The sequence below is a fragment of the Adiantum capillus-veneris genome, chromosome 4 (genome assembly GCF_014529385.1).
Source record: "Adiantum capillus-veneris isolate H3 chromosome 4, ASM1452938v2, whole genome shotgun sequence".
NCBI classification, from domain to species: Eukaryota; Viridiplantae; Streptophyta; class Polypodiopsida; order Polypodiales; family Pteridaceae; genus Adiantum; species Adiantum capillus-veneris.
In genome coordinates, this window is record NC_140934.1 from 92,738,126 (window position 1) to 92,810,214 (window position 72,089).

At 42.0% G+C, this 72,089-nt stretch overlaps 1 protein-coding gene across 1 annotated transcript; it reads left to right on the top strand.

The window, feature by feature from the left end:
• The first annotated feature begins 44,352 nt into the window (after nt 1-44,352).
• Nucleotides 44,353-44,931, top strand: LOC147459602 (uncharacterized). Its single transcript, XM_086509864.1, has one exon. It carries the CDS (start codon nt 44,353-44,355, stop codon nt 44,929-44,931), a length of 579 nt encoding a protein of 192 aa, XP_086365990.1.
• Nucleotides 44,932-72,089: the final 27,158 nt, after the last annotated feature.

Sequence of the window (72,089 nt, forward strand, 5' to 3'; positions counted from 1 at the left end):
GGAAACCCTAATTCACACCCTCACAACCCTAGAAACAAGTAGCAGGAGAGGTGGGATTGCACTACACACACACACAGACAGTGAAAGCAAGAAGTGAATATATGAGAGGGGGAGACTTTTCTGGTCTTTTTGTAGGTTTCTACACAAATCCCACGGCATTCTTGCTGATGTGTCAAATTTTGGCCATTTCACACCATTTATGACCAGTTTTGGGCATTTTGGACCTATTTTCAACCCAAAAAATCTCATTTTTTGTGCTCAAAATGCCAAATGAAGCCAGATAAATCCCAAATTTTGTGGGATCACTTCTTTCATGTTCAAAAGCTTGTGTATATATAATATTTCCATTTTGGGTCAGTTTCCAAAGTATTTGTGATGGCTGTGCATGTGAACTGCCAAAAATGGCCCTGTTGAGTTTAAAAAAGCCAAACGACTTGGCAAAAATCCCTAAATTTGTCGAACGATCCCTTTTGGCTCAATTTTCATTCAAAACCTCATTTTTTCACTTGTCATGGCCTCTCTACACATTTACGATGGTGCACATGCTGATGGCCGGTTTTTAAAACCGTGACCGCGAGAACCACACCCTAAGGAAGGGAGGCCATATTACCAAAGAAGAAAAAAAAAAAAAAAAAAAAAGCTCTTTACCATTTACCAATGTTAAGTATGGAGCTTGATTTACCCTTGTAATTTTCTGTGGTAAAAGCGCACATTTGTAAGGCCCCCATTATGAGGAGAAGCCATCGTGCGTGAAGGAAAATCACTCACCGGAAACCAAAATTTTCACGGACAAGAATCAAGGGCAACTTTAAAGGCCTCGGGGGCGGAAGCCCCCGAGACTTTTTTTCCGTCGGAATATTCTTTTTCGCCGGAATATTATGGCCAGACGGCGGCCGGAAAGTGGTCGAAAAACAACCGGTCGGTTGGCCGGTGGCCGATAGTCAATGGCCGATGGCCGGTGGTCAGAAGTCAATGGCCGGTGGCCGGTGGCCGAATTCAAAATCGGACTTGTCTTCTCAAGGGCGGCCACACATGGGCGGATTGGAGGGTCTGATTTCGACTTATTCACACAAGGGCGGCTACACATGGCTGTCTCTCATAAGAGAGGGCAGCCCTTTTGGCCTATAAAAGGAGGCCATTTCTACACACATTTCATAGTGTGAAGTTGATGCAACAAGGTGAGTGTGAGGTGGTGAGAGTGAAGCAAGGCGGGAGCTCTATCAAGGGTTTAATCCCTTTGTAAACTACTTCTTCTTTTGAAGTGCTAAAGCCATTGAGTGGCTGCTTTCCCGTGGACGTAGCCCACATTGGGTGAACCACGTATATCGTGTGTACTCTCTCTCTCTCTCTACTCTATAATCTCTTGTGTGTGAAATCTATCTCTCTCCATTAAGTAATCTAAAAAAAAAATCTATTTAGCTACGTCTTATTTCCTAACAACCACCACCCCCCTCTAGGCTTAACCACTAGCGGGGCGCCGCCAGTTTGGCCACACACCCTCCATTATTTCCAGAAGACGGACTCACTCTCTCTCCTACTGCTCGGCTCCACCAATATTCTCTCTCTCTCCTACTCTGCCGCTGCATTACCTGGCCCGGTGGGCGCATGAGACACCTATGCCTCTATCACACCCTCCGGCGGGCCGCCACAACTACTATATATTCTCTTTCTCTCTCTTCTAAATATTCTTTCTCTCTCTACCTTTGCTCGTCCACACCCTCCAGCGGGCTGCCTATCCCCAATTTTTCCCCTCGTCCACATTCTACTGTCCCAATTTTTCCCCTCGTCCATATTCCACTGGCCTTACTACCCCCCCCCCCCCCCCCCTCTTGTTTTCTTCCATGCGGACCACGGGTCTAACACCCCCTCTCCCCTATCATCACTAAACTCTCTCTCTCTCTCTCTCTCTCTCTCTCTCTCTCTCTCTCTCTCTCTCTCTCTCTCTCTCTCTCTCTCTCTCTCTCTCTCTCGGAGGCAGTCCCGCGGGCCTTAGATGATTCTCTCTTCCTCTCTCTCCCTATCTTGTCTCTCCCACCCCTATCCTCTCACCATCACTCACAACCTCTCTCTCCCTATCTCACTTTCTCTTCCCATGGCGGGAACCCGCCTTAGGGGGGAGATTTCTTTTATATAATCTCTCACCCCCCCTCCCGTTGACTACGTTCAAACCCCCCCCCCCCCCCCCCCCCCGTTCTCGTCTACTGATGGCTCGCTGCTCACCCCCGGCCTCGTGCAGTTTGGACCCAGCCTCGCCGGGCGCGGATTGAAGCCACACAACAACCCCCCCTTATCCTCTCACCCCTCCCCCCCTCTCAACACCCTCTCCTTCCCTCCCTCGCGCTCTGCGTTCACTTGCAGGTGGCCCCCCCGATTCATGCGCACTGTCGCCCTTGTTCCCAGTGCTCGCGCAAACACACACACACACACACACACACACACTTGCCCTCTCTCACCCCATTCTCCCCCCCGCCTCTGCCGTAGCAGGTCCGAATTTACAAAAAAAAAACAACAAAGTATATATATTGTTATATATATATAATACCCCACCCCCCTGTTCCCACGCACGCTCGCGCACACACACCTATACATATACACATTCACACACGCACCCATACATACACACCCACGCATAAACGCACACGCATGAAAAATACAAAAAAAAACGGAGGACCTTATGACAACGACGCCATCAACAAAGGAGGACGACCAGAATCACGCAACACCGACAACAAAAAGAAGAAAGGCGTCGAAGACATGCCCCGGCCGACCCCGAAAAGACATACGCACTACACCGACGCATCGGCAAGCGGCCAATCATCGGCATCATGCAACCGCGACACCATTTTCAGTAAACCGTAGGTCATTATCATCATCATTTTTCAAGTTTTCACCCAAGCCTTGTAAATTCCCAATTTGTAATTTCCCTCTCTCTAGGTGATGGTCACAAAGGCCCACCTAGAGGTTTTCATTTTTAATAACTCCCAAGACAAAGCAAGGGTCAACCACACCGGGCCCACCGCCTTGCTTTGTCTCCCCGATTAGCTTATCCTAATCATACCGGGATCACCCTAATCCAAGCAGCCAACACCTATAAAAGGGTACTGAGAGGTCACTATCGGGGGGGGGGGGAGTTCATGAGAGGTCAGCACTTGGTAGAGTTTTAGTGGGAGGAATTGACACTATTGGCATCACGGGGAGGGGACTTGTGTGATGGTTTGTTTTGGGAATTGCACCATGTGAAGGGAGCTACGTCCACCTCTCGACTCCAATGGTTGATGCACACACACATACACATTCTTGGTAGCAAGTTTCATATCATCGAGTCGTCTTTAGAGAACGCACCAAGTAGATTCACCATCTCTTCTCCCTATCTCCCTATCACCACGGTGTGTCACCTCGTCGGAAGGAAGTTCATTGTAAATACGGCAAGAAATAATTCTCCCTCACATCCCTGAGGGTTTTCATCATTTGTCAATGCTCTGTGTGTGTGTGTGTGTGTGTGTGTGTGTGTGTGTGTGTGTGTGTAAGTTTGCGGTGTTCACATCACCGTGGTCTGCGTCCTAGCCGCTCAAAGATAGGTGGTGCCCCCTGTTCGCTTTACCGTGACCGGCTCAAGGCGCGCCATCGGCTCCCGACATTTTAGAGGCCGTCGAGGTTCGGGTATCGCTTTGCTGCCGTCATTTGGTCCCCCACGGAGGAGGGCTTCTAAGAAACCTTCAATTTATAATGCTGAAAGCAACGCATCTCATCAATCATGGAGGAATGGCTGAAGGAATTTTCTAACTGGAGGACGGAAGAGGAGGAGACTAAGGAGGCACTAGCTACCTTCATTGAAGTAGTACTACCAGGCTGTAGTGTCATCAGTATTCAAGAGGTAAGCTCCCCATCTCGTGTTGCTCGTTCTAACCACAAATTGAGAGCGTCAGGTGGGAGGTCTATGAAGTGCTATTACTGTTGTCAACCAAAACACACTGTCAATGAGTGCCAGCAATGAAGGCAACGAAGGGGCTGAAATCGTTTATATCGACATCCACCGCGAAGAAGTCATCAACATCAAAGGAGGAAAGAAAACGGTAAGGCCTCTCTTCCCTAAGGAAACTGCAATCAAAGTTACAACCTTTACTCCAAAATGGCGTAAAGGGGCTGCTCGAGCCAAAGGTAAGGAAAGGTTAAGCGAGTCTGGAAACACATGACCCCAAAGGGAGAAGCATCTGGCCAAGCAAGTGCTTCAAGCTCAGAGATCCGGGTCGTACCCAACTTGCCAAAGAGGAAGTCATCCGAAGCTAAGCGATAGAAGGTCGCCTACCGATTCGCACGACGTATGCAAGTACTACCAGTCCACTTCGACAATCCTGAAGAAGAAGTGGTAAGAAGGTTCCCATGTCCTAAGGAAGAGTGGTTCGGCTATTGCTCTTGCTGTTTTGAAAGACGGGTAGAGAGTCTTGCTCCTCTCCCTGTACAACTTATCCTGAAGAAGCTCTCCACCACGGGTGAAACCCAGTGGGCTGGAGACGAGTTGCAGCTGAATGGAGTGGAATTCATGCAGCACGCTGACTACGGTAATTATCTGCAGTTGCTGCTAGCCAAAAGGCTGGGAGTGGTCAAACGTGTCGCCATCACCCCGTACGTGCTGAGCGACGAAGGAAAGGTAGAGCCCATGAAAGGCGACGACCTCCTATGGATGTGCCGATTCATCAACACTGGCACGGTAAGAGTATAAGTAAGTACTCCACTCTCTGTGCGTGATGGAAAATGGACCGACAGAATTCCCGTTTAGATTCCTACAGCATATGTATGTGAATATCTATGTAGATAGGAAAATCTTCTACCAACAGAAGATCGTGTACCTATTCGGTGCGGCGGTGCTAGGAGAAATCCTTAATTCCCCAAACCCTATCATTCTCCCCATATTGGATTACCACCATTCCTTCAATGTTTCTATCTTTATCTTGTTTTAATCTATCCACCCAACTCTGTAAAAAGCCTCTATGAGCTGCTACTGTTGTTAGTATAATATAAAAGAAAAAAAAAGTTTGTAATTTTTTGACTCACTACCATGGCAAGTGTTTCTTTCCCGACGTTCAGTGGAAACAAGGGAGAAGATCTCACCATCGACTTTCTGGATGATTTCGACATCACTTGTGTGGTTTCCAACAAGGATGATGATGCTTCACGACTTCAAATTTTTCCTCTACTGATGAAAGTAGAGGCCAAGTCCTGGTACAATGCATTGCCCCAGGCTACCAAAAAATGCATGGGATGTGTTACGTGTTGCCTCTGTAAAGAGGTTTGGTGGAGGCACAACCTCGAAGAAGCTATGGCAGCTACTGACGAAATTGAAGCAGGAAGTCTGCTAGAGTATGCCACCTACGAGTCCAAGTTTGTGGACTTATGGGAGAGATGGGTTGCCTCAATGGAGGAAGGCGAAGGAGCGCCTAATTTTCTGAAGAAGGACCGTTTCATTGCTGGCATGTGGTCACCGCTTAGAGAGAAGGTGAAGGGAAGGTTTCCTGCAACATATGAGTTGGCAGTAGAAGTAGCCCGCCTTAAAGACAAGAAGCTGCGCATGCAAGCAAGAGTAAACGAGTCAGAGAAAACAAGCTCGGTCCGACCAACCCCAGTGACTGCAACAGCCATTCATAGAGCCCAACCATGAGAGGCATCAGAAGAGCAGCAAGACCTGCTGAGTCGCATCACTAGCCAACTAGAGAGTTTATTTGTGCATCTGGTGCAGCAAGGACATGCACCTGTCAGAAATCCAGAACAAGGAAGAGGACAACGAAGGCAAAACCAAGAGTACCACTGCTACAATTGCGGGGAAGACGGCCATGGTATGTACTACTACCCACATCCAAGGAGGCAGAATTTCAATAGAGGGGGGAGACAGAATCAGGTCTCTCTGCCAAGGGCAAGACAACCACCACCCAGGCAACCAGGGCCGATCCCACCGGTCCAGATCCTTCGACCACCTGTAAAACAACCACCACCACCACAACCTCTCATTCCACCACTACCCCCACCACCTGCTATAAACCAAGCGGTGAGTGTTATTAGCTTGGAGGATAAAGGGAAGGCAAAGGTAGAAGAATCAGTTTGAGAGAAGCACAAAGGGAAAGCAAAAGTAGAAGAAGTGGATGCTATGGGAGTGAAGCGTGCCAGGCACGAGGAAGCCTCTCAAAGAGAAGAGAAAATGAAAGGGAAGGCTGAGTCTAGCAAGCAAGCAGCTAAACCGCAACGGAAGATAGACATCGTGGATTTCTCACTAGGTGAGTCTACTAAGCCCTATGATTTGGTTCAGGATGTGTTGATGCATGGCCTCGAAGATAACTTGGCCCCAAGTAATCCACCTTGCACCAAGAATGAGGAGGCAATGGACAAAAATGGTGAGTACCAGGAAATCAAGACCAAGGATAGTTGGGGCTATCTCTGGAAGGGATCTTGACGACATCCTACCAACTATGGATGCCCACATCAAGGGGCAATGAATCTCAAATGTCTACATAGATGGTGGCGTGCAAATATGCGTCATGAGTGAAAAAATGATGCACCATCTAGGTCTAGAGGTGAGTAGGCCGGCATCCTGCCGAGCCAAAATGGCAAATAATGTAAGAGTGAAATGCGTAGGCATTGTGAATGCGGTCAAAGTAAAAGCATTCAATACAGAAGTGGAGGTAGACATCTTTGTCATGCCACACAAAGGGGAGGGCTACCCTATCATTCTTGGGAGACCCTGGCTCATGGCTATGGAAGCTAAGCAAGACTGGAGCACCGGAATGATTCAAATGAAGGACACTAAAGGGAAGTCCATATTCTACGACATGAGGACCGGGAAGCAACGCAACATGATCTTGGAGGCTTCAGAAGATGAGTCCACCAGCGACTATTCATTTATCTTAGGAGAAGAGACAAACACCACTGACGGGAGTGGCAATAGCATTGAAGTGATGGGGGTCATTCTTAAAGACCCAAAAAGATTGACACAATCTGAAACACCCCCGACAAACCAAGAGGAACCATCAGGTATGCAATCCTTAGAGGATGCAGGTAAATTACAAAGGATGCTCTCAAATGAGTCAATCGATGAAGAAAGGAAGGAATATGTCTCCATGCTGGGTAATTTCACTACACTATTCATTGATGGCTATGATAAGATCATAGGAATCACAATAGTACAACACCACATAAAACTCAAGGAAGGCAGTAAACCCGCGATGCAAAAGCTCAGAAGACTTGGAGTAATCCAACAAGAGGCACTACTTAAAGAAGTGAGAAGTTTGCTACAGGTAGGTTTCATCTACCCGGTCGAAGACTCAGAATGGGTCTCCCCAGTAGTAGTCACACCAAAGAAGAATGGCAAGTGAAGAGTCTCTGTGGACTATAAACCTCTGAATGCAACCACGAAGAGGGATCACTTTCCCCTCCCGTTCTAGGATGAAATTCTCAATGAAGTGGCGGGTCACAAGCGATACACAGCTTCCAGATTAGCATTGTAGAAGAAGACCAGAAGAAGACAATCTTCATCACACCTTGGGGATGCTTTGCTTACAGAGTGATGCCTTTTGGCCTCACTAACGCTCTAGCCACATTTTAGCGCTATGTGACCTTTGTTTTCCAACCCTACTTTGGAACGTCAATACGGGTTTTCATAGATGATTTTTGCATTTATAGTTCACGAGCCCTCCATTTAAGAAAAGTCTATGATGGCTTAACCAGGTTGCAAACCTTGGGTGGCCAGCTCAACATGGATAAGTGTCACATTGGTGAAAGCAAGGTCACTCTCCTTGGCCATGTAATTTCAACAAAAGGGATTGAGGCTGACCCTAGCAAGATTCAAGCTTCGGTATCTTTGTCATCACCCACCACCGCTAAGCAGTTGGTTTCTTTCCTTCAGAAGGTAAGATACTTAAGCAGGTTCATTCACTTGCTATCTCAAGTGGTCCTCCTTCTAAAGCAAATCACCTAGAGGAATGTCTTCTCATGGAGTGAAAAAAATGAGCAGCAATTTCCCAAGGTGAAGCAAATCCTAGCTAAGCTTCCCACCATTTCACCCCCTAAGTGGGACAAGCCATTTTATGTGAACCCCCAATGTAGGAAGTTATACACTCGGAGTCGTACTAATGCAAAAGGACCCCCAAACTTCTTTCATGCGTCCTATTTACTTCTCCAGTCGTGTCATGACCCCATCAGAAAAGGGATTTAACGAAGTAGAACACATGGTTCTTGCACTAATGTTTGCTACCACAAAGTTCCGCTCCTATCTTCTGCCTAGACCTTTATAATTCTGCCAATGGAGGAGGTCTTTCCATATGTAATGCGACACATGGATGTCTCATCTAGGATCTCTAAATGGCTGGTTAGATTACAAGAGTTCGACTACACCATGCAAGTGGAAAACTCCACCAGGGCTAGTTTAGCGGGAATACTCACTCATCGCCACTATGAGAAGAAGCTGAATGTCAATCCGGAAGCAAAAGAAGAAACAACAATGGTAGAAAGTCCTAAGCTAGAAAGAGCTCACTCTCTATTCTTTGATGGAGCATACAAAAGAACGGTGGACTAGTCTGCAGCTGGCATAGTCATTTTCAATGAGCAACAAGAAAGGGTATTCTCCATGGAGCAGTTATTACACTCCCACTCCAACAACAAAGCAGAGTATGCAGCTCTAATTCTTGGGGTGGAACAGTGTATTTCACAAGGAATTCAACGCCTAAATGTGTTTGGCGATGCTTTGCTTTTGATAACGCAGATAAACGGTACTTGGGTTTGTAAAAATCAGGTTTTAGTTGGTCAATTATGCCAAGTTAAGGATCTTCTAAGGAAGTTTGAAGCAGTGAAACTATTTCATGTCCCCAGAGCAGAAAATCAGGAGGCAGATGCTCTAGCCAAAGAAAGAATACAAGACGTTCCCGTAGGAGCAATCAAACTGAAACTACCCCTCTTTCAAGGTAGTGATGCTATGCCTGATATCATTAACTTTCTAGATACAGGAGAATGTCCGAAAGGGTGCACCAAAGGCCAGAAACAGTGGCTGGTAAGGAAGGCTACCAGATACCGCCTTGTAAACAACCACTTGTATTATAAGGGCAAGGATCAGATTCTCAGGCGAGTGCCAACCTCTAGTGAGATCACAGAGGTAATTTCAAGTTGCCATGATGGCGTCTGCGGCGGTCATTTTGCTCTGGATATCACCAGTAGGAAGATTCTACAAGCAGGATACTCTTGGCCTAGCTTGAACAGGAATGTACACCATTGGTGTAAAACATACAAGGCTTGCCAAGTGGCCAGTGATCGTACATTAACCTATGAGCCACAAACTCTTATCATCTCGTATGGTCCATTTGAGAAATGCGGAATAGATGCAATCGGTCCTTTACCAAGGGCCCACTCATGTAAACTGTACATCATAGTGGGTGTAGACTACATGACCCGATGGGCGGAAGCAACAGCCACCAGCCGCATTACAGCCCGAGGGTAGCAAGGTTCTTATTTGAGCACATATGTTTCCGTTTTGGCACTCCTCTTCAGATAATATCAGATAGGGGACCAGGTTTCAGAGGCAATCTGGTAGGAGAACTGATGAAAAAGTTAGGCATCACACGCCGACATTCCACACCATACTATCCACAGTATAATGGCCTAGTAGAAAAGGTAAACGGAATGATTTGCAAAATCATCACAAAACAGGTGAACAATCACACAGGAGACTAGGATAAACATCTCATGGCAGCTCTATGGGCCTATCGAACAACGTTCCGAACATCATTAGGTTTCACCCCTTTCCATCTAGTTTACGGAAAGGAGACAATTCTACCCATTGAGGTACAGATAGCTAGCTTATGAGTCTTGGATAGCCAGATACATCCCCCAATTGTAAATCTCCGAAACCACATCCTGGATCTGGAGAGACTTAAAGAAAAGGGTATGGAAAAGGGTATGTTAGTGCTGAGATATAACAACAGATTCGACACCAAGAAAGACAAGAAATTTCAACCCTGATGGGAAGGACCATTCATTGTCAAAACGCGCTATGACAACGACAGCTATAAGCTGATGAAAGCAGATGGGAGAATTCACAAGACTAGAGTCAATGGATGGAGGCTGAAAAGGTATTTTCTTAGGTTTGATCCAGAGTCCATGCTAGACATTCCAGAAGAGGGAGAACCCTCTAATTCCACAACTAAAGATGTAGAGGAACGGTTAGAAGCACGAATGCCTCTAGCCAGATGGGAGGGCTAATGACGGCTGGTTTTCGAAACCGCGACCGCGAGAACCACACCCTAAGGAAGGGAGGCCATACTACCAAAGAAGAAAAAAACAAAAACAAAAAAAAGCTCTTTACCATTCACCACCCCCCCTCTAGGCTTAACCACTAGCGGGGCGCCGCCTACACCGACGCACCGGCAAGCAGCCAATCATCGGCATCACGCAACCACGACACCATTTTTAGTAACCCATAGGTCATTATCATCATCATTTTTCAAGTTTTCACCCAAGCCTTGTAATTTCCCTCTCTCTAGGTGATGGTCACAAAGGCCCACCTAGAGGTTTTCATTTTTAATAACTCCCAAGACAAAGCAAGGGTCAACCACACCAGGCCCACCGCCTTGCTTTGTCTCCCCGATTAGCTTACCCTAATTAAACCGGGATCACCCTAATCCAAGGAGCCAACACCTATAAAAGGGCACTGAGAGTTCACTATCGGGGGGGGAGGTTCATGAGAGATCAACACTTGGTAGAGTTTTAGTGGGAGGAATTGACACTATTGGCATCACGGGGAGGGGACTTGTGTGATGGTTTGTTTTGGGAATTACACCATGTGAAGGGAGCTACGTCCACCTCTGGACTCCAATGGTCGATGCACACACACATACACATTCTTGATAGCAAGTTTCATATCATCAAGTTGTCTTTAGAGAACGCACCAAGTAGATTCACCATCTCTTCTCCCTATCTCTCTATCACCAAGGTGTGTCACCTCGTCGGAAGGAAGGTCATTGTAAATACGGCAATCAATAATTCTCCCTCACATCCCCGAGGGTTTTCATCATTTGTCAATGCTCTCTGTGTGTGTGTGTGTGTGTGTGTGTGTGTGTGTGTGTGTGTGTGTGTGTGTGTGTGTGTGTGTGTATAAGTTTGCCTTGTTCACATCACCATGGTTTGCGTCCTAGCCGCTCAAAGCTAGGTGGTGCCCCTTGTTCGCTTTATCGTGATCGGCTCGAGCGTGCCATCGGCTCCCGGCGTTTTAGAGGCCGTCGGGGTTCGGGTATCGCTTTGCTCCCGTCAATGCTAGTTACTATTTTTGATAGTTTTTGCCCGCTTTGAACTTTCTAGGCGAGGTATGTACACTACCATGTGTCAAACCACATAAGCATATTCTAATGTTTTTTTAATGCATGTTCTAGAATCATCCAACACTAACGGCGCCGCATCCAAGGCTCCAAATCCTCATTAAGTTATGTTCACACAAGCCAACCGTTAACAAGCATATGTACAATGTGTACAATGTGGCATTCGGTGCCATGCATCCAAAACCATTCATAATGGTTCATACACATTGTTTTTAACCTATATATGTGCCACAACATGACATTTACCTCCTCTAAATGTGCACATCCTTGGATATGTGCCCCAACAAGTTCAATCTTCATTAAGGTCATCATGGATGTCGTCTTCATAATCATCCTCATCTACAATTTCATAATCCTCTTGTTGATTTTCTTGAAAATAAAACGGTGCATGATCACCTCTTCTTTATTCTTTTCCCTGCAATTGGTATCTCTATTTCTATACCATCAAGCTCACTCAATGTATATGTAGCATTCCCATGCACATGTTTGATTATATGTGGGCCAAACCATCTTTTTGCAAACTTTCTCACTGCAGTATGCTGGTTATCAAGACTACTGTCATACATCAATACCCAGTCACCTTCTTCAATAGGCTTTGGTCTAAGCCTATTCCTCTTATCAAACAAGTATTTATTTTTCAATCTTGCATCTTTCAAATGAGCTTTTGCAATCCCAACATATCCAGATCTTCTTTTCAATTGCCTTATACACAATGCAAGAAGTTCCTTTCTACTTATTTCATCTTCCCAAGGCAATACATTCCATGTAGTAATAACATCCTCAATAGGCATTATTGACTTTTGACCATTCCGCAGGCAGATATCCAGTTTTTGAGCTATGTGTAGTCAAACCCATAAAGCATAAGATAGTAACCTTGGCCATTCATGAATTTTTCCTTTGCAAGCCTTAGCCAAAGCTTTTATGATGGGAGGATGTCCTCTCTTGCTCTTTCCATTACCTTCAGGATTGTATGCAATAGTAAGACCAAGTTTAAAACCCAATCAAGAGAAAATTTCTCTCGCCTCTCTAGCATCGAATTCACCCCTGTCTGCAATAATTTTCCCAACACATCCATAGTGAAAAATAACGTCTTCCAAGAGAAACTTGCATACCACTTCAGTGTTCTTTGTCCGTAATGCACGACCTTCCACTTGATTAGCCAGGTCTTCTTGTGCAAGCACTGCATAACGCATTTGCCACAGTCCCAAAGGCATAGTGACTAGATCTACTACCCATTTGTAATGCATAGACAATGGGTGAGTAGGATGCAATCCATCACGGTGTTTTACATTTGACATATTAGACACGATTCCACAAACTGAGATACATCCTTGTATATACCTTTCCACCGGTATGTTTCTTTCAATTTGGAAAATGTTGCCTATATACCGTGATGCCTGGCCCATATTTGAATTGCATCCACCTTTGCTGGACAAGGTCTTCGGCCATGAGGCCCACACATATGTCCCATAATTAGCACTTTGTTGATCCCAAACATAGATTTTTGTCCTGACAAGGTAAGATTCACCTCTTCCAATCTGGATAAGATCTTGTCACAGTCTTCCATGTTGTTTGCCACAAATTTACGACACCTCCTCGAATCTAAAGCTTCATTTTTTCTTTTTGCGCACATCCTTTTATAGGCACATCATCAAGGAAAGGCATGGTAATTTGAGGAATAAAGTCACGCAAGACCTTATTCGTTCCATTCATCATATGTGCAACTGAGTTGGTTGCTCCCTGAGGTAAGGTACACATCCTTACCAAACCCAACGGTGTTCATGGTAGTCAAGTCCCTACTTTTTATATCTAGCAGCAAGAGTTGGTCTCTCTCTCCCTTCTGCATCTCCATCTTCATCTCCACACACACACACACACACACACACACACTAATTAGTTTCATAATTAAGTAGTAATTAGAGAGAAATTAAGTACTTAAGAATCTCCTTTTCTTCCATCTCTACCTTCGTGGCAAGAAAGCAGCAATTGAAGCTTTCCATTAGAGCTTGCAGAAGATGGCTACTACGTGGTGATAGCTCATCATCTCCCTCACAAATTAGAGAGTCAATTACAAGTTAATCAACAAGGTAAGCTCTCTTTTATGGATATTTTTTTGAAGCTTTCCATTAAAGCTTGCAAGAGGAATTCTTCCTAAATTTCAAAAAATCCTATTAAGACCATATTAGGTATTATGCTAGAAATCCCGCATTATGGGAATCTCCAAATTGACCAAATTCATGTAATTTGGGAATTTCCAACTTAAAGTGGGAAAAAAGGAGACAAACTTGTAGATAAGATAGAGTGAAGATCTTATTGGATTGTGGTGTTGATAAACACCAAAAGTCAAGAGGATGAACAAAGCATGAATTTGAAGAAACTCTCTTAATTAAATAAAAGAAAGAAAGGTCGATACAGCTAGAGATCTTGTTTACAAAATTGACTCTTATAGTCACAATAGAAGCTCCGCATAATCTACTCCAAATTTGATGCCATATCCAAATTTTATCCAAGAGTGGTTGATGTGCATGAGCAAGACTTGCTTTAGCTTTTAGAGCATGTCTTTCTGGAATCTTAATTTTAAAAAATGGTCCTTCTTTGCTGAGTCTCCATGACCAAACAATTGCATCTACCGTTTCCCACACTTGTGGGTCCTTGCAATTGATAGCCCAAAAACCCTTCCAGCAATTAGTGTAAGCTTGAGTATCCGTCATCCCACTCTTTTTTGCGAATCAAATTTTTTTTGTAGTTTGGTGATGTAGGCTCATTATCAATGTATGATAAAGCCATTGTGAGCCACTCTGGATAGATCTCCATGTCACTTGGAGCTAGCATAAAAAAGTCACCTTGGTGCACATCAGACGTAGGGTCAAACTCTTCCCTTGGTCTATCTCGCCAAGGACCACAAAAATGATCATTTAACTCTTCAAGGCCTAGGAATCTTTCTACTCCTTGTTGTAAGCTCGTTGTAGTGGATTGTAGGTGACAAGAGTCCTGAATTGTTGGCCAAAAATTTTCATACAAGCCTCTCTCTGATATAGTTGCTTTTCCCAGCTCGTAAATCACCTTACTCCAGTAATCTATCACAGGTCTATAATACCGTGGCACATTTGAACCATTTCCTAGATTTTGCCAAATCTTAATATAATTCTTCAACCCTAATATCACTTCTTCGTGAGCCTTGACATATTCTGCCATTGGCACCAAAGGTGGATCTCCATGTGGCAACATTGGATTGCCTTCTATGTCAGTTTTCCAAAGGTGAATGCTTTCATTCCAACTTGATACACCTACATGTGCCTTATACTACATCATTGGTGTCTCATCTTGCATAAAAAACCTAAATTGAAGTGGTTTGGAATGTCCAACAAGTATGTCTTGTCCATCACAAAGATAACCATCACAATATTGCTTGAAATCGGAGACCTTTTCAAGCAAAAATGGGGCCGGAGATGAAGATGAACTATTTCGTAATGTATCCATCAAGTGTGGCAAAGTATATGTTTGTGTAACTCTCAATTTTTTTGAAAACTTACTGAACATGGCATCTATGTCCTCATGTGTATGCCCAACCATAAAAAATCCTAGTTGGATGGTTTTGAAAACACCCCTTGCAACAAGCATTGACAAATAGGCAAATAAGTATCGATTTTTGTTTTCCCCTGCACAATTATCCAATTGTAGTAACAATTCCTCTGGCAACTTGCAAAATGTTGTCCACGATTTCTCTTCTATAGCTTTCGATGGTTGCACGATGGGCTCTTTTCCATCACTCAAGTTGTGGTGATCTACAGCATCCCTTGAGTTCAAAACATGTAGTAGAGAGATACTACTCCTTGGTAGTCCATTTGTTGCTAGATCACCAAGAGGATGCTTATCTATCCTCTCTAAGTTATGTAAACAATTAGCAATTGAGCCAATTGTAAGATTTGGATCAGCTGGCCACAAACCATTCAAGAAAAAGTGACCATAATTACCTTCTTCGTGGCCATGAGTGATCATACCTATCAAAGCCACCTGCAAATTGTATCCTGAATCCACACCCTTAGCAACAATGCGTAATCTAGGATTGGTAGTCTTCTTTTGATCCATCTTATTATGGATTATACAACATCTTATACTTTTGTGGTTGAGTTTCTGAATATGTGCGCCATGCATAATATAAGTGCCTACAACTCTTCTGTTGTGCCATGTGAACTTCTCTTTCTCTCAAGAGAAGAGCTCTCTCTTCAAGAGAAGGTTTAGCTTCTAGCCTTGCCTTGATTGAACTACAAATATTGCACTTAGAGAACTCACTTGTCTTTGTTAAAGTGACTTGTGGATACTCTTTGTTCCAAATTCTACCGAAAGAAGATTGAGATAACTTCTTCTCATAGCCCATTTGGTCCAGTGTTGTGTTGATTTCGCTTAAAATGTGAACTTGTTTGTACATTGATGGAATCACTAATTGAGCCTCTCTTGAGCCATCTAGTAGTGTTCTGCTTCTATGTGGCATCTTCTCAGAGTTGTTATCCACAAATTCATTTAATAGTACTCTCGCTACACTAGTATGTTGAAGTCCTCTTCTCAATGTACATGTGTTACCATTCACATATTGGCGCGCACCGTTTTCAAAATTTTCCTTGTAGCGGTAAAATGATGTCTTTGGTATTTCATGTAGCTCATACCATGCTCTGCAGCAAACAATAGAGCCATTTATCTTGAATTGGTATCGCATCTTCTCATCTTTCTGATAGCATATAGATAGAACATCATATACATAATTTGTGCGTGCTTTTTGAGACTCTCCCCAAAATTCTTGCCATAATCTTGTAACCAAACCACAATCTGCAAACTAACAGCATTTTTTTCCACAACAATCAATGCATGAAACCCTTTGAATTGACTGGCTGAAATATAAAAAGTAAAAGCTGGTGTTGCTTGCACTTTTTGAGTCCTATTGATGAAACTCTATCGTCTCTTCCTTAGCAAAGGGGCATCAACACTACCATCAAGTTTTTTCCTAGCATTGTCATCGTTGGATACATTCTCACATCTAGTATGCATCCCATCAACAGGAACAAAGCGTTGTAGTGGGCTCCCATCCAACATGGTTGTCTGTTGGATGGGCCACTTTAGCAAAGTAATGCTTCCCACTTCAGGCATATTCTCACTGATTGCATTCTCCCTTTCAATACCTACGCCCACAAAGTCATCACCAAGTACCTGAAAATCAACATAATCATGTGGAAATACATACAAGATGGTCCCTTCATTCACAGTGTGCATCATTGTGTCGTCCTTTAAAAGGACCCTTTGATTTCTGCAAGATTCGCGTATTGACATTTCAAACTCTGGGCTTGTAATAGGTATTGCATCTATGCCTAGAGGATCAATATGATCCCCTTGTTCATCAACACTATAGCTTTCATTTGTGTCAATTACGTTGTCATTCATTATGGATTTTTGCAAAAGAAGCTTAGGCCATCGAACAACACTCCATAATGAGCTTTGGAGAGATGTAGTATGCATTGTAGAAAAAGGGAGGACCACATCCTTCAAACATTCCTCCACTAGTATAGATACATTTCCTTGCCCTATCTTTGTACCACCACAAGTGGAATCAGGATTTGTTCTACACACACAACCAATACCAACAATTTCATTATCAAGTACCATATACACTTTCTCCCTAGATTCAAAGTCCATCCTGTAAGTTGAAAAGAAACACCTTGTTAATTTCATATTTATAGATAAATTCTCTTTGAAAAAAGATGTATAAGTTACATTACACATTACACAAGGGTTGTGAATACTATAACTCTATAGACATTGCTATATTAGATCGTAGTTTGGACAAATGGTGGACCTAGTTGTAATGGCCAGTGTGCAAGGTGCTATTTTAGGAACTTGCTTGTCAATGTCCAAGTATCTCTTGCTTCTTCAAATGGAAGTAAGGTTGGACAAGGGGGGATCCTGAAACCAAAAGCCCCTTTCTATATGAGGTAAAGCTTGGAGACATGGTGGACCTAGTTTTAATGGCTATTGTTCAAGGTGAACTATTGTAGGAACTTGCTTCCCAATGTCCAAATATCCCTTGCTTCTTTCAATGGAAGTAAGGTTGGACAAGTGGTGGATCTTGAAACCGACAATCCCTTTTTCTATATGAGAGTAAAGCTTAGACAAGTGATGGACCTAGATTTAATGTCCACTTTCCAAGGTGGTATTGTAGGAACTTGATTCCCAATGTGTGAGTATCTTTTTCTTCTTGTAGGAACTTGCTTCCCAATGTCCAAGTAGCCCTTGCTTCTTTCAATGGAAGTACGGTTGGACAAGTGGTGGAGCTTGAAACCGACAGTCTCCAAGGTGGTATTGTAGGAACTTGATTCCCAATGTGTGAGTATCTTTTTCTTCTTGTAGGAACTTGCTTCCCAATGTCCAAGTAGCCCTTGCTTCTTTCAATGGAAGTACGGTTGGACAAGTGGTGGAGCTTGAAACCGACAGTCCCTTTTTCTATATGAGAGTAAAGCTTGGACAAGTGATGGACCTAGATTTAATGTCCACTTTCCAAGGTGGTATTGTAGGAACTTGATTCCCAATGTGCAAGTACCTCTTGCTTCTTTCAATGGGAGTATGGTTGGACAAGTGGTGAACCTAGTTAATGTACAAGGTGAACTATTGTAGGGCCTTGGTTCTCAATGTCCAGGTAACCCTTGCTTCTTTTACTGGAAGTAAGGTGGGAGCTTGAAACCGACAATCCCTTTTTCTATATGAGAGTGAATCTTGGACAAATGATGGACCTAGTTTTAATGTCTAGATTCCAAGGTGGTATTGTAGGAACTTGATTCCCAATGTGCAAGTATCTCTTTCTTTTATCAATGGAAGTATGGTTGGATAAGTGGTGGACCTAGTTAATGTACAAGGTGAACTATTGTAGGAACTTGCTTCCCAATGTCCAAGTAGCCCTTGCTTCTTTCAATGGAAATAAGGTTGGACAAGTGGTAGAGCTTGAAACCGACAATCCCTTTTTCTATATGAGAGTAAATCTTGGACAAGTGATGGACCTAGTTTTGATGTTTAGTTTCCAAGGTGGTATTGTAGGTACTTGATTCCCAATGTGCCACTGCCTCTTGCTTCTTTCAATGGGAGTATGGTTGGACAAGTGGTGGACCTACTTAATCTACACGGTGAACTATTGTAGGGACTTGGTTCTCAATGTCCAAGTAGCCCTCGCTTCTTTTAATGGAAGTAAGGTTGAACAAGTGGTGGAGCTTGAAACCAACAGTCCCTTTTATATATGAGAGTAAAGGTTGGACAAGTGGTGGACCTAGTTTTGATGGCCAGTGTCCAAGGTGGTGTAGGATCTTGGTTCCCAATGTCCAAGTATCTCTTGCTTCTTTCAATGCAAGTAAGGCTGGACAAGTGATGGATCTTGAAACCAAAAGTCCCTTTCTAAATGAGAGTAAAGATTGGACAAGTGGTGGACCTAATTTTAATGACCAATGTCCAAGGTGAACTATTGTAGGGCCTTGCTTCTCGATGTCCAAGTAGCCCCTTGCTTATTTTAATGGAAAAAAAATGGAGTAGTGGTGGATCTTGAAACAAAAACCCCCGTGCTTTATTTGAGGGTAGCTTGGACAAGTGGTGGACCTAGTTTTAATGGCCAAGGTTCAAGGTGAACTCCAAGCAGTTGGTCCAACTATAATAGAGTATAGCTTGGACAAGTGGTGCACCTCCAAGTTTTAATGAAAAACATAGGTCAATTTCTAGGCTTTACTTCCTAATGTCCACGTAGCCCTTGCTTTTTTCAATGGAACAAGGTTGATAGTAGGGCCTTTCTTCGCAATTTCCGAGTATCCCTTGCTTTCTGCAATGGAAGCTTGGAGAAGTGATGGACGTAGTTTTAATGGCCAATGCTGAAGGTGAATTACTAGATGATCCTAAAGTAAAAAAAGTACTTGCTTCAACAAGGACAAGTAGCAAAGATTTGACAGCTGGTGAAATTTGGAAAAAAAACCCAAGCTTCCTATGACGAGAATAGCTTTGAGCATGGTTTAGGCATGTTGTGGATATGGTTAATGTTCTAGGAAAATTTGAGTTCTGAGCTCCAAAATAAGTCATTCTCCACCACTTATTTATGTTGATTGTCCTTGGTGAGTTGTGAAGCAAGGAAAGAGACTAGGTTTTAGATACAAATATTATCTAAGCTAGAGCACATTTGAAAAATGGAATAAGGTGGTTCAACAAGAGTTTAGATTGGGGTTTGGTGTAGCACCCCAAGCGGGTCCCGTGGGGTTTGGGACAGCATTCCAAGCAGAGGCAAGGGGCAGCAGCCCCTATGGGCTTAGGGGCAACGCCCCAAGCCGGGTTGAGGGGCGGCAACCCTGTGGGGTTTGGGGAAGTACCCAAAGCGAGGTCAAGGGACGGCAGCCCCTGTGGGGTTCGGGGCAAGGCCCCGAGCAGGGTCGAGCGGCGGCAGCCCCCGCAGGGTTCGAGTTAGCACCCCAAGCAGGGTCAAGGGGCAGCAGCCCCTGTGGGGTTCGGGCCAATGCCCCAAGCAGGGTTGAGGGGCGGCAGCTCTCAAGGATTTGGGGCAGCACCCCAAGCGGGGTCAAGGGGCGGCGACCCCTGTGGGGTTCGGGGCAACGCCCTGAGCAAGTTCGAGGGGCGGCAACCCCCGCGAGGTTTGGGGCAGCGCCCAAAGCGGGGTCAAGGGGCAGCATCCCCTTGTCGCCTCTTGATATTTTTTAAAACAAGAAGTTTTTAATGTAAAAAATCAATGAGGTTTTACCTCTTTTTAACATGAACTTTTAATTGTACGGTATGCCAAATTTGCTCAAAACGAAAGCAAAATGCTCAAAAGGCCTAGTGAGTTTTAAGTTTTAAAGTACACGTGGCATTTTAGATAACCCTACCACAAAAACACATAGCGAACCAACGAAACACAGATGAAACAGGGGAGATTCATTCTTGCACGCAGAGAGGAATTTCTTGCTCACGCACACAAGGAAACCATAGCGCATGCAAAACAGGTTGTGCGCAACACGATAGGGGCGACATCGCATTCAAAAGAGGGACAACAAAGGCAATCACAATCAAGGCTTCGACATCACAAAAAGAAAAAAACGGGGACTTTGTAAATGGAAAGCGTTTGACAAGGTGCATTTCATCTCCCTCTCTCTCTCTCTCTCTCTCTCTCTCTCTCTCTCTCTCTCTCTCTCTCTTTCACTCTCCATCTACATTAGGTTTTTGTCTTTATGTTTTGCTCTCCAAGAAACCAAAATGGTTCTCTTTCTCTGTGTTGTTGTCTTACACACACATACACATGGGTGTTTTGCACACACACACAACCCACACATAAACATGATGAAAACTCCTTTCCTTCACGCTGTTCACCTTCCTTGCTCCCATCATAAAGACCCACATACACACCAAATCACACATATTTACATAGATACGCTATCTCTCTCTATCTCTCTCACACATACATATACACAAAATACAAATTTCTAATTCTTGCTCTATTTGGCCTACTTCTGTATGTGCATCCATCGATAATAATGTAGTGTATTCATGTTGTGAATATCACTGGTAGTGTGTTTTCTTTGCCTATGTATGTAGGTACATATGTTTATGTATATGAGTGGTAGAAATGTATACTATCTCATGGTGATATACATACAGAATGTACAAATACATATGCTTGTACATGACATAGTATGGATACATGACATACATATATATACACAGAATTTCTTTTTGTACATAAGCATGTAAATTTCAGTAGTTGACTTACTTGTGTCTTCGAGTGAAGTAGCTTTCTTTGATATTTTGCTGCTTTCTGTCTAACGCCTCTGTAAATGTGATTCCTTCTTTAATTTCTCAACAAAGGTAATGTAGCGTACTGAGGTTTCTAGTGAACATGATAGTTGAAACTAGGAGAGACTCATAGATAATACATGAAATGAAAAGTTACCTACTATTAGGATGAAATAAGATAGTTCTCAGTATAAAGAAGGTTATAGATTGAGGTTGGACAAGTGGTGGACCTTGCTGTAATGCTGTAACATCTCCCTCAAGTAGAAAATTTTTACTTGAAACGGGAAATTTTCAATTTACACGGATAAATTTTGAATTTTGAATAAAAGCAAGAAAACTTAAATCTAGGCGGGAAACTTTTAATTTAGGTCGGACAAGTGGTGGATCTAGAAACCAAGCAAGCCATGATGTTAGATATAATAGCCAATGATAGGTGTTACATGTGGTGGACCTTTCATTGATTCTCCATGCTTACCTTAGACTATGATCCTTGTGGCTCTCTATGCTCCAATGGAGCTTAGATTGGACAAGTGGTGGACCTTGCATCAATTCCCCATGCTTAGCTTAGATTGTAGACCTTGTGGTTGTCTATACTTTAATGAATCTTAGTGTGGACAAGTGGTGGACCTTGTGGCTATCTGTGTGTCAATAATAGAGTTTAGCTTGCAGAAGTTTCTAAGATTGTCACTCTTTTTGCTTCAATGATAGATTTTGCCTTCAATGATAGACCTTGCATCATTTCAACTTAGACTAAGGATCTTGTGGCTCTGTATTGTTCAAATGCGCTTAGCTTGAATAAGTGGTGGACCTTGTGGCTCTCTATGCTTTGATGGGTCTTGGACCCATGCATTTTTCTTCCATGCTAACTTAGACTATGGACCTTGCATCTCTCTATTCTTGACTGGACCTTAGCTTGGATAAGTCATAGACCTTGTTGCTTTTCACGCTTTAATGGGACTTTTCTTAGACAAGTGGTGGAACCTTGCATCCATTCTTTATGCTTAAATTAGATCGTGGACCTTGTGGCTCTCTATGCTTCAATGGATCCTAGCTTGGACAAGCGGTTGACCTTCCGGCTCTTGATTCTACAATAGAGTGGGTCTCTATGCTAGAATAAATCTTAGCTTAAACAAGTGGTGAACCTTGTGAATCTCTATGCTTCAATAGAGCTTAGGCTTCGATAAATGGTGGACCTTGCATTAGTTCTCCATACATATATTAAATTATGGACCTTGTAAGTATTTATGATACAATGGAGATTAGGTTGGACACGTGGTGGACCTTGTGGCTCTCTATGCTTGAATCCCAAATTTTAGTCTAAATGGCCAAGTGGTGGATCTAGGATCAAGATGTCCCACATACATTGTGTAAAATTACTAGTGTTATGATGGCCAAGTGCTGAATGCACCTAAATTCAAGACATGGTTAGAATGGCCAAGTGGTGGATCTAAGTGACGCCAAAAATTGTATCTACAATTCAAGCCTTTGTTATAATGGCCAAGCGGTGGATTTTTGATGCACCTACTTACCGATTCTTACTCTAAATGGACAAGTGGTGGATCTAGGATCTACTCATCGCACAAACATTGTGTAAAATTACAAGTGTTATGATGGCCAAGTGTTGAATCCATCTAACTGGCCAAATGGTGGATCTAGGAGACACCAACAATTGGATCCACATTTCAAGCCTTTGTTATAGTGGCCAAGTGGTAGATCTTTGATGCATCTACTTCCCAATTCTTAGTCTAAATGGCCAAGTGTTGGATCTAGAATCTACTCATCCCACAAACATTGTGTAAAATTATAAGTGTTATGATGGCCAAGTGTTGAATGCACCTACCTCTAAGACATGGCTAGAATGTCCAAGTGGTGGATCTAGGAGATACCAACAATTAGATCCACACTTCAAGTCTTGATTCTAATGGCCAACTGGTGGATCTTTATCTAATTCCCAAATTTTAGTCTAAATGGCCAAGTGGTGGATCTAAGATCTACTCATTCCACAGACATTGTATAAAATTACCAGTGTTATGATGGCCAAGTGCTTAATGCACCTAACTTTAGAACATGGTTAGAATGGCCAAGTGGTGGATCTAGGTGACACCAACAATTGTATCTACAATTCAAGCCTTTATTATAATGGCCAAGTGGTAGATCTTTGATGCCCCTACTTACCAATTCTTACTCTAAATGGTCAAGTGGTGGATCTAGGATCTACTCATCCCACTAACATTGTGTAAAATTACAAGTGTTATCATGGCTACGTGTTGAATCCACCTAACTTTAAGACATGGTTAGAATGGCCAAGTGGTGGATCTAGGAGACACCAACAATTGGATCCACATTTCAAGCCTTTGTTATAATTGCCAAGTGGTGGATCTTTGATGCACCTACTTCCCAATTCTTAGTCTAAATAACCAAGTGGTGGATCTAAATTCTACTCATTCCACAAACATTTTGTTAAATTACAAGTGTTATGATGGCCAAGTGTTGAATGCACCTAAGTTTAAGACATGGTTAGAATGGCCAAGTGGTGGATCTAGGAGACAACAACAATTGGATCCACATTTCAAGCTATTGTTATAATGGCCAAGTGGTGGATCTTTGATGTATCTAATTCCCAAATTTTAGTCTAAATGGCCAAGTGCTGGATCTACAATCTACTCATCCCACAAACATTGTGTAAAATTACAAGTGTTATGATGGCCAAGTGTTGAATGCACCTACCTTTAAGACATGGCTAGAATGGCCAAGTGGTGGATCTAGGAGATACCAACAATTAGATCCACATTTCAAGCCTTGATTCTAATGGCCAAGTGGTGGATCTTTGATGTATCTGATTCCCAACTTTTAGTCTAAATGGCCAAATGTAGTGGATCTAGGATCTACTCATTCCACACACACTATGTAAAATTACCAGTGTTATGATGGCCAAGTGCTGAGTGCACCTAACTTTAGGACATGGTTAGAATGGCCAAGTGGTGGATCTAGCTGACACCAACAATTGTATCTACAATTCAAGACTTTGTTATAATGGCCAAGTGGTGGATCTTTGATGCCCCTACTTACCAATTCTTACTCTAAATGGACAAGTGGTGGATCTAGGATCTACTCATCCCACTAACATTGTGTAAAATTACAAGTATTATCATGGCTACGTGTTGAATCCACCTAACTTTAAGACATGGTTAGAATGGCCAAGTGGTGGATCTAGGAGACACCAACAATTGGATCCACATTTCAAGCCTTTGTTATAATGGCCAAGTGGTGGATCTTTGATGCACCTACTTCCCAATTCTTAGTCTAAATGGCCAAGTGGTGGATCTAGAATCTACTCATTCCACAAACATTCTGTAAAATTACAAGTGTTATGCTGGCCGAGTGTTGAATGCACCTAAGTTTAAGACATGGTTAGAATGGCCAAGTGGTGTATCTAGGAAACAACAACAATTGGATCCACATTTAAAGCCTTTGTTATAATGGCCAAGTGGTGGATCTTTGATGTATCTAATTGCCAAATTTTAGTTTAAATGGCTAAGTGTTGGATCTAGGATCTACTCATTCCACAGACATTGTGTAAAATTACCAATGTTATGATGGCCAAGTGCTGAATGCACCTAACTTTAGGACATGGTTAGAATGGCCAAGTGGTGGATCTAGGTGACACCAACAATTGTATCTACAATTCAAGCCTTTGTTATAATGGCCAAGCGGTGGATCTAGATGACACCAACAATTGTATCTACATTTCAAGCCTTTGTTATAATGGCCAAGCGGTGAATCTTTGATGCCCCTACTTACCAATTCTTACTCTAAATGGACAAGTGGTGGATCTAGCATCTACTCATCCCACAAACATTGTATAAAATTACAAGTGTTATGATGGCCAACTCTTGAATCCACGTAACTTTAAGACATGTTTAGAATGGCAAAGTGGTGGATCTAGGAGACACTAACAATTGGATCCACATATCAAGCCTTTGTTATAATGGCCAAGTGGTAGATCTTTGATGCACCTACTTCCCAATTCTTAGTCTAAATGGCCAAGTGGTGGATCTATGTTCTACTCATCCCACAGACATTGTGTAATTTACTATGCTATGATGGCCAAGTGCTGAATGCACCTAACTTTAGGACATGGTTAGAATGGCCAAGTCGTGGATCTAAGTGACACCAACAATTGTATCTACAATTGAAGCCTTTGTTATAATGGCCAAGTGGTGGACCTTTGATGTCCCTACTTACCAATACTTACTCTAAATGGCCAAGTGGTGGATCTAGGTTCTACTCATCCCACAGACATTGTGTAAATTTACCAGTGTTATGATGGCCAAGTGCTGAATGCACCTAACTTTAGGACATGGTTAGAATGGCCAAGTGGTGGATCTAGGAGACACCAACAAGTGTATCTACAATTCAAGTCTTTGTTATAATGGCCAAGTGGTGGATCTTTGATGCCCCTACTTACCAATTCTTACTCTGAATGGCCAAGTGGTGGATCTAAGATCTACTAATCCCAGAAACATTGTGTAAAATTACAAGTGTTATGATGGCCAAGTGCTGAATGCACCTACCTTTAAGACATGGCTAGAATGGCCAAGTGGTGGTGATGGGGGCTTTTCACAAGCCAAGCTCCCATACCCCTCTTCTCTCATCCCCACCCCATGAAAACCCCCTCTTAGGGAGGGAGTGATAAAAGACATTGGAAAAAGTAAGAAAAAATAAAGTATGATTATGTAAATATATGAAAAAGGTAAAATAGGCCACTCATGCCTGCGGGGCAGCCCATCCCCACCTTGCCTCCTTTTTCTTCATTGTTGCTCCGCAGGGTGTCCCTTTTCCTCTCCTCCACTCAAAAGGTCAACCCCCTCTCTCTTCCCCTTGTCCTTTCTCCTTTCTCTCTCCCCTCAAGCTACCCCACCTCTCACCAATAATGCATTATAACTCACCAATAATGCACCCTAACTCACATGCAACTTACCCTATCTTCCAAAATAGTATACCCCACCCCCCCTTTCTCTCTCCTATCATATCCCATGACCCAAATACCCCCCCTCTCTCTAAAGGGCGCCATGTCTCTTGTCTTGTAGCTAAATAACCTCCCCCATACTCACACACACTCAGTTTCACTGAAAAAGGTGCCCACAGACCCATCCCCACCCGGTGGTTACCTGATTTTTCTGGTGTTCACACACATCTGCACACAGATTCACCTTTGAACACACTCCTCTCTCTCCCCTCTTGTAATTACTTTATTCTCCATGTCACCTCTCACTTTTTTTCATCAACCCATCTCTCTCTCTTAGTCTCTCTCTCATGAGACTGTTGTTCTGGCACATATACACACAGCCAGACAAGTGGGGCCCACAGTCACATGGCCTATGTAGATAATGATTTCTTCATTTCTAAATTCTAGAATTTCTCCCCCCCCTCCTCCCCTATATAAGAGGGGTCACCATCACACAAAAACACACAACATCACCAAAGAACACACTATGCACTGTGTGTGCCTAGTGCGCGCACACACACACACACACACACACACACCCACACCATCACCATCATCGCAATCACCATGCTTGTCTTGAGCATGACCTCTACACCCTTGGCTATGGAAGATGAAGGGCAACTAAATGAAGGATGATGGCCATAATCCTCGTGCGAGTCTTCGCCATCAACTCCCACCTATCCGCCATGTGCTCTACCACTCTCTCCCTTCTCATTCCCCTACCCTATGCTCCCCATTTCATCGCATAATTCTCTAAATAAAGCTTGAGGTTTTGTGAGTATGTTTTCTTGCAATGTTTTGCCCATGTGAGGTGTGCGGAATCGCCACCTAGTCTTGTGTTTTGGAGTGAGCTTGTGTATGTGTGAAGGGTGTGCGGATTCGCCATCCTTTTGTGATGCTTAAGTACTAAGCCGCTATACCCCTCCCTCACTCTCTCTCTCTCACTCACTCACTTGATCTCATTCCCTTTCCTTTTCATCATTACTCCCAAGCATCCATCTCTCTTGGATGAAAACTTTGTTATGGTGGTGTGTTGTTTGCGTCCTAGCCGTTGAAGCTAGGTGGTGCCCCCTGTTTGCTTTACCATGACAGGCTCGAGGCGTGCCATTCGGTCCCCGGTGTTTTAGAGGCCGTCGGGGTTCGGGGTTCGCTTTGCTCCCGTCATTTGGTTCCCCCACTGAGGATCTTTTCATGAAACCCTTCAGTTTACAAGACTGAAACCCCTAAACTATTGTGAATGGATGAATGGCTAGCAGGATTTGCTAATTGGACGACAGAAGAAGAAGAGCTCCAAGCACAACTAGACGAACTCCGCATCTCCATCGAAGCTCGAGTGCCAGGCGTAACGGTAATCGATTTGCAGTGGGAGAGTCAACCAACACGCCAAACCCAATGGATATACATAGGCCAAGTGCCAAGAAGAAGAAGGAGAAGGTCGAAACCATGTCCGCAACCTACAACCAACCCACAACAACAAAATGGAAGGAGCTCTACACAATAGAGAATCAACACTATTCTACTTTGAGAATCGGGTAACTCAAGTCACCGAGGTAATTATCACAGTCAGTTTTCAAGTCGCACCTGATGCTGCAGCACAGATAACGGAAGCATTGGCTCACACTCTCACTAGCGAAACTAGGGATCTACTGAGTTTGTTTCAGGAAAGAACACCACCCTCTCCCACAAGCTTGGACAGTGACTAAGCACCTCTAAGCTTCACATGAATCAGTACAACCTACCTCAAGACAGATCACACATACCAACGCTCAATCAAGGTAATACTGGATTTGAAGGCTCACTACCAGCACGTCATTGACACCATGCCGGGTGGGGAGCAGTTTTTGAAGGTTCTGGCATCAGATCAACCATTTGTCTTACCTTTGGTACAAGGCAATGTACCATTTGAAGTTTTAATCTATGTCCTAGTATAAGAGGGTATACACGCCTCCTTGTAAAGAAGAAAAAAACTTTTGCAAGTTAAGCAGCGTGTCTTTCTAGCTCTCTCTCAGTAATCATGGCAAGTGTAGCATTTCCAACATTTAAAGGAAAGAAGGGGGAGGATTTGGTAACAGACTTCCTAGATGACTTTGAAGTAGCATGTGTAGTGAGTGAGCAACAAAGATACGGATGAATCCCGGGTTAGAATCTTTAAGCATCTCATGAAGCTAGAAGCTAGATCATGGTACAATGCACTTCCACAAGCAACCAAGGATGACTAGTAACCCTTAAAAACCGCTTTTAAGAGGGGCTTTGGGGGAGGTACCACTTCAGAAAAGTTGTGGGACAAGTTGAGAGACTTGAAGCAGGAGGGTCTTTTAGAATATGCCACCTATGAGTCCAAATTTGTGGATTTGTGGGAACGGTGGGTTGAGTCACTGGCAAGGGGGGAAGCCGCACCCGATTTCCTAAAAAAAGATCGGTTCACGCATGGCTTATGGCCGCTTCTCAAGGAGAAGGTGAAAGGTAGATTCCCGGCTACGTACGAGTTAGCCGTTGAGATTGCTCGCCTTAAAGACAAGAAGCTGCGAATGAAAGCCAAAGAAACCGAGTCAACAGAATCAGGAACATCGCGTCGACCAGCAACTACGACAACCACCATTCCACCACCACCACCGGCTCTTGGGGTAAGAGATGACCAACAAGATATGTTCGCCCATATTACTGACCAACTGTAGAATTTGTCTGTCCACTTAATACAACAAGGGAGGAGTCAAGAAAGAGATCAAGACCCTGGAAGAGCACGACGACAAAACAGGGAGTATCATTGCTACAATTGCGGAGAAGACTATCACGGTATGTACTACTGTCCCAAACCACGACAAAACTATAATAGAGGAGGTAGGAGGAACCAATTGTCACCCCCTAGAGAAAGAACGCCCCCACCCCGAGCACCACCCCCACCAACACAAATTCTACGTCCACCCCAGACACCACTACAAGCATCCATCCCACCTCTTCCACCAGCCCCACCACCTGATCGCCCTGTAAACATCATAAGGCTAGAAGAGAAAGGAAAAGGCATAGTAGTGGATCCACCCAGAGCAAAGGAGAGGGACAAGGGTAAGGAGAAGGTAACCTTTTTAGAACCACTTGAAGCCATGACGGTGAAAAGAGCTAGGAGGGAGAAAGCTACACAATCAGATGATGAGAGAAGCATGAGAGGAGAAACTAGCAAGAGGCCATCCAGGCCACGGCGGAAATTGGGCATCACCGACTTCCAACTAGGGGAAAGCTCTAAGCCCTATGATCTAACATTGGATGTGGCAGAGCAAGGACCGAAGATTACATGGCCACAGCTGCTACATCTTGCACCAAAAGTAAGGTGACAATGGTCTAAAATGGTAAGTACAAGACGCTCCAAAACAAAGGTAGCCGGAGCAATTTCGGGATGCAACATGGATGACATCCTTCCAATTGTCGACGTAAACATAAAAGGAAAGAGGGTTGGAAACACCTACATTGATGGAGGTGCACAAATCTGTGTAATGAGCGAAGCTATGATGCTTCAATTAGGGCTCGAGGTTGACAGGCCTTCTCCATGCAAGGCAAAGATGGCAAACAACGCAAAAGTAAAGTGTGTGGGTGTGGTAAGTGCCGTGAAAATCAAAGCTTTCAACACTGAGGTAGAGGTAGATGTTTTTGTAATGCCTACTAAGGGGGAGGGCTATCCACTAATTTTGGGAAGGCCATGGTTGATGGCCATGAAGGCAAAACAGGACTGGGGTACTGGCCTTCTACGCATGACCGGTAAGAAAGGGGAGACAATCTACTACGACATGAGGATTGGCAAGCAGAAGCAAATGAATCTGGAAACATCGACAGATGAAACCACTAGCGAATCTTCCAGTTCTGAGGAGGAGACCACATCCACCGACGAAAGTGACAGTTCCATTGATGTGATGGGTATCATTATGAAGGATCCACAAAGGGTAAGCACAACTGGTGATCCATCACCAAAAGGGCAACCCAATGAAGAGGAGAGCAAATCACCTAGCCTAGGAGGAAGTAGGTTGAAGGGTATGTTGTCTACGGAATTAACACTTGAGGAGAAAGATAGTTTTTTGCAAATGTTGATGGGATTTCCTAACCTGTTCATTGACAACTATGAAAGAATCACAGGCATTACAGTGGTGGAACATCATATTAAGCTGAAGGAAGGGGTAAAACCAGTTGTGCAAAAGCTACGACGATTGGGGGTCATACAAGAAAAGGCACTCTTGGCCGAGGTAAGGAAACTGCTGGAGGCGGGATTCATCTATCCTGTAGAAAACTCAGAATGGGTGTCACCCGTAGTGGTGACGCCTAAAAAGAATGGTAAGTGGAGGGTCTGTGTTGACTACAAACCACTAAATGCAGCTACAAAGAGAGACCAATTTCCTCTCCCTTTCTTGGATGAAATTCTGAATGAAGTAGCGGGTTTTGAATGCTATACCGTCTGTGATGGTTATTCTGGATACTTTCAAATACGCATAGCCTTGGAAGATCAGCTAAAAACCACTTTTATCACGCCATGGGGTTGTTTTGCATACAGGGTTATGCCATTTGGTCTCACAAATGCACCTGCCACATTCCAAAGATATGTCACATATGTTTTTCAACCGTTCTTTGGAACATCCATAAGAGTGTTCATTGATGATTTTTGTATATATAGCTCCCGTATTTCACATTTAGAAAAGGTAACTGAAGGTTTGGCCAGGTTGCAGAGCCTAGGTGGACAATTAAATGTGGATAAATGTCACATTGGGGAGAGTAAAGTCATTCTACTAGGCCATGAAATTTCAGCAAGAGGTATCAACGCCGACCCAAGTAAGGTGTCCGCACTCATAGCCCTACCTTCACCAACAACCGCACGTCAACTGGTCTCTTTTCTACAGAAGGTGAGGTACTTAAGTAGATTCATACATCTACTATCACAACTTGTTCTACCACTGCAACAACTCACTCAAAGATCAACTTTCACTTGGGAGGAGGAAAGTGAACATCACTACAACAAGGTAAAGGAGGTCTTAGCCACTCTGCCAACTATCTCACCACATAAGTGGGATGAAAAATTCTATGTCACCTCAAGTGTTGGTGATGACTCATTGGGGGCTGTGCTACTCCAAAAGGATACGACGACATCTTTCATGAGGCCAATCTACTTCTCTAGTCGAATGATGAGAGCAAGAGAGAAAGGTTTCACCCATGTGGAACACTTAGTCCTAGCTCTTAGATTTGCAACTACAAAGTTTAGGTCATATTTGCTGCCTAAGCAATTTGTGATTCTAACCACGGATGAAATATTTCCCTATGTTGTACAACACATGGATGTGTCTGCTAGAATTACTAAATGGCTAGTTCGTCTGCAAGAGTTTGACTACACATTACAGGTAGAAAGCACGACAAGGGCAATTTTGGGGAGACTCATGACCTACCAAGTCTTTGAAAGGAAGGAGAAGCAATCTAAGGAAGGAGAAGTCCGATTACCTCCAGTACCACCGATGGTAGAAGGAGCATACTCTCTCTACTTTGATGGAGCCTACAAGCGAGCGTCCGACAAAGCAGCTGCAGGCATAGTGGTCTTTGATGACAAAGGGACAAAGGTATTTTCGTTGGGCCAATTGTTAGATTCACATTCTAACAATGAAGCTGAGTATGCAGCACTAACCAAGGGTCTACAATGGTGCGTCTCGCAAGGTGTACAACGCCTTAATGTATTTGGGGATGCTCTACTTCTGGTAAGGCAAGTAAATGGAGCATGGACATGCAAGAATCCTAGTTTAAGGACTCACTTAAGTGGTGTAAAAACCTTGTTGGGTAAGTTTGAAGAAGTTCAAATACACCATATCCCAAGGGCTCAAAACCAAGAAGCAGATGCCCTAGCAAGTGAAAGACTACAGGAAGTGGTGGTTGGAGCAATAAAACTAAAGCTCCCTCTATTTCAAGGAAGTGATGCCTTGCCTGACATCATGCATTTTTAGGAAACAGGGGAATGCCCATCAGATTTAACAAAGGGACAGAAGCAATGGCTAACGCGGAAGGCCACAAGGTATCGACTCATCAATGACGGTTTGTACTGTAAGGGTAAGGACCAAATACTCAGGAAGGTCCCTCTCTCTCAGGAAATCACGGGAGTAATTGCTAGTTGTCACGACGGGGTTTGTGGTGGTCACTTTGCCCTAGACATAACAAGTAGGAAAATCTTGCAGGCAGGCTTCATATGGCCTAGCCTCAACCGTGATGTACACCACTGGTGCAAAACATGTAAGTTGTGTCAAAAGGCCGGCACTAGGTCACTTATGCCTGAACCACAGACACCTATTCTCTCATATGGCCCATTTGAAAAATGGGGTATCGATGCCATTGGGCCATTACCTAGGGCCAACTCAGGAAAATTCTACATTATCATGGGGGTCGACTACATGACTAGATGGGCAGAGGCTACAGCCACCACTAGAATCACAGCGGTAGAGGTAGCTAAATTTATCTACGAGCACATATGTTGTAGGTTTGGCACACCTTTAGAGATCATCTCTGATAGAGGGCCAGGTTTCAGAGCAGAATTGGTAGGAGAATTAATGCAGAAACTGGGCATTACAAGGAGGCACTCTTCACCATATTACCCTCAATGTAATGGCCTAGTTGAAAAGGTAAATGGAATGGTTTCTAAAATTATTACCAAGCAGGTAAACAATCATCCTGGAGACTGGGATAAGTATCTACTACCAGCTTTATGGGCCTACAGAACTTCATTTCGTACATCCTTGGGATTCACACCGTATCATCTAGTATTTGGTAAGGAAGCAATCTTGACCATTGAAGTGCAACTACAAAGTCTCAGAGTAATGGCAAGCCAGCTTAAACAGCCCAACATGCATTTGAGAGACCACATCATCAACTTGGAAAGACTGCAGCTGGACAGAGAAGAAGCAATAAATTATTATGCAGCACAAACAGAGCATAGACGGCTTAGCTTTAACGAGCATCTCCGGAAAAAAGAATTGAAGAAAGGAATGTTGGTGCTCCGCTACGACAATCGCTTCGACACGCGCAAGGATAAGAAATTCCTACTCCGATGGGAAGGTCCTTTCATCGTCAGGAAAAAGTATGCCAATGGAAGCTACCAGCTTATGGAGGCTGATGGAAAACTTCATAAAACCAGGGTAAATGGTTGGCGACTTAAACCTTATTTTCATCGATTTGACCAGGCTCCACCAATTGACATTCCAGATGAGGACACACCATCAGCCGCCACCTCCGACGATAATGATCAAACAGATGAGCTAGAGACATGAATGCCTCTAGCCAAAAGGGGAGGGCTAATGATGGGGGCTTTTCACAAGCCAAGCTCCCATACCCCTCTTCTCTCGTCCCCACCCCATGAAAACCCCCTCTTAGGGAGGGAGTGATAAAAGACATTGAAAAAAGTAAGAAAAAAATAAAGTATGATTATGTAAATATATGAAAAAGGTAAAATAGGCCACCTCATGCCTGCGGGGCAGCCCATCCCCACCTTGCCTCCTTTTTCTTCACTGTTGCCCCGCGGGGTGTCCCTTTTCCTCTCCTCCACTCAAAAGGTCAACCCCCTCTCTCTTCCCCTTGTCCTTTCTCCTTTCTCTCTCCCCTCAAGCTACCGCACCTCTCACCAATAATGCATTATAACTCACCAATAATGCACCCTAACTCACATGCAACTTACCCTATCTTCCAAAATAGTATACCCCACCCCCCTTTCTCTCTCCTATCATATCCCATGACCCAAATACCCCCCCCCTCTCTCTAAAGGGCGCCATGTCTCTTGTCTTGTAGCTAAATAACCTCCCCCACACTCACACACACTCAGTTTCACTGAAAAAGGTGCCCACAGACCCATCCCCACCCGGTGGTTACCTGATTTTTCTGGTGTTCACACACATCTGCACACAGATTCACCTTTGAACACACTCCTCTCTCTCCCCTCTTGTAATTACTTTATTCTCCATGTCACCTCTCACTTTTTTTCATCAACCCATCTCTCTCTCTTAGTCTCTCTCTCATGAGACTGTTGTTCTGGCACATATACACACAGCTAGACAAGTGGGGCCCACAGTCACATGGCCTATGTAGATAATGATTTCTTCATTTCTAAATTTTAGAATTTCTCCCCCCCCCCTCCTCCCCTATATAAAGAGGGGTCACCATCACACAAAAACACACAACATCACCAAAGAACACACTATGCACTGTGTGTGCCTAGTGCACACACACACACACACCCACACCATCACCATCACCGCAATCACCATGCTTGTCTTGAGCATGACCTCTACACCTTTGGCTATGGAAGATGAAGGGCAAATAAATGAAGGATGATGGCCATAATCCTCGTGCGAGTCTTCGCCATCAACTCCCACCTATCCGCCATGTGCTCTACCACTCTCTCCCTTCTCATTCCCCTACCCTATGCTCCCCATTTCATCGCCTAATTCTCTAAATAAAGCTTGAGGTTTTGTGAGTATGTTTTCTTGCAATGTTTTGCCCATGTGAGGTGTGCGGAATCGCCACCTAGTCTTGTGTTTTGGAGTGAGCTTGTGTATGTGTGAAGGGTGTGCGGATTTGCCATCCTTTTGTGATGCCTAAGTAGTAAGCCGCTATACCCCTCCCTCACTCTCTCTCTCTCTCTCTCTCTCTCTCTCTCTCTCTCTCTCTCACTTGATCTCATTCCCTTTCCTTTTCATCATTACTCCCAAGCATCCATCTCTCTTGGATGAAAACTTTGTTATGGCGGTGTGTTGTTTGCATCCTAGCCGCTGAAGCTAGGTGGTGCCCCCTGTTTTCTTTACTATGACAGGCTCGAGGCGCGCCATTCGGTCCCCCGTGTTTTAGAGGCCGTCGGGGTTCGGGGTTCGCTTTGCTCCCGTCAGTGGATCTAAGTGACACCAACAATTGTATCTACAATTCAAAGCTTTGTTATAATGGCCAAGTGGTGGATCTGTCATGCACCTACTTACCAATTCTTACTCTAAATGGACAAGTGTTAGATCTAGGTGTTGGGGTATAAAGCCCAATGTGGTCGCCCAGGTAAGTGGGCGGGCCACCAGGTATGTACACATATTCTTTTGTAAAAACCTAATAAGAACTCACTATGCTCTACACATTACAGTAGAGTGAGTTCACCATATCGTTGTGCTCTTCTTCTCGCACTCTCTCTCGTGTCGCACTTCCGCTCGTACTCCTTCAACTGGTATCAGAGCTCAGATCGAAGCTCGGGGCAGCACTGCAGGAGGCTAGAGTCACCATCTCAAATTGGAGTGAAATTCGACAGGCGAAGACAGGGCCCCAAATCTGCTCAGAATTTCATTCTGAGGTCATCTCGGTCACCGTTCAGCTTCGACAAAGTTCTGCGCAGGCCATTTTCGACTACGTGGTCTCGGCGGGTGCAGATCCGACTCTGCAAATTTGGGGTTTTCGGCCTACGACTGCAGGTGCTGAGGATATTGACACTCCCAAAGTGTTGATTTGTGGCTGTCTACACATCGAAGGACGGCTCGCAGTTCTTGGAGGCGTGTCACATACGACACGGGCGCATCTACACACAGATTGTAGGCGACATCCACTAGCTCATCAGGTAACTTGTGTTTGCTGCTTGATATTCCAGATTTCATCCTGACATTGCAGGTACTTCCACATGGGATGTATTGTCAGAGATGATGTATGTCTGTTGAGGGTTTGCTGGCTATGAGTCACGCAGCAAACAACCGCCGCAGCGGTTATAGCATCCAATGGGAAATTTGTGGATGTATGACTTTGTGGGAAGTCTATGTATTGTCAGATTTACTGCAGCCTTTGTTGAGGGTCGAGTGAGGTTTTATTGAGCTGGGGGATTCTCGAATGTTGAGATCCTTTCGGTGATACAGGTCTTGGAGCGATCCCTCGAGCACCCTTAGATAGGCAGCTAGGATGTATTGACTGTGAGTTAGACAATTGGGATTGCATCTTTGCTTTACTGCCGTTGAGGCATTGTCACAGTCTATGCTTACAGGACAGTGACAAGACAGTCAGAGACAGTACAGGTGCAGGACAGGATTACCCGCAGCTTACAGTGTCAGAGAGACAGTGTTTTTGAGCTTTTTTTTTTTGTCTGTTTTTGAGTACACCAGAGCCATTTTACAAAGGAGACTCTGTCGAAATTTATGCAGAATCTGAAGCTTGTTTGGTTCATTTGACAGGTTGATATTGGTTCAGAGGTCAATTTACAGGGGAAACTCTACCGAATTTTTCCGAGGAAAGTAAACCACTGTGAAGCGTAGCTATGGCTGGATCACAGGACACTGCTCTTTACAATATCAAGAAGCTGGATGGAACCAATTTCCCATTGTGGAAGAAGAATATTTGGCACGTGTTGGTACAAAAGAAGCAGATAAAACCTATAAAGCTCAAAGGGATAAACCCAGAAGATATGGACGAAGATGAATTGAGCGAAATGGATGAATTGGCACTTTCTACCATTATGCTGACTTTGGCAGAAAGCGTTTACTTCAATGTAGCAGACGAGATGTCGGCTTATCAAGCATGGTTAAAGCTGAGTGATCTTTATGAGAAGCAGAGTGCAGCTTCACAGGTATACTGGCTTAAGAAGCTTGTTGACTTGAAGATGAAAGAAGGGACACCTATGTCCAATCATCTGAATGAATTCAACACAATCTACAGTCAGTTGTCAGCTCAAGGTGTCAAGTTTGATGAACCTGTTAGAGCTATGTTCCTGTTGATCACATTGCCGGAAAGTTGGGACACTTTTCGCACAGCTTTGAGTAATTCTGCACCTCCAGATGGTTTGAACATAGCAGGTGTAGAAGGAAGTCTCCTTACTGAAGAAACCAATAGAAAGACAATGGACAAAGGCAAAGGAACAGCCTTAGTTGTCAGGGGAAGGACCAAAGAAAAGTACAAAGGTGGAAAGAGGAATCAGTCTCGTAGCAAGTCCCGCAGTGCTAAAGGCAAGAGTGACATAGAATGCTACCATTGTGGCAAGAAGGGTCACATGAAAAGAGACTGCAGAGAATGGAAAGCAGAAAAAGGCAAAGAGAAAGCTGAAGACCATGGTGAGAAGAACAAGTCCTCAGTGAAGATTCAAGAAATAAATGTGACAAACAATGTTGCAGAGGATGACAGTCTAGTGTCAGGAGACATCTACTTCTTGAAGAATACAATGGACTCAGCTCTTCTTACAGCATCTGATGGAAATGCACTGAGTGACTGGATTATAGACTCAAGGGCATCACTTCATGTGTCTCCAAACAAGGAGTGGTTTACTTCTTATGTGACCACTAAAGATCATGTTCGGCTAGGCAATGGGCAGACATGTGAGATCTTAGGTGTTGGAGATGTTCAATTGAAGTTTCAGAATGGCTCTTCTTTCACGCTGAAGAATGTGAGACATGTTCCCGCAATTACAAAGAGCTTGATCAGCACAGGTTTACTTGATGATGCTGGCTACGTCACCCCTTTTCGATAGAACATGTGGAAGATATCCAAGGGTTCTATGACAGTAGCACATGGAGTAAAGTCTGGAGGACTTTACATGATTTATGTATCAAATGTCTCTAAAAATGTAATCAATGTAACCGAGCAGCCGAACGTTTCTTTGTCACATAGCCGGTTAGGACATATGTCCAAGAAGGGAATGGAAATCTTGTCTCGTTCTGGTCATTTGCTTGGCTTTTCATTTAATGATTTTGAATTCTGTGAACATTGTCTGTATGGTAAGCAAACACAGCAGCCACATAAGCATAGAAGCAGTAGAAGAGATACACAGTTGGCACTTGTTCATAGTGATTTGTGTGGACCTATGCCTAACCTATCTCTAGGGGGAGCTTCTTACTTTATGACATTTATAGATGATTACTCGAGGAAAGTATGGGTTTACTTTCTCAAGCACAAGGATGAAGCGTTTAGTGTTTTCAAAACGTTTGTGACACTTGTGGAGAATCAGAGTGGCAAGAAGCTTAAATGCTTACGCACTGACAATGGTGGAGAGTATGTTTCAAAGGCCTTTCAGGACTTTTGTGAGTCAAAAGGTATAAAACGTGAACTTACTGCTCCTTACAATCCTCCTCAAAACAGTGTTGCTGAGAGGATGAATAGGACCATACAAGAGAAGTTCAGAAGTATGTTGTCTAATGCACAGCTGCCAAATGGGTTTTGGGCTGAAGCTGTATCAACAGTTGTTCATCTTGTAAATAGATCTCTTAGCAAGGTTTTAGAGAAGGATTCAGTTCCAGAGATGGTATGGTCAGGCAAAATGCCCTCATACAAGCATCTCAGAGTCTTTGGCTATGAGGCATATACTCACGTTCCAAAGGAATTTAGGAACAAACTTGAGCCAAAGAGTAGAAAGTGCATCTTTCTAGGCTATGGTAATTCTGGTGAGATGGGGTACAGACTTTGGGATCCCGAATCCAGAAAGGTTGTCCGCAGCAATGATGTTCACTTTAATGAATCCAAATATCATTCTAAACCAGAGAGGGTTGAGGAGATTAGAAGAGTTGTCTTCCAAGAAGATGGACCTGCACGTGCAAGACAAAATGTCAGGGCTCAAGAGGAGCAAGGACAGGATAGAGTGGAACCACAGGTTGTGGCTGAGCCTGAGCCACCTATTGTGCATAGATCTGGATGTGTCACGCGACCTCCTGATAGGTTTGTTCCATCCATGAACTATGTCATGTTGACTGATTGCAATGAGCCTTCATGTTACAAGGAAGCGGTGCAAATGAAGGACTCCGGGAATTGGCAATTGGCCATGCAGTTAGAGATGACAGCTCTGCATAAAAACAAGACATGGAAGCTAGTTAAATTACCACAGGGCAAAAAGGCTCTACCTTGTAAATGGGTTTACAGGTATAAGATCACCGCTCATGATAGTCAGCCAAAGTACAAAGCAAGGCTTGTTGCCAAGCGCTTTAAGCAAGAACAAGGCATTGACTTTGATGAAGTCTTCTCTCCGGTGGTCAAGATGACTACATTGAGATGCTTTCTTGCATTGGTTGCCATATTAGATTTGGTGTTGCACCAAATGGATGTCAAGACAGCGTTCTTGCATGGTGATTTAGATGTGGAAATTTACATGCAGCAGCCAGAAGGGTTTGTTCAGAAAGGCAAGGAAGATTGGGTATGCCAGTTGTTAAAGAGTCTTTATGGCTTAAAACAATCACCGAGGGCATGGTACCATAAATTCCACAAGTTTATGCTTTCTCAAGGCTACAAATGTAGTGAGTTCGATCACTGTCTATATACAAAGAAGGCTAAGGATGGTAGTTGGCTGATCCTTATTTTGTATGTGGAGGACATGTTGCTTGCTGGCAAGCACTTGGAAGAAATTTCAGCTTTGAAGTCAAAGATGGCAAAATCGTTTGACATGAAAGACATGGGTGAGGCAAGTCATATACTTGGTATGCGCATTGAGAGAGACAAATCAAAGAAGTTGATTTGGTTATCTCAAACAGAGTATATTGACAAGGTTTTGCAACGTTTCAATATGGAGAAGGGAAAGGCACTAAGTGTTCCATTGCCACCATATGTGAAACTTAGCAAACAAGATTGTCCTGTGTCTAAGGAAGAACAGGCTGAAATGGATAAGATTCCATATGCGTCTGCAGTGGGTAGTTTGATGTATGCAATGATTGCTACTCGCCCAGACATTGCATTTGCAGTGGGAGTAGTAAGTCGATACATGTCAAACCCAGGCAAGAAACATTGGGAGGCAGTGAAAGGAATATTGAGATACCTGAAAGCTACAAAGAGTATGCATATATGCTATGGGAGTCAGGAGCTAAGTGTAAAGGGTTTTACAGACTCAGATTATGCAGGTGACTTTGACAACCGAAGGTCTACATCAGGGTATGTCTTTACATTGGCTAGTGGACCAGTATCATGGCGTTCTAGATTACAAGATTGTGTTACTCAGTCTACTACAGAGGCTGAATATGTTGCAGCATCAGAGGCATGCAAAGAATCAATTTGGCTTAATCGACTAGTAACAGATTTGGGAATCAAAGAAGAGATGCCTGTGTTATATTGTGATAGTCAAAGTGCTATACAATTGGCTCGCAATCCAGCTTATCACTCAAAGACAAAGCATGTGGATGTGAAGTATCATTTCATCAGGGAAATGCTCGAGGATAAGCAACTTCAGCTTGTCAAAGTTCACACCACAGAAAATCCTGTTGATCTACTTACAAAAGGACTTCCCTCAGAGAGCTTTGCGCATTTTCGCAAGCAGTTAGGTGTAGGGTAGTACATCACTTCTCTACATCTCTTGTATATTAGCTTGTATAGTAGCTTCTCTCACACTTAAAGTACCACATTGGACTTTAAGTGGGAGGTTGTTGGGGTATAAAGCCCAATGTGGTCGCCCAGGTAAGTGGGCGGGCCACCAGGTATGTACACATATTCTTTTGTAAAAACCTAATAAGAACTCACTATGCTCTACACATTACAGTAGAGCGAGTTCACCATATCGTCGTACTCTTCTTCTCGCACTCTCTCTTGCGTCGCACTTCCGCTCGTACTCCTTCACTAGGATCTCCTCATCCCACAAACATTGTATGAAATGACAAGTGTTATGATGGCCAAGTGTTGAATCCACCTAACTTTAGGACATGGTTAGAATGGCCTAGTGGTGGATCTAGGAGACACCAACAATTGGATACACATTTCAAGCCTTTGTTATAATGTCCAAGCGATGGATCATTAATGCACCTACTTCCCAATTCTTAGTTTAAATGGCCAAGTGGTGGATCTAGGATCTACTCATCCCACAAACATTGTGTAAAATTACAACTGTTATGATGGCCAAGTGTTGAATCCACCTAAGTTTAAGACATGGTCAGAATGGCCAAGTGGTGGATCTAAGAAACACCAACAATTGGATCCACATTTCAAGCCTTTGTTATAATGGCCAAGTGGTGGATCTTTGATGCAGCTACTTCCCAATTCTTAGTCTACATGGCCAAGTGGTGGATCTAGGATCTACTCATCCCACCAACATTGTGTAAAATAACAAGTGTTATGCTGGCCAAGTGTTGAATGCACCTAACTTTCAGACATGGTTAGAATGGCCTTGTGGTGGATCTAGGAGACACCAACAATTGGATCCACACTTCAAGCCTTCATTCTAATGGCCAGGTAGTCGATCTTTGATGTATCTAATTCCCAAATTTTAGTCTAGATGGCCAAGTGGTGGATCTAGGTTCTACTCATCCCACAGACATTGTGTAAATTTACCAGTGTTATGATGGCCAAGTGCTGAATGCACCTAACTTTAGGACATGGTTAGAATGTTCAAGTGGTGGATCTAGGTGACACCAATAATTGTATCTACAATTCAAGCCTTTGTTATAATGGTCAAGTGGTGTACCTTTGGTGTCCCTACTTGCCAATTCTTACTCTAAATGGACAAGTGGTGGATTTAGGATCTACTCATCCCACAAACATTGTGTAAAATTACAAGTGTTATGATGGCCAAGTGTTGAATTCACCTAACTTTAAGACATGGTTAGAATGGCCAATTGCGGTTCTAGGAGACACCAACAATTGGATCGACATTTCAAGCCTTTGTTATAATGGCCAAGTGGTGGATCTTTGATGCACCCACTTCCCAATTCTTAGTCTAAATGGCAAAGTGGTGGATCTTTGATGTATCTAAGTTCCAAATTATTGTCTAAATGGCCAAGTGGGTGATCTAAGATCTACTCATCCCACAGACATTGTGTAAATTTACCAGTGTTATGAGGGCCTAGTCTTGAATGCACCTAACTTTAAGACATGGTTAGAATGGCCAAGTGGTGGATCTAGGAGACACCAACAATTGGATCCACATTTCAATCCTTTGTTATAATGGCCAAGTGGTGGATCTTTGATGCACCTACTTCCCAATTGTTAGTCTAAATGGCCAAGTGGTGAATCTAGGGTCTACTCATCCCACCAACATTGTGTAAAACTAAAGCGTTATGATGGCCTAGTCTTGAATGCACCTAACTTTAAGACATGGTTAGAATGGCCAAGTGGTGGATCTAGGAGACACCAACAATTGGATCCACATTTCAATCCTTTGTTATAATGGCCAAGTGGTGGATCTTTGATGCACCTACTTCCCATTTCTTAGTCTAAATGGCCAAGTGGTGGATATAGGATCTACTCATTCCACACACATTGTGTAAAATTACCAGTGTTATGATGGCCAAGTGTTGAATGCACCTAACTTTAGGACATGGTTAGAATGGCCAAGTGATGGATCTAGGAGACACCAACAATTGTATCTACAATTCAAACCTTTGTTATAATGGCCAAGTGGTGGATCTTTGATTCCCCCACTTACCAATTCTTACTCTAAATGGCCAAGTGGTGGATCTAGGATCTACTCATCCCACAAACATTGTGTAAAATTACAAGTGTTATGATGGCCAAGTGTGAATGCACCTACCTTTAAGACATGGCTAGAATGGCCAAGTGGTGGATCTAGGAGATACCAAAAATTGGATCCACACTTCAAGCCTTCGCTCTAATGGCCAAGTGGTGGATCTAGGATCTACTCAATCCACAGACATTGTGTAAAATTACCAGTGTTATGATGGCCAAGTGCTGAATGCACCTAACTTTAGGACAAGGTTAGAATGGCCAAGTGGTGGATCTAGGTGACACCAACAATTGTATCTACAATTCAAGCCTTTGTTATGATGGCCAAGTGGTGGATCTTTGATGCACATACTTCCCAAGTGTTATGATGGCCAAGTACTGAATTCACCTAACTTTAAGACATGGCTAGAATGGCCAAGTGGTGGATCTAGGAGACACCAACAATTGGATCCATAATTCAAACCTTTGTTACAATGGCCAAGTGATGGATCTTTGATGCACCTACTTCCCAATTCTTAGTCTAAATGGAAAAGTGATGGATCATGTATCTACTCATCCCACAAACATTGTGTAAAATCGCAAGTGTTATGATGGCCAATTGCACCTAACCTTAAGACATGGTTAGAATTTGGATCATTGATGGACAACACTCAATTTATGCAGCCAAAATGTTAAGATTTCAAGAAATGAAAAAGGGTGGTGGCTATTAGGATCGAATACAAGTTTATGAGTAAAGAAAGGACCGGATTGTTGTAGATCCATCCCCACAAGTTGCAACAACCATATCAGCCATAGCAAATGAGGAGGCCAAGGTGCTATATGTTAAGCAACCTTACAGTACATTCTCAAGCATCTTTACAGTCAGTGGATATTTCAAAAACGCCCATCACGTCCAAACATTGGTAAAAAGGAAGGTGCAGAATCTCGCACACCTTGGGATGTAAGTTTTCTTTTTCTTTCTCCCTCGTGGTTATATAATGATAAAACAACTAAAATTCTTAGATTTTGCAGGCATTTCTTAAAATGGCAAGGATTTTTGATGGTGCATCATTCATCACCAAGCAAGCTCATATGGTCACTTACTCTGATCCTATTTATGATCAATGGCTGAAGATCATTGAGCAATTATAGAGAGAGAATAAGAAGCCAGCGGCCATAATGTCTAGATATTTGTGTGGTCTAGACGAAGATGAAGAAGAAAAGATTCAAACACAAATAGAGAGTGGAATGATTGTTTTGTCTAAGGGTGCAAAGGACACACCATGTGTAATGGACATGACTAATCGTATCAAGCAACTGAAACAAGATCGAATTATTCAAGATGAGTTGCTTAAGCAATTCAATTTGCTCAATGAGGAGAATCCATGTGAAAATTGGGAGAAGCTTTCTACCACATACAACATTAATGATGTTGTTTACTCCCATTTCTTGACACTTTGTGATACTTGGCTGACATCACAACTACAACGTGGTACAAAGAAGATTGATTTTTCTGAAGAGGCAAGAAAATATATCCAATGGACGATCAACATTGTGAAAGACAAAGCAGATTCAATTATAGATCTTCCATGGTCTATATATGTTGTCAGTCTTCAAATGAAGGGAAGATCTTACTTAGAGAGCCATCTAAACAACCCTATCCCTATAGGATTATGTATCTTGGACAACACACGTGATGTGGAGAGCAATCTACAATGGTCAGCTGAAAGATTCAAAGATCTCATAGATAGAATTATGGCTATTGCAGGTGGGTCAATAGAACCACAATGTGCGATCCTTTCTTTTTTGAATAATAAAGACTATGTGAAATTACATTTTGCTTTGCAAAGTATGACAAACATGGTCAAAATACAATTTGTTGGGGCATTGCACAATGTGAAGCATTTGGAATTTACTGGTGCTATAGAATTCTTCACCACACTTGCGTTCTTGAGCAAGGGAGATGCCTTTGAGGGACTTATTAGTTCTTCAAATCCAGGGACAGAATCCATAATACGAGATGCAGGACACCTTGATCTAGATTTTGGAAGTGTGAGTCAATTGTCAGATGTCAAGTTTCTACAACTCAAGAAGGAGCTGACAATCAAGCAATGCATTCAAAAGTATTGCAAAGAATATTTAAAGCTTATTGACATGTTCAGTGATGGCTACATAACAGAGTTGGGACTCAAGCAGAATAGGGAAGTCTTATGCCTTGTGGACAATATTGACGACCAAAGAAAGCTTAAAACAAGACTTTTGAGCTTTGCAAATCAGCATGATGATGTCAAAAAATGGGCAAAACTTCAAAGTGATCAATTAGATCAGCCCATTGATGACCAAGGAGTATTGAATACGATAGGAGCATCAACAAGTGAGACACCCATATCAATTACAGACTTTTTGAACCTTGAAGCAAGTATGAGCTAAGCTTCTATACCCACTTGTCATGTAATTAAGCTTTTTATTTTGAAATAAGTTTGATATCGTTTTTTAAACATGTAATGATAGTTTCATCATGTATATTTTCAAGTATATTAATCATTGATTTAAGATCTTTGACTTTAATTTTGCTCAAAAGTATCATGCAGTGAACCTTTTCTTAATAGTTTAAAATTGTAGAAAAGATAAATCAATACTTATTAACATATCTACTAAAAAATATTTTAATGTAAATTGGCATACAAAAATTGATTCTTTACTATGTTGAATTGATAATTTATGACATAAAAAACTTAACTAAAACATATAGTCTACAACATTTGACATTTTTTAACCAAAATATGTTATATATTTTTTTATTACAGACTCAAAAATGATAAGAGATATTAAAAGACAATGTCTTTCACATTATGTGTGGCATGATGATCCTCTTGGTATACAAACTTTTCCCATTCCAAAGGATAAAGTCTTTGAGATAGGTGGTATTATCTTTGAAGTACGAGCTTCTAATACACAAGGAGTTGGTTATGGGCTTTTTGTGCATACACATCTTCAAAAGGGTATGACTATTCTCCACTATGGCGGTGATAAGTATTTCCATGATACTTGGAACAAGTTGTGCAAGATATCTCCAAGGGCATCTAGGTACTCACTTCTGGAGGATCCAAATGTCAATTGTGTGGACGATGAGATATATATTGTTGGTGATGTAGAAGATGGAAATTTGGCAGGACATATAAATAGTACTCATGGTCTAAGTATGAGCCCAAATGTATGTTATACTCCCAATTTTCCACCTTGGCATAAAGCCATTACAACACAAATTAACTTGGATAAATGTGGCTATGTTTGTGTTGAAACCCTATGCCACATAGAAAGTGGTGAAGAGCTTCTTGTAGAATATGAATTTACCTGGCATCACTCAAATCTCATGATAAAGTCCCTTATATGAAAGTTATTGATAATCTATTTAAAACCGACTCATTACTGAGTATATATCATGATAAACACCGTGGGTTGTGATGGCATTGCCATGTTATGCAATGAATACTTGATTTCATACAAAAATTTGTTCCTAAAGTGATATCCATAGAATTTCACAAGATTTTTGGAGCTTGCAAAATAATGCTCTATTTCAAAGTTCATGTATCATGTTAAACATAATCCATACAAGAATTTGTATTTCATTGTACATATTTTATCAGAGCTTAAACTTATGCATTAACAATTTATGCAGTAGTTTATTTTGAATGCATTTTTTAAATTGTACCATTAATAATATCCCGATAGTGGATTTTGGATGTACCAAACCCATGTAAAACTTGTTTAGAATAGCTAAACGTTAAGTAAAGGATGCACTTTTCCATCCATACCTTGCTTAAAGTGTCTTGATGGTGGATTGAAAATTTTCTTGCTCCTCTCAAGAACTTTTTTAATTTGGACAACTGGCGGATCAAGGATGCACCCATATTTACACAATGTTCTTTGAATGAAAAAGTACTAGTTTACAACCACCCTTCCACAACTTGTTTGGAATGTTTGCTTTAAGATGCTACCACCTTCTAAGACTTGTTTAGAATGGCCAAATGGTAATTCTAAGTTTCACTCATTTGTCTTTTGGTTACTTAGAAGTGTCAAGTTATGGGTATACATTTCACCTCCCATTTTTAGGATGGACTTTGAATCTTCATTGGTTCTACACACACAACCAGCGCAAACAATTTCATTATCAAGTACCATGTGCACTTTTTTTCCGAATTCAAAGTCCATCCTAAAAATGAAAGAAGTGGTAGACCTTGTTCTTGAATGATCCTTTATGATTGAATGGAGCATAGCTTGGACAAGTGGTAGAAATTATGGTTCTCTATGCTTCAATAGAGCTTAGATTTAGTGGTGGACCTTGTGACTATCTATGCTAGAATGGAACTTTGCTTAGACACATGGTGCACCTTGTGGCTACCTATGGTGGAATGGAGCATAGCTTGAACAAGTGTTGGATTTAATGGCTCTCTATGCTTCAATAGAGCATAAATTGGACAAATGGTGGACCTTATGGTCCTCTATGCTTTAATGGACTATAGCTTAGACAAGACTCATTGGTGGACCTTATGGATCTCTGTCTTTCAATAGAGCAGAGATTGGACACGTGGTGAACCTTGTATCTTTCTATGCTTGAATGGGTTAGTTCCTTGGACAAGTGGTGGATCTTATGGCTCTATACCCTTCAATAAAGCATAGACTAGACAAGTGATGGACCTTGTGTTTTTCTATGCTTGAATCGTCTTAGCTTGGACAAGTGGTGGGTCATGTGGCTCTCTATGCTTGAATGGAGCATAGATTGGACAAGTGGTGAACCTCATGACTCTCTATGCTTGAATAGAGTATAGAATGGGACCTTATGGTCCTCTATGCTTGAATCAAACATAGCTTGGACAAGTTGTGAACCTTATGGCTCTCTATGTTTCAATAGGGCATATATTATACAAGTGGTGGATCTTATGGTCCTCTATAACTCAACAGATCTTGGCTTGAACAAGTGGAATGGAAAGGTAGTGAATCTAGGATGCATTTTTTCTCTTACACCACCATGTTTAGAATGGTCTTGTGATGGATCTTTGATGCACCAAACCTTCCTTAATTTGTTTCAAAAGGGCAAGTACTAAATACAAGATGCAGTTTTCCTTCTCACACCTTGCTCAAAGTGGCTTGGTGGCGGATTAAGATTTCCCTTACTCTTCAACAAGAACTTGAACATAAAATGTCCAAGTGATGCATCTAAGAAAAAATATGTGTTCTATAACTTTTTAGAATGGACAAGTGGTAGATCTAAAATGGAACAAAGCTTCTATAAGTTGTTAAAAATAGTCACTTACTATGGATCAAGGATGTGATAAGTGGTGAAAAATGTTTGTGGTGGATTTAGAATACACTCACTCTGACAAAATCCATTAAGGTTGGCCAAGTGGTGGACCTTGGATGGATGGACAGTTCAACAACTATGATTGAATCTTTGATTGAGCTAGTATCTACTCTTCCATGATTTCTAGATTAGCCAAGTGGTGGATCTAAGATGAGTACTAGTCTTCCACAAATTTTTTTGATTCAATAAATAGGATGCACACCAACATTCAAAACTTCATTAGAACTACTTTGATTTTATTTAGAATGCATCCTTCATAGCACAAACTATATATAATGATAAGATGTCGGATCTAGGATCTAGGATCTAAATGGCCAAGTGGTGGATCTAGGATCTACTCATCCCACAAACATTGTGTACAATTACAAGTGTTATGATGGTCAAGTGTTGAATGCCCCTAACTTCAAAACATGGTTAAAATGGCCAAGTGGTGGATCTAGAAGACACCAACAATTGGATCCACAATTCAAGCTTTTGTTATAATGGCCAAGTGGTAGATCTTTGATGTATCTAGTTCCCAATTCTTAGTCTAAATGGCCAAGTGGTGGATCTAAGATCTACTCGTCCCACAAACATTGTGTAAAATTACAAGTGTTATGATGGCCAAGTGCTAAATGCACCTAACTTTAAGACATGGTTAGAATGGCCAAGTGGTGGATCTAGGAGACACCAAAAATTAGATCCACAATTCAAGCCTTTGTTATAATGGCCAAGTGGTGGATCTAAAATCTACTCATCCCACAAACATTGTGTAAAATTACAATTGTTATGATGGCTAAGTGTTGATTGCACTTAACTTTAAGACATGGTTAGAATCGCCAAGTGGTGGATCTTTGATGCACCTACTTCTCAATTCTTAGTCTAAATGGCAAGTGGTGAATCTAGGATTTACTCATCCCATAAACATTGTGTGCAATCACAAGTGTTATGATGGCCAAGTGTTGATTGCACCTAACTTTAAGACATGGTTAGAATGGCCAAGTGGTGGATCTAAGAAACAATATGTGTTCTATAACTTTTTAGAGTGGACAATTGGTAGATCTAAAATGCAACAAAGCTTCTATAAGTTGTTTAAAATATTCATTTATTGTGGATCAAGGATGTGATAAGTGGCGAAAAATGTTTTAGGTGGATTTAGAATACACTCATTCTGACAGAATCCATTAAGGTTGGCCAAGTGGTGGACCTTGGATGGATGGACAGTTCAACAACTATGATTGAATCTTTGATTGAGCTAGTATCTACTCTTCCATGATTTCTAGATTGGCCAAGTGGTGGATCTAAGATGAGTAGTAGTCTTCCACAACTTGTTTTGATTCAATATATAGGATGCACACCACGATTCAAAACTTCATTAAAACAACTTTGATTTTATTTAGGATGCATCCTTCATTGCACAAATTGAGAAAAAAGTGATGATTATGTGGATGTCAATAATCATGTCAAAAAATCTTATTTGTTAATATGTCATTCTCTAGGAGGCTATTGTGTGATCTTTCATTGTTTTTTGCTTAGATCCAAGGATTGAGGGTGGGATAGATAAGGAATGCTTCAATCCAGCAGCAAATAATGAGAGCCTTCCACATGTATCCACAAAGGTCTCACTTGAAGAATCGAATCCAATTATTGATACTCAAATGCAAATACCTAAGGCCTCTTTGCTACATCTTTCATCGAAGGAAGCCATGGGTGAAAACTTTCAATTTATAAAAGATGTGCAAGAGAGTGTTGTTGATGCAACTACTTTGTTTTCATCAAATCCCAACAAATCCATGTTGACAGTAATATTGGACTTGAATGGCCTACTATTGAAACGAAGTCAACAACCATCATCTATTCATGAATCTATTCAATATGATTCACGAAGGCATATTGTGTTACGTCCAGGGTGCATCCACTTTTGAAAGACCATATTGAAGAGATTCAATGTTGGGATTTGGTCAACGGCTAGAGAAGCTAATGTTTACCAGATGTTGAGAACACTTAAAAGCAATGCAGAGGAGATATTGCCATTTTTTGTAGTTTGGCCTCAAGAATCTTGCTATGTTCCCGAAGGCGTGCAATTTTTTAGACCACACAATCCTCAAGTTCCAGCTATGTTTAAGCCATTGGCAAAAATATCTGCATGCTTTGAATGTGATCCACGCAAAATAATTCTTGTGGATGACTATCCATACAAATGTTGTGTTTCACCTACAAATAATTGCATAGTTCCTTCAAAGTTTGATGAAGTTAATATGGTTGATAATGTTCTCATAGAAGAGTTGCTCCCATTCTTGTTGCAACTTGACAAGAGCAAAGACGTGCGTGAGTTTATTGACTCTAATCATTATGGAAAAGCCCCAATTTCCAATGAGAATGAATACAAAGGTCTCATGGACTATTGGAAAGGTCGAAACTCAAGATGGTCGCAAAAGGAGATAACCACAAATAAGCTACCAATGTTTGAGAATCTAGGAGACCTTTTTGGCAAGCAGGAGGAGTCAACTAATCCAAGCAGGGGAAAAGGAGATTAGAAGGAATGAAATAGTAGAAATAATGGCAAAAGAAAAAACCAATAGTGATATGATGAAGGGAGCACAATTGATATCCTTAGCAAGGAAGCTGGGTTGTGCCACACCATCATTGAAGGCTGTAACAGCTAAGGCTTTTGTGAAGAAGCTACTAAATGAGCACAATCTTCTCAAACACTAAGGTACTACTCACTAGAAATCATGTTGAATTTTCAATAATACTTTTGCAAATGAATTTGTATTTTGATTTAAAACACTCACTTCATCATGGTTTTCTTGCAGATTTCATCCAGATTATTCTTTAAAGGAGTATTTCATAGGAAATTTGGACCATTTCATTCAGATGAAAGAAGAAACCTCTAAGAACAGCTCGGGGTTACTTTGCAAAATTTTGTGTCTTTGCGATCTAAAAACAATTCACGCAAAGATTATTCTCTGTGTTTGAGTTTTTCTTGATATTGAACCATTGGTTTTTAGACCAGTTTTCACCTAATTGTACTTCACCATTGGTTTTTAGACCAATTGTATCAATTGACGTGGAGAGCTTTAAAGTTTACTTAGGTATTGACAAATTGCCCTACTTTTATAATCACATGGTTTTTTAGTATTGTGATACCAATTTAAGATTCTTTTGGATGTCTATAGTGATCAAATGTTGAATGCTAAAAGCATCATTTTGTTTTAAGGTTTAAAAATGAATAGCAACTAGATATTTTGTGTTTCTTTTCAGAGCCAAAAGAAAGAAATATGTTGTTTTTAGATTGGGATAATTCATTTGAAAGAGAAAATTCTTATGTTCAACCTTTTATGGGGCCTCATCAAAGCCATCAACCACCCCCTACTCAGTTACTACTTACCTTGAAGCAACAACGGAAGGTTCTTATCTTAGATATAGAGGGTTTACTACTTCATTCAGTTGAAATGCAACACGGTGATATTGTTCCATCATGAGCCAAGCACATGCGAATTGTGCTTGACAAAGATGAAGTTTATCATGTGGTGCACCGTGATGTTGAAGCTTTCTTGGACCTTTGTTTTGATTATTTTGAACCTTGGATATGGAGTTGCTATAGCCTAACCAAAGCTCAACATAGACTTGAGATGTGCTTTCCTAGGTATTGTTCAAAGTTCAAGATGTTTTTGAGCAATAAGCATTGTCAAAATCCAAATATCATGATTGGATATAAAAGAGTTTATTATAATAATTTGACTTCGGTTTGGGAGATGTTTGAGGATCTACATGCTAGCAACACATTTATTTTTTATAATACTCCATATAGAGTGATGTGGAATATGCCAAGAACTTATCTCATATTTCCAAAATTTTGGAGACAAACACCTGAACAATTTCAATACTTCTTAGAAGGCACAATAGCTCCATGGTTAGTGGGATGGTTGTGTGCAAGAAACAAGAGGAATTATACTTCCAATACAATTGTGAACAAGGTAGAGGATCCTAAGACAACTTACGTCATGAATGTCTACTTGTCAAGAAGACAGTGTTGAGAGGCAAGAATGTAGTGACAGAGATATCAATTGTACACAAACCCACATATCAATTAGAACTGGTTCATTGTAAATTGTTATTCAAGGTGAATATAAATTGTACATTTATCTTTCATCCAACCATTTATCACGTTATTTTTTTCTACTTGAAGTGTACCCTATTGTAGGGGGACTTCTGTTCAATTTAATGTGTTTCACATGGAGTGCACCTTAACATTTGGGGGACTCTTATTAATGGAGTGCATCCTTCTTATGGGTGCTCTTTTCCTTCTTGCTTTGAGTAGAGAATTATCTATATTGTGCTCATATCGTGTGTAAATGGATCCACTGTAAATATTTAGACCTTGTTGTAACTTGGATGTTTCCACAAAGTTCACCCTAATGAAAGGGGACTTCTTTATTAATGGAGTGAATTCTAATTTAAGGATACAAATTTTTATTTGTATTTTTAGTTTGGAATGTGATCACTATTTTTGTTTACAATGTATAAATGTATTTAGTCAAGAGAACTCTTTTTGCTTCAAGACACAAGTACAACATGAACAATGTCATTTTTTCTTCAAAACATGAGTATGACTTCTTATGCTGGGTCAATGGGTGGTAAATATTATTTTGTACTTAATATAAGTTGTATCAATAGAAGACCTCTTTTTTTATACTCATTCAATAAAAGAATTATTCATTGAACAATGTTGTTGTCATATTAGCATGGAGACTCATACAAGAATATGCCATGTTGTTGTGATATTGGCATGGGAATTCATATGCATGTGTTCATGCACAAATAAAAGAATTCTTATCTAAATCAATCAATTTTGAAAAATATCATAACCCATTCATTTAGAACATAATATCAAAATCGCAACTCTTTATCATAAAATCCATTATTGACATTAGTTTAATTCTTCTTCCTTAAGACTTGTGTTTTCCAAATATATTTAATGATAAGAACAATGTAATAAACACAAGAGGTTTACCTTTATTATAGTTGCAGATAGATTGAAATTTTCTTTATAGAAACTATTTTTTCTTGTAAATACACATAGAATAGCATTGATACAAGTAGCATGAAATTGATTAAATTGTTTAGAATGGCCAAATGGTGGATTTAAAAACCCCTTTGTTATAAAATGTATAAAATTAGGATGACTTAACATAAGTGTAGCTGAATACCTAAATGTTTTATCGTCATGAACATGTTTGAAAGAATACATCTATGTGCATAAAGTGGCATATCACATGGTATTCTAGAATGTAATATATGTGATCTTGACACTTCTTGATGTATCTCAAGAAATATCCAAAAAAGCAAAGTGAAAGCGATATCTTAAATAAAATTCATTTTTTTGTTTGTTAATGGTCAAATTGGCATTTAGAACAACTTAGAAATATATATAGGTACTCGTTTTAACATATCACTTTGAGTGTAGCTTGGACAAGAAGTTGACTTTGTATTCCTCTATAGGTTAAGGGAACCTAGCTTGGACAAGTGGTGGGATTTATATTCCTTCAAGGGAGCCTAGCTTAGATAAGTGCACCATGCAACCAACACTCTTATGATGCAACCAATCACATGATACATGTTTTATGTATGCTTCATGCCTCAAATGAAGAAATCCTAGATTAGTAGTGGAATTTTCTTGGATGAGGTTGAATGTCATAGAAAAGTAGGTTGTTTTCCTCAATTTGGGTCCTAGTTTGGACAAGTGGTGGACCTTGAATAAGTTTAGGTACTCATCTTGAACTTAGCTTGGATAAGTGGTGGGCCTTGAAAATTTACCTTTAGATAAATCATAGGTAGGACAATAAGGCATACACAACAGTAATAAGTAGAATGCACTAGTATCTTAATGGTTCAATCGACTAAAACCATGAAATTTCATGTCCAATTTTGTTCTCAATGTGTAATCTACGTGCATAATTTGGAATGAGACCTTAACAAAATTGACGTCTTTGACAAAGATCTCATTACTTTGTACATGATATGTTGAAAGTTGTCCAACCTAAGAATTGGGATTTTTCCACTTTACCTAATATAGTCTTTATTACATACTCAAATTGTCACAATTAGGGTTCTAGGAAGACTAGAATCAATCTAATTAAGTCAATTAACTATGAATTAAAGGTAAACTTAATCAACTAATTGTGTGGGTGTAGCTAATTAATGAAAATTTATAGAAAAAGACGCTTCTTCCATATGCATAAATTAGGACATAACTTGCAATAGAGTAGGAATTTGTTTAATTGCATTTAGGTAATTGTAGTTCTTCACTAGAGCATCATTTCTTATGTGTATTGTTAAGCTTAGTTCTAAGTGTAATTAGCAATTTTTTATCAATTACTATTGCTGAACTTTTTTGATTAAAAATTCATTAATCTCATTTTTGTGCGCTTTTGAAAGGAAATTATAAGAGATTAAAATGTGATATGAATAAAATGATAAGGTAGGACAAAAGCCTACTAGATAGACTACAAGGCAAGTGTACTAAGTCATATAAAAACCATATTTAAGTATGATTAATTATGTGATGAAAAGAGAGAAAATTATAAAAATTTTGCATATTATATTTTTTTCAAGTGTTGAGAATTGGTTCAATTAGTGTTGGAATTAGGGTTGCAGAGAAACGCACACAGCTTGGAGAAGATGAAGGAAGATCAAGGCACATAATAGAGAGTGTTTTACTTAGTGTGCAATGGAAAGATAGATAGCCCTAGAGTGATGGGTGTATATATAATGCACAAGGGAAAAAACCTCCTAGAGAGGGAAAAATGCCCCGGCGGTCCTAGTGTGTTCACACACATCACTACCACATGTATATGGTAACAAATCCCCCCTGGAGTGATGCGGTGAACGAGAGTTGGCACATGAGTAAAGGGAAGTGGATCAGTCCACAAAGGGGAGTGAGCCCAAAGCTTTGCAGAAAGCTTCAAGCTTCTCACGAGACAATGCCTTTGTGAAAAGATCCGCAAGGTTGTCCTGTGTTGGCACATAAGCCAAGCTGATCTCTCCTACTGAGAGCCTCTCCCTGACATAGTGGTAATGCACCTCAATGTGCTTTATGCGAGGATGAAAAACTAGATTCCTCACAACTGCCAATGCGCTCTGACTGTCAGTGTAGATAGTGTTGGCAATGTCCTGTCCAACACCCAAATCAGCCATAAGGCGTCTGAGCCATACACACTCAATCGTAGCTGTGAAAACTGCCCTGTACTCAGCCTCACAACTCGAAGTGGCCACAGTAGGTTGCTTCTTGCTCAACCATGATATACATGAACTGTTAAGCATGAAACAAAAACCACTTGTGGACACTCGCGTCTGAAAATAACCAGCCCAATCTGAGTCCGAAAAAGCATGTAGGTCTAGCAGCAATGATCCCCTCTTGGGATAAAATAGGCCAAGATGTAAAGTGCCACTAAGGTAGCGGAAAATTCTCTTGAGAGCCTGCCAATGCTTAGACATTGGGCTATGCATAAATATGCTGACTTGCGAGACTGCAAACTGAATATCTGGCCTCGTGTTGCATACATAAATGAGGTAGCCAATAGCAGATTGGTAAAGAGTGACATCAGCAGGATCGCCAGCATCATGTAGACTCAACTTCAAACCTGTTTCCATGGGAGTGGCAATAGGTTTGCAATCCTCAAGTCCAAACTTACATAGCAATGTCTCTATGTAACTTTTCTGACACAAGGCAATACCACCATCACACTGCTTAAATTGTATGCCCAAGTAATGATGCAACAGTCCCAAATCTTTCATCTTGAAAGTAGCATTCAAATCAGCCTGAAATTCAGCAATATGTCTCTCATTTGGTCCAGTGATCAGCAAATCATCGACATAAAGAACCACAATGAGAAGTACATCACCCTCACGCTTTACATACAATGTGCTTTCTTTTGGACTATTACGAAAGCCTCGTTTAACCAAATGAGTGTCAGCTTTCTCATACCAAGCATGAGGAGATTGCTTCAACCCATACAAATCCTTCTTACATCTAGACACTTTGTCCTCTTGTCCTTTTATGACAAAACAACGAGGCTGTGTTACATAAACTTCCTCAAATATGTCACCATTCAAGAAAGCAGTAACAATGTCTGATTGATGTACATCCCAACCAAAATGAGCTGCCAATGCACATAGAAAATGCATAGTAGTCATACGACAAGTGGGAGCAAAGGTCTCTTCATAATCTATGCCTTTGTGTTGTGCATAACCCTTTGCAACAAGTCGAGCCTTATGGCGATCAATCTCACCATCCGGTTTGCGTTTCAACTTGTAAGCCCACTTCGTACCAATGGCCTTTTTGCTAGGAGGCAAATCACATAAAGTCCATGAGTCATTTTCTATAAGTGCATCATATTCTGATTGCATGGCAGCCATCCAATTTTCTGAATTCTGTGCTTCATCAAAAGACAGAGGCTCCTCAACATCATGTAAGCTAGACACAGCCAAAGCATGAAAATCTGATGCATAAGATGCATGGTGAGAGCCTGAGCGAGTACGACTAGACAAAGGTGCATCCAATTTACTGTCACGCAAAGTGTGAACCAGCCATTTTGGCATACCTCTAGCCTGCTCATTTTCAGCCCTTTCCTCATCAAGTACATCATGTACATCTGCATCAGTAATAGGCTGATCTGTAACATTTTCAGAAACCCCCATAGGCTGTACATTTGCCTCATTGGAAATTACATTCGTATTTCCACCACTAAAAAGAGGCAACAAAGTGTTATAAATGTCCTGTGAGCTTACATTACTATCTCTAGTACATGACAACAAGGTCTGAATAGAATCTTCCACAAACACTACATCCCGTGAAACCAGAATACGCTTTATTTGCGGATGATATAACCTATAACCTTTGTTTTCAGCACTATAACCAACAAAAATACATTTGACAGCCTTATCATCCAATTTTTTGCGATGTGTTTGTGGCACCAAAGCATATGCCAAACAACCAAAAACACGCATGTGCTCAATAGAAGGCTTTCTATCATGCCATGCTTCATATGGAGTAATAGACTGCAAAGATTTCGTAGGACACCTGTTAAGTACATAAGTGGCACACATGATGGCCTCAAGCCAAAAAAAAATGCGGCAAAGCTTGGCTTTTGACCATACATCGTGCCATTTCCGTCAGTGACTTGTTTTTCCTCTCAGCAACACCATTTTGCTGAGGTGTATAAGGCACTGTACATTGGTGTTTTATCCCACGACTAGCCAGAAATGCATTAAATTCATGAGACATATACCCCCCCCTTGATTGGAATGGAGGGTGCCCATAGTACATTTCGAGCCATTTTTACCCATAGCCAGAAAGTGTTTGAAGCACATAAAAACTTCGGACTTCGCTTTAAGCAGAAATACCCATGCATGCATGGAGTAATCATCAATGAAAGTCACGAAGTAAAGGTAATTGCCCAAGGACGGATTTTGCATGGGCCCACAAACATTACTATGCACAAGCTGCAACCTGCATGTGGCCCGAACTGAACCATCCTTTGGAAACTTAGAATGCTGCATCTTACAAAAAATACAGCCTTCACAAAGATGTTTGACAAGTGCTTCAAGAGGCGGCAAAGAAGCAACCATATCAGATTTCTGCAAACGCAGCAAACCGTCAAAATTCAGATGACCAAAACGTGCATGCCAAAGTTTTGCATCTGAAATAACCCTTGAATCTGCAACAACATCATTTGCAAAATTTTGTCCACACTTGTCATACAAAGTGAGCTTATACAACCCACGACACAAAAGGCCAGATGCAATAATTTCATCCCCAAAATTGAGGTCATGAACTATACATCTATCATCCACAAATTTGACTACAAGTCCAAGTCTAGCAAGTGCGGATACAAACAAGAGATTCTTCTTGATCCCAGGTACATAAATTTCATCAACAAGTGTGAAGGAACTGCCGTTTGCAGCAGTAAGCACAATCTTTCCAAGTCCCTGAACCGGATAAGAGGCATTGTTGGCCCAAGTGACTGAATTCCCATGAGAGACAGACTCGAGAGAGGTGAACAATTCATGATGTGAGGTAATGTGCTTTGTAGCACCACTATCGAAATACCACACATGTGAATCTGCAGCAACTGACAAGCATGCATCATGGACAACAGGATTGTAAGTGCACTCTGCGCTAACAGCCTATTCTGCATCAACATCAGCATTACAGTCTCCTTTCACAGAAGACTCAAAGATGGCTGCATTTGTAGTGGAACCAGCATTTGCAGTGGAACCACCCTCTTTCTTCTTAGCCTCTTTGGCTCTCAACTTAGGACACGAGTTGATCAAGTGATCATTAGCTTTACAATAATGGCAATGCATCTTCTTTTTGCCCTTATCACCAAAATTTCAAGACAAATTGCTGCCAGCAGAAGCATTAGGAACAGAAGTTTTGCCACTCACAGCAGAACCATAAGAAGTGTCGCATTAATGTTACCACCCTTTCTTTGAGAAGCAATAAAAGCCTGTTCAATTACACGTTGCCTAGTTCTGTTTTTTTTGGAAAGTGACTCTTGCAACAACAATGTGCATAATGCATCAAACTTGACAACTTTTGGATTTCCTTGGGTCATCAGTCTCCAAGTACTAGCAAAAGTCTGGTAGGAATCTCGTAAGGCATCAAGAACAGTCTGCACAAGGGAACTGTCTGAAATGACTTCACCTGCAGAAATAAGTTGCTCATTGATATCCTTGACACTAGCAAGGAAAGTGTCCATATTATCTTCCTTGTGCATAATCTTCGACTCCAACTCTTTACGCAGCAAAGCAATTTTAGCCTCATGGCGACATGCATAAAGACCAGCCAAAATATCCCAAGCCTATTTTGCAGATTTTGCTGAACGGATGTGAGGAACAATGGTGTGCTTCACAGACAACGCAATCAATGCATGAGCCTGCACATCCTTTACATCCCAATGAGCTTGTTCTATCGTAGGCAAAACAACTCTAATAGCAGCAATCCTTGCAGCAAGACCTGCAACATCCTCAACATCGCCTACATCCTCAGAACCAGGACGTACATCAATGCCCTGCACAATGTTCCAGACGCCCTTTGACACAAGGACATGTTGCATCATATAAGCCCACGTAGGGTAGTTGTCCCCATCCAACCTCTCCTGAGCAGCAAACATCTTGAACACATCTGTGTTGTTGTCAGCCATGGTAAATGTTGCACCTGATGTGAAAACTACCTGAAAATAGGAGAAACGGAGCGGGAACAATACGTGCTATATAGCACAAACCGTAGAAGAATATGAGGCACCTGTTATGCAAAAAACGGCACTGACAAAAATTTTGCACAAAATGACAAAATAGCATGTGCAGTACTAGCTAAAGTGAAAGCGGAGGCCGAAATGAGCCCGAATAAAAAATCTAAGAAGGCTGAGCTCCACAAGCTCACCCGAAATTTTTGTTGACCTGCGAACGCTTGCCAAATCTCACTGAAATCGGAGAAAGTGAGCATGCGTGTGCTGGAGCAGCTGGCGTCTAAGCCCGGGAGGGTGCAACCTGCTCTGATATCAATTGTTGGAATAGGGTTGCAGAGAAACGCACACAGCTTGGAGAAGACGAAGGAATCTCAAGGCACACAATAGAGAGTGTGTTACTTAGTGTGCAATGGAAAGATAGATAGCCCTAGAGTGATGGGCGTGCGTATATACAATGCCCAGGGGAAAAAACCTCCTAAAGAGGGAAAAAATGCCCCGGCGGTCCTAGTGTGTTCACACACATCACTACCACATGTATATGGTAACAATTATTATCTAGTTATACTTTTTAGTGAGCTATGAGTGCAAGGTAATGTTCTAAATCTTAAAGTGCACTCAATTACCAAATTTAAGTGCTTAAGTTAAAGTATATGATCTTCCCAAGTGTGGGAGGGTGTCACACTGATTTATATTTTCAGATGCATAGTTATGCTTCTCTTGAGAAGAGGTAGCATGGTAAGTAAGAAAAATCGATGTGGTATGATTGATTATGATAAGGTTAACTTTATAGTTGGTCGTTTTCCTCTAAAAAAGAGGAGGTGTGATGTTTTTTTTGTGAACGGTTAGGGTATCAATTTGTTAAATTTGAGTGGTTAGCTAAGCTTAGATATAACCTTTGTGTTGTAGAATGAAAGATGAATTGAAATTGTGTTATGAAAGTTGTGATTTGTGATGATTATCTATTGAGATTAAGGATATGGTTGACTATCTAGTCAATGGTAAAGTAGGAGTCTTCCTAAATAAGACTATGACTTAGCCCTGCATGAGTTTGGAAAAGAAATGCTTGAAGAATGTTTTATGTGTAGTTGTTTATGTGAAGTGACTGTGAACTTTGTTTCAGCCTCCCTGTTGGAATTAGGGTTGCAGAGAAACGCACACAGCTTGGCGAAGACGAAGGAAGCTCAAGGCACACAATTGAGAGTGTGTTACTTAGTGTGTAATGGAAAGATAGATAGCCCTAGAGTGATGGGTGTATATATAATGCACAAGGGGAAAAACCTCCTAAAGAGGGAAAAATGCCCCGGCGGTCCTAGTGTGTTCACACACATCACTACCACATGTATATGGTAACAAATCCCCCCTGGAGTGATGCGGTGAACGAGAGTTGGCACATGAGTAAAGGGAAGTGGATCAGTCCACAAAGGGGAGTAAGCCCAAAGCTTTGCAGAAAGCTTCAAGCTTCTCATGAGACAATGTCTTTGTGAAAATATCTGCAAGGTTGTCCTGTGTTGGCACATAAGCCAAGCTGATCTCTCCTACTGAGAGCCTCTCCCTGACATAGTGGTAATGCACCTCAATGTGCTTTATGCGAGGATGAAAAACTGGATTCCTCACAACTACCAATGCGCTCTGACTGTCAGTGTAGATAGTGTTGGCAATGTCCTGTCCAACACCCAAATCAGCCATAAGGTGTCTGAGCCATACACACTCAATCGTAGCTGTGAAGACTGCCCTGTACTTAGCCTCACAACTCGAAGTAGCCACAGTAGGTTACTTCTTGCTCAACCATGATATACATGAACTGCCAAGCATGAAACAAAAACCACTTGTGGACACTCGCGTGTCAAAACAACCAGCCCAATCTGAGTCCGAAAAAGCATGTAAGTCTGGTTACAATGATCCCCCCTTGGGATAAAACAAGCCAAGATGTAAAGGGCCACTAAGGTAGCGAAAAATCCTCTTGACAGCCTGCCAATGCTTAGACCCTGGGCTATGCATGTATCTGCTAACCTGTGAGACTGCAAACTGAATATCTGGCCTCGTGTTGCATACATAAATGAGGCAGCCAACAGCAGTTTGGTAAAGAGTGACATCAGCAGGATCTCCAGCATCATGTAGACTCAACTTCAAACTTGTTTCCATGGGAGTGGCAATAGGTTTGCAATCCTCAAGTCCAAAGTTACATAGCAATGTCTCCATGTATCTTTTTTGACACAAGGCAATACCACCATCACACTGCTTAAACTGTATACCCAAGTAATGATGCAATAGCCCCAAATCTTTCATCTTGAAAGTAGCATTCAAATCAGCCTTAAATTAAAAAATATGGCTCTCATTTGGTCAAGTGATCAGCAAATCATCGACATAAAGAACCACAATGAGAAGTACAACATCACCCTCACGCTTTACATACAATGTGCTTTTCTGTTGGACTGTTACGAAAGCCTCGTTTAACCAAATGAGTGTCAGCTTTCTCATACCAAGCACGAGGAGATTGCTTTAACCCATACAAAGCCTTCTTACATCTACACACTTTGTCCTATTGTCCTTTTATGACAAAACCGTGAGGCTGCGTTACATAAACTTCCTCAAATATGTCACCATTCAAGAAAGTAGTAACAATGTCTGATTGATGTACATCCCAACCAAAATGAGCTGCCAATGCACATAGAAAACGCATAGTAGTCATACGATAAGTGGGAGCAAAAGTCTCTTCATAATCTATGCCTTTTTGCTGTGCATAACCCTTTGCAACAAGTCGAGCCTTATGGCGATCAATATGACCATCCGGTTTGCGTTTCAACTTGTAAACCCACTTCGTACCAATGGCCTTTTTACCAGGAGGCAAATCACATAAAGTCCATGTGTCACTTTCTATAAGTGCATCATATTCTGATTGCATGGCAGCCATCCAATTTTCTGAATTCTGTGCTTCATCAAAAGACAGAGGCTCCTCAACATCATGTAAGCTAGACACAGCCAAAGCATAACAATATGATGCATAAGATGCATGGTGAGAGCTTGAACGAGTACGACTAGGCAAAGGTACATCCAATTTACTGTCACGCAAAGTGTGCACCAGCCATTTTGGCATACCTCTAGCGTGCTCATTTTCAGCCCTTTCCTCATCAAGTATATCATGTACAGCTGTATCAGTAATAGGCTGATTTCTAACATTTTCAAAAACCCCCATAGGTTGTACATTTGCCTCATTGGAACTTACATTCGTATTTCCACCACTGAAAAGAGGCAACAAAGTGTCATAAATGTCCTGTGAGCTTACATTATTGTCTCTAGTACATGACAGCAAGGGTTGAACAAAATCTTCCACAAACACTACATCTCGTGAAACTAGAATACGTTTTGTTTGCGGATGATACAACCTGTAACCTTTGCTTTCAGCACTATAACCAACAAAAATACATTTGACAGCCTTATCATCCAATTTTGTGTGTTGTGTTTGCGGCACCAAAGCATATGCCAAACAGCCAAAAACACGCATATGCTCAATAGAAGGCTTTCTATCATGACATTCTTCATATGGAGTAATAGACTACAAAGCTTTCGTAGGACACCTGTTTAGTACATAAGTGGCACACATGATGGCCTCAAGGCAAAAAGAATGCGGTAAAGCTTGACTTTTGGCCATACATCGTGCCATTTCCGTGAGTGACCTATTTTTCCTCTCAGCAACACCATTTTGCTAAGGTGTATAAGGCTCTGTACATTGGTGTTTTATCCCACGACTAGCCAGAAATGCATTAAATTCATGAGACATATACTCCCCCCCTCGATCGAAATGGAGGGTGCACATAGTACATTTCGAGACATTTTCGGCCATAGCCAGAAATTGTTTGAAGCACACAAAAATTTCGGACTTTGCTTTAAGCGGAAATACCCATGCATGCATCAATGAAAGTCACGAAGTAAAGGTACTTGCCCAAGGACAGATTTTGCATGGGCCCACAAACATCACTATGCACAAGCTTCAATCTGCATGTGGACCTAACTGAACCATCCTTTGGAAACTTAGAATGTTGCATTTTACCCAGAATACAGCCTTCACAAACATGTTTGACAGGTGATTCAAGAGGCGGCAAAGAAGCAACCATATCAGATTTCTGCAAACGCAGCAAACTGGCAAAATTTAGATGACCAAAACGTGCATGCCAAAGTTTTGCATCTGAAATAGCCCTTGAATTTGCAACAACATTTGCAAATTTTTGTCCACACTTGTCATACAAAGTGAGCTTATACAACCCACGACACAAAAGGCCAAATGCAGCAATTTCATCACCAAAACTGAGATCATGAACTGTACATCTGCCATCCACAAATTTGACTACAAGTCCAAGTCTAGCAAGTGCGGATACAAACAAGAAATTCTTCTTGATCCCAGGTACATAAAGTGCATTAACAAGTGTGAAGGAACTACCATTTACAGCAGTAAGCACAATCTTTTCAACTCCCTGAACCGGATAAGAGGCATTGTTGGCGCAAGTGACTGAATTCCCATGAGGGACAGACTCAGAGAGGTAAACAATTCACGATGTGAGGTAATGTGCTTTGTAGCACCACTGTCGAAATACCACACATGTGAATCTATAGCAACTGACAAGCATGCATCATGGACAGCAGGATTGTAAGTGCACTCTGCACTTAAAGCCCATTCTGCATCAACATCAGCATCACAGTCTCCTTTCACAGAAGACTCAACAATGGCTGCATTTGTAGTGGAACCAGCATTTGCAGTGGAACCACCCTCTTTCTTCTTAACCTCTTTGGTCTTCAACTTAGGACACCACTTAATCAAGTGATCATTAGCTTTACAATAATGGCAACACATCTTCTTTTTGCCCTTATCACCAAAATTGCCAGACGAAGTGCTGCCAACAGAAGCATTAGGAATAGAAGTTTTGCCACTCGCAGCAGAACCATAAGAAGTGGTTGCATTACTGTTACCACCCTTTCTCTGAGAAGCAATAAAAGCCTGTTCAACTGCACGCTGTCTAGTCCTTTTTTTTTTGGAAAGTGACTCTTCCAATAGCAATGTGCATAATGCATCAAACTTGACAACTTTTGGATTTCCTTGGGTCATAAGTCTCCAAGTACTAGCAAAAGTCTGGTAAGAATCTGGTAAGGCATCAAGAACAGTCTGCAGAAGGGAACTCTCTGAAATGACTTCTCGTGCAGAAATAAGTTGCTCATTGATATCCTTGACACTAGCAAGGAAAGTGTCCATATTATCTTCCTCATGCATAATCTTCGACTCCAGCTCTTTACGCAGCAAAGCAATTTTAGCCTCATTGCGACTTGCATAAAGACCAGCCAAAATATCCCAAGCCTGTTTTGCAGATTTTGTTGAACGGGTGTGAGGAACAATGGTGCGCTTCACAAACAACGCAATCAATGCATGAGCATGTGCATCCTTAACATCCCAACGAGCTTGTTCTGCCGTAGGCAAAACATCCTTGCAGCAAGACCTGCAACATCCTCAACATCGCCTACATCCTCAGAACCAGGACGTACATCAATGCCTGCACAATATTCCAGACGCCCTTTGACACAAGAACGTGTTGCATCATATAAGCCCACATAGGGTAATTATCCCCATCCAACCTGTTCTCGGCAGCAAACATCTTGAATACATCTGTGTTGTTGTTGTCAGCATGGTAAATGTTGCACCTGATGTGAAAACTGCCCAAAAATAGGAGAAACGGAACGGGAACGACACGTGCTATATAGCACAAACCATAGAAGACTATAAGGCACATGTTATGCAAAAAACGGCACTTACAAAAATTTTGCACAAAATGACAAAATTGCCTGTGCATACCTGCCTGTAGTGGAAACGGAGGCCCAAATCAAAAATCTAAGCAGACTGAGCTCGACGAGCTCACCCGAAATATTTATCGACCTGCGAACGCTCGTCAAAGCTCACTGAAATTGGAGAAAGTAAGCAGGCGTGTACTGGAGTAGCTGGCGACTGAGCCCGGGAGGATGCAACCTGCTCTGATACCAATTGTTGGAATTAGGGTTGCAGAGAAACGCACACAGCTTGGAGAAGACAAAGGAAGCTCAAGGCACACAATTGAGAGTGTGTTACTCAGTGTGTAATGGAAAGATAGATAGCCCTAGAGTGATGGGCGTATATACAATGCACGGGGGGGAAAACCTCCTAAAGAGGGAAAAAATGCCCCGGCGGTCTTGGTGTGTTCACACACATCACTACCACATGTATATGGTAACACTCCCTGGGAGGTCGCCAAGATGATAATTGATAGTGATAGTGCGGGCAGGCTAACTTGTATGGGCAAGGGGAGACATGTGTCCCTGTGGGCTGTATTTTCCCATTGTATCTAGAGTGTGGCTTCCAAGAGGTATGTGTGTGGTTGCCTAAACTCAGTGGTAGACCTTGATACCTGTCCATTACTTGGTATCTGGGATCCTTTCAGAGTTTGAGCCCTTGGACTGAGGCAAAGCGGCCTAACCATGGCTCCTGTTTCTTAAGGCATGGTGTAGGTGCACTCGCTCACTCATAAGAAGAGGGATTCCATGTGTTTGTAGGGGAGAGGGTGGAAGGGTGGATCGGTTGATCCCATAGGGGTCCGGTTAATCTCTTACATATCATGTTGATAACCGTTTTGTGTTAACCGTTGTATATATTCCATGAACTAATGAATACAGTTAGTTGTTTCAGCAGGTAATCATTGGGTATGAGTTGCAAGAGTACTTCTCTTCTCCTCTCTCCTCTTCTCCTTCTTCACCCTTACCCCCATGCACATGATAACTATCTTGAGCATGTATTTATGTTTCTCTCTCTCTCTCTCTCTCTCTCTCTCTCTCTCTCTCTCTCTCTCTCTCTCATAGTCTCACCCCATAGAAGGGCAGCACTAGACGCTAGGTGCCTTTGGGTGCATTCTAGCTCAAGTCTAATTTTAGACTTGTTGGCTGGGCACGAGAGCCTTTCACCCAAGGAGAGTCCGATGTGCATTCTAACCGGTTGGAAGTAGTGGTGAGGGTGGAAATACCATTGCCCAGCCCCTTCTCTCCTAGACCCCCTTGGGGAGGGGATCTCACCACCCTAGTCGAGGATCTCCAACGCAAAGACGCCTAACTAGATAGGATGAGTGCAGAAGGGACAAGTATAAACACATGTATGAAGGAGAGATGGTGCAAAGACAAATGCAAGCCACAATCACTCTGAGCACGCAACTCACTTTGGATCAAAAAGCAAACTTGTATCAGCAGCAAGAGCACCAAAGTGCCAACCAGTCTGCAGCACTAGCTTAGAAGCAAGGGGTAACAATTGAAGTGTTGAAATGAAGAATAGACGACTAGAATTGGTAGTTAGAATCTTTCACTAACCACCCCTGCTGATTTCTTCAATAGAGTATGAGCAAATAGAAGCATACAAGCAACATATTGAAAATCTACAAAACAAGCTAGAGATGACCCAAAGAACAAAAACGATACTGGAAGAGGCCCTTCACAAGGAAAAAAAGGACAAGGCAGAAGAAAAGAGAACCCAAGACAAAGCCATCAAAGCGCTCACGAAGGAGGTGGTGGAGTTGTGGAATAGTTTGTTCAAAATTGAAAAAATTCAGAATCTCCCTCCTCGTGAGAAAGGCTGGATGCAAGTGCAAGGAGGTGGTGGAATTGCGGAATAGTTTGTCCAAAATTGAAAAAATTTCAGAGTCTCCCTCCTCGTGAGAAAGGCTCAATGGAAGTGCTTCAAGAACAGGGAACAACAACAACTGAGTAGGAGGAGGAAGTGGAGGAGACGAAACAGCTCGCACATGTGGGTACATCATCAGCGATCGCGTTGTGCATCGCACGCAAATACACTCTTTTGCAAGACTTCCATTGGAATCCACATGTAGAACCGTGGATAAGAATCTCCTCTATGGACAACATCTTCTATCCTTGTTACCATATACATGTGGTAGTGATGTGTGTGAACACACTAGGACCGTCGGGGCATTTTTTCCCTCTTTAGGAGGTTTTTTCCCCCAAGCATTGTATACACGCCCATCACTCTAGGGCTATCTATCTTTCCATTGCATACTAAGTAACACACTCTCTATTGTGTGCCTTGAGCTTCCTTCGTCTTCTCCAAGTTGTGTGTGTTTCTCTGCAATCCTAATTCCAACAATTGGTATTAGAGCAGGTTACTTCCTCTCGGGCTTAGTCGCCAGCTACTCCAGCACACGCCTGCTCACTTTCTCCGATTTCAGTGAGATTTGGCAAGCATTCGCATGTCGACAAAAATTTCGAGTGAGCTCGTCGAGCTCAGTCTGCTCAGATTTTTGATTCGGGCTCATTTCGGCCTCCGTTTCCACTACATGCAGGTCTGTACAGGCAATTTCGTCATTTTGTGCAAAAATATTGTCAGTGCCGTTTTCTGCATAACAGGTGCCTCATAGTCTTCTACGGTTTGTGCTATATAGCACGTGTTGTTCCCGCTCCGTTTCTCCTATTTTCGGGCAGTTTTCACATCAGGTGCAGCATTTACCATGGCTGTGTTCAAGATGTTTGCTGCTGAGGACAGGTTGGATGGGGACAACTACCCTATGTGGGCTTATATGATGCAACATGTTCTTGTGTCAAAGGGCGTCTAGAACATTGTGCAGGGCATTGATGTACGTCCTGGTTCTGAGGATGTAGGCGATGTTGAGGATGTTGCAGGTCTTGCTGCAAGGATTGCTGCTATTAGAGTTGTTTTGCCTACGACAGAACAAGCTCGTTGGGATGTAAAGGATTCACAGGCTCATGCATTGATTGCGTTGTCTGTGAAGCACACCATTGTTCCTCACATCCGTTCAGCAAAATCTGCAAAATAGGCTTGGGATATTTTGGCTAGTCTTTATGCAAGCCGCAATAAGGCTAAAATTGCTTTGCTGCGTTAAGAGTTGGAGTCGAAGATTATGCATGAGGCAAGGATATCAATGAGCATCTTATTTCTGCCGGTGAAGTCATTTCAGACAGTTCCCTTGTGCAGACTGTTCTTGATGCCTTACCAGATTCTTACCAGACTTTTGCTAGTACTTGGAGACTTATTACCCAAGGAAATCCAGAAGTTGTCAAGTTTGATGCATTATGCACATTGCTGTTGTAAGAGTCGCTTTCCAAAAAAATAGGACTAGACAACGTGCAGTTGAACATGCTTTTATTGCTTCTCAAAGAAAGGGTGGTAACAGCAATGCAGCCACTTCTTATGGTTCTGCTACGAGTGGCAAAACTTCTGTTCCTAATGCTTCTGCTAGCTGCACTTCGTCTGGCAATTCTAGTGATAAGGGCAAAAAGAAGACTCGTTGCCATTATTATAAAGCTAATGATCACTTGATCAAGCAGTGTCCTAAGTTGAAGGCCAAAGAGCTAAGAAGAAAGAGGGTGGTTCCACTGCAAATGTTGGTTCCACTACAAATGCAGCCATTGTTGAGTCTTCTGTGAAAGGAGACTGTGTTGCTGATGTTGATGCAGAATGGGCCTTTAGCGTAGAGTGCACTTACAATCCTGTTGTCCATGATCCATGCTTGTCAGTTGCTGCAGATTCACATGTGTGGTATTTCGACAGTGGTGCTACAAAGCACATTACCTCACATCATGAATTGTTCACCTCTCTCGAGTTTGTCCCTCATGGGAATTCAGCCACTTGTGCCAACAATGCCTCTTATACGGTTCAGGGAGTTGGAAAGATTGTGCTTACTGCTGCAAATAGCAATTCCTTTACACTTGTTGATGCACTTTATGTACCTGGGATCAACAAGAATCTCTTGTCTGTATCCGCACTTGCTAGACTTGGACTTGTCGTCAAATTTGTGGATGACATATGTACAGTTCATGATCTCAATTTTGGTGATGAAATTGTTGCATCTGGCCTTTTGTGCCGTGGGCTGTATAAGCTCCCTTTGTATGACAAGTGTGGACAAAATTTTGCAAATGTTGTTGCAGATTCAAGGGCTATTTCAGATGCAAAACTTTGGCATGCACGTTTAGGTCATCTGAATTTTGCCAATTTGCTGTGTTTGCAAAAATCTGATATGGTTGCTTCTTTGCCGCCTCTTGAAGCACCTGTCAAACATGTTTGTGAAGGCTCTATTTTGGGTAAGATCCAACGTTCTAAGTTTCCAAAGGATGGTTCAGTTCGGGTAACATGCAGGTTGCAGCTTGTGCATAGTGATATTTGTGGGCCCATGCAAACTCCGTCCTTGGGCAATTACCTTTACTTCGTGACTTTCATTGATGATTACTCTAGGCATGCATGGGTATTTCCGCTTAAAGCGAAGTCCGAAGTTTTTATGTGCTTCAAACAATTTCTGGCTATGGCTGAAAATATCTTGAAATGTACTATGGGCACCCTCCGTTCTGATCAAGGGGGGGAGTATATGTCTCATGAATTCATTGCATTTCTTGCTAGTCGTGGGATAAAACACCAATGTACAGTGCCTTATACACCTCAGCAAAATGGTGTTGCTGAGAGGAAAAACATGTCACTTACAGAAATGGCACGATGTATGGTCAAAAGTCAAGCTTTGCCGCATTCTTTTTGGCTTGAGGCCATCATGTGTGCCACTTATGTACTAAACAGGTGTCCTACGAAAGCTTTGTAGTCTATTACTCCATATGAAGCATGGCATGATAGAAAGACTTCTATTGAGCACATGCGTGTCTTTGGCTATTTGGCATATGCTTTGGTGCCACAAACACAGCGCAGAAAATTGGATGATAAGGCTGTCAAATGTATTTTTGTTGGTTATAGTGTTGAAAGCAAAGGTTACAGATTATATCATCCGCAAACAAAGCGTATTCTGGTTTCACGGGATGTAGTGTTTGTGGAAGATTCTGTTCAGCCCTTGCTATCATGTACTAGAGACAGTAATGGAAGAATTCCAAATTGCGAGCGAGATTTTTCGAGCGAGCCTTAAACCGAGCAGGAGGAAATAAGGTACTTCATCAAAAAAGGCAAACCCATCAAGGCTTACCTATTGATTTGAAACACCACCACAAGTGTAAAACAAGAATTTTTCTCATCTCTCCTTGATTATGTCCTTGAGGGAACATCTCCCATGGGTGTAATAGTACGTTTGGAACCATTTATGGGCACGTCAGATAGATAATGGTACAACAACTGAAAGATAGTTTATTTTTATTGACATTGGCTATTGTTATTCATTCATGCTATGGACCTCGGTTATTGCCACATAAACATTAACAATTTTTGGACATAGTGGCCCCATGATTCAATGGATACCATTCTTCTATTACTACCTGTGTTCCCTATGACCAAATGAGGGTCGTTGTTTTAAATACAAAGTGAAAAATATGGCACTCAAAGGCATGTTATGAACACAACTACAAATTCCCCATCCACATTTAAAGAGCATTACCCATGGGGGGTGAACTGGTATCTTTGTATTGAATAGTTAAGGTCTCTACCACTGAGATAGATATCATGACTTGAAATTAGGTTTTACTTAAATATGTGTTTAAGAGCGTTTTTATAGTTTTTTTCATCAAGCTATATAAACGAAATGTTTTATTTGATTTGGTTTTATAAAATTTTGGTCCACATAAATACATTATCATGCCAATTTCATTAAGCATTATTGTCAAAGACAAGGGGTAACATTGCCAACATTTAAGTGTTCAAAATTTAAACGTATAAGATAAAAAGGTTGCGACGTCTAGAATTTGAACTTGGTCATCATTGTTTCAATATGCATCTAATGCAAACTAGCGCGGAGAGAGAGAGAGAGAGAGAGAGAGAGAGAGAGAGAGAGAGAGAGAGAGAGAGAGAGAGAGAGTATGCCATTTTTCACATATCCTAGTTTATTGTAATGTCAAATTTCTTTGATGAATCTAAAAACTTTCAAACTGTAATCTCAGGTTGGGTTCAAATGAGCCGGCAGCAGAGAGAGGCACAAGTGTGTGCATCTTGCATTGCATGCACAGATTGAGCAAAAGAAGCACAGGTTTTCTCCGGACCCACCGTTGCTTGGGCGATCCCCCCCCCTCCTCGGAAGAGCCTGATTACAAGGCACTTCTTAGTGCAAAATGCGGGTGCCACAACTTGAAGCATGATATGTGCGTGCTCAACAAGTTGCCACTGGGGTGTGGCTACTTGGTGAGTATTGTTCTCGCTATTACAATTTTTATTTTGTGCCTCCGGCTTGTGTGAGCAGAGGGCCTACGGATGTAGTCAAGAACCATTGAGCTTTGTCGTCGGGTTCGTCCGAACCGACTCCGAACCTCGTTGGAAGGTGAAAATACTTTAGATTTTTACATAAGTCTGGACTGTCTGACAAGTTTGTTATAAAAAACATGCCAATTAAAATGGTCTCTTGGAAAGGGTGGGGCCCCAAACCAAGGTAGCGTGCATCTATTTTAGTAGTCTACACAAATATGCATTACGTGAGTAGCAGGCAATGCAGAAGGGCCTGCATTTTGTTGACCTCGTTCTTCTGTTATAGCAGCAACTGAGGAGGCCTCAGAAGTCCATCATGTTTTTCCCCACTTAAAGCATTGCACATCCACTGAATTGGCAGGGGCAGAGGGCCTCTTTAATTTGCACTAGGAGGCTTTTATTTCATGTTCTATATCGCCTTCAGGCTTTGGCACAGCTTTTGAGCTTGGGGCTTGGTCCCATGTAGCTAGAGATTGAGGTAAGAACTGGTTGCTGTTCGTTTGTAACCTTGCCTCCGCTCTTGAGGCAAGAACTGGTTGCTGTTCGTTCGTAGCCTGCCTCCATCTGGCATAAGCTTTAAGGAGGCTCCTATAACACCCTCTGATGTTTCTGCGACTCTTGCCAAGATTTTTCTTCAGACAAGGTCTATTAAGAGTCTCTAGAAAATTTGAAAAGCGTAAAAGAGTAGTTTCGCACAGGCAGGGGTTGACCCCAGCCTAGCGGGGGTGTGGCGGATCCGCACGCGGCGTAGTTAAAAGGCTGAGTTGAATGCAACTGGGCATTGCTCCACTCTGCCGAAAACGGC

Coding starts and splice junctions, on each gene's coding strand:
- LOC147459602 (XM_086509864.1), top strand. CDS start 44,353: ATGACAAACATGGTCAAAATACAATTTGTTGGGGCATTGCACAATGTG.